Genomic DNA, 68,175 nt, shown 5'->3' with positions numbered 1-68,175 from the left:
AAGATCAAACACCAGGACAGGCTTGTGATGTGGGTACAGCATCATGATGCTTAAATATTTCCACCCCATAATCTTCTAGCGCAACTCCTCAGATGTACGGTAATTTCAAAATTATTATTTACAATAACAAAGTTGGGTGTGAAGGCAAATTTTACAGATTTTTGGGTTTTCGTTTTTTTAAAAGCTGGAGGCAGCCCAGGTTACCTCGGTTGACCGTTACCTTGGAAACAGCGATGGGCTTCTTGAAGTCCCGCCCTCCAGATATCCTGAAGCCCCAGGGAGACGGGCCAATCAAATTCACGTTCAGCGACATCCCTTAGCAACAGGCTGGGACCTGCAACACAAAGAAAGCGGTCGGTCCTCGTATCCTAGGCAACAGTAGTATCCTCGGCAACAGCAGCATCCCTGCGGTTGTATGTAAACAGACAGTACATGAAACCACCTGGAGGCTCCTTAGCCCACAGGGGGAGTTAGAAACTGTTCCTCCAGCGTCCTTCACCGTAGACTCACCAGCTAAAAATAAATAAATAAAACTATCTTGAACAAGTAATATTATTACTGTTGATATTATAAACAGCTTTGCCAGGGCGACGAAACAAAAGACGTTTTCGGATATTGGCAGGAAATGTCACGAGGCTTAGCAAACCAGATGAAATGCCAGAATCTGTGAAAACACCCTTGGCATGAAAAACCGATCGCGGCGGTGCAAGGTAACGAAAGTGAAAGAGACAAACAATAATAGAAGTAACACAGAACTGCTAATACGGTGTCATTTTGTCACAGATCTCAGGTATTAAACAGCTGGACCTGTAAAGGTAGCCGGAAGGTTTCTCAAGCCGACCCTTGTTATTTTCGATAGAGCTGCAGAACACCGATGGTACAGTGACTGTGAACGGACCCAGACTATCAGCAGCGCAGTGAAGTCCGGGAAACTAGACACTGCATTCATGAAACATTTACTGATGCCAATCTGCCCAGGCATGCAGCTTTAATATCACAAGAATCCTCGGAAGCGAGGTCAAAAGAACGCTTCAAAAGATTCTGCAGAGTGTCACACCTTTCACGCTAGGCTTGTTAACTTCGTCACTGCAGGTCTTATACCTGGTAAACCCTTCCACACTCCCTGTGCTGTCCAGGTTAGTGCCCTGCCCTGGGTGAGACGAGAGACGCTCTGTGTTAACCCTTCGTGGGCTCCACAGCCGCACTGCTTTACAGTGCAGTGAACAATACAGGGCGGTGCACCTGCTCCAGTCTAACCGCATTCAGACCAGAATAGAAAGCGAACTCTTAACCTCACTCTGGGAAAAACGGCAGCCCATTTTCAGAGTGGAACTATCAAAATGACCCAGAAAGGTGAAAATGTTGCCACTGAACTGAAGTCTCTTTTAGTAGCATCTAAAACATTTGCACGTAACCCATCCCTAGCTCAGTATGCTGGCGATTCCCCTGCGCTACACCGCTGACCATACAGATCATTACACAGCAGCTGGGTATTTGTTACCATTTCAGGTTTCCAAGCAGGTATTGAACGGCAATGCACAGGAGCAGAGATACATGGCTTTGCCTTGGTTTTGGCCAGTCTGTCTGGACACTTCAAGCCAGAACTTTGCCCAAGATTTAAATTCAAGAGCACTAGCATCTGAGTCTCTAGGTTAACTCAGGCATCTAGAAGGGAGGAACAATGTGCTGAACACCAAACCCTTGGCTCCTGATCATTCCAATAACATAATGAATTGAAGTGGTTGTGAACCCCAGGACAGTGCAGGGCTAGTGTGAGTTTCAAGCTATAGTCTGGCCAGTCCCGAAACTCTTTCTGTGCGATTACACCCTATACTTTGTCCGCGAGTGAATCTGGAAGCTGAACAGAGAGCTAGCATGAGGCCAGCAGAAACCTCAGCTCGCATTTCCCAGCAGCAGAGACTGGCACATCAAAGAGAAAGCGTCGCAATCATGCACAAGAAACCATATCCGTTCACTTAACCATGAACCCGCTGCGTGCGTCTCTTCTGCTCATCCAGAGACCATGAAATGACAGGATGCTGCGTCAGGCTCACGAGCGATTCAGATAACCAGAGTCTTACATTTCCCTTTGAAACCGCTGGCCTCGGTTTATTTTGTGCTGGAGATTATTCTGGTTCAGCTAATCCCTGTGCTGTAGGTCACCATGTCAAATGGTCGAGCTGTAAATCAGACCACAGGAAGTGATCAAGGACCAGTTTAATTACACAGCCAGTCTCATCCCAGCCACACCCCGAACTGAACAGAACCAGTTACCCCAGCTCGCAATCTGTGGAATATGGAAGTAGAGGTCCGGAGCGGAGCGACCGGTCTGTATCGCTGGATTAGACTTCAGAGTACTTTTCAGGTTTTATGTGTGAAGTCTCACTGCAGTGGAGCCGGTTCGTATTCTTGTATATAGCACTGTAACGTTACCCGGGGGAAACAGCAATTTGTTTTGGGTGTTTTTTTTAAATGACCTCAGGGTTTTTAATGTTTCAGCAGGTAAACTATTTAGAAACTTGCTTCATGTCCAGCCCAGGGAGTTCCCAGACATTCCTGGCTGCTGCCCTCCAGGGCAGCCCTGGGTGGCCCAACTTACTGACAGTGTTGTGGCAGGCATTCCTCATTTTATGTCCCAGAATGATCTGCTCAGTTCTTGCAACCACAATGGCAGTCCCCTTTGCATCTTGCCCTGTCTACGCGCCGATCAGATCTCAGTATACTGATGATGGAAACCTTGCACTGGGCTGAACGCTGAGTGACTCACAGCTGCCTTTGTGCAATACTGTGCAATGCTGTGCAATGCTGGTATGCAACAGACCTCTCATTATTGCAGGCTCAAGTTATGTGGTTCCCTGTTGATCGAGGGGTGTTAGATGTGGTCCAAGGAGTTATTATTTTTTTAAATAACTGCAGTCTGTTTAAAGTCATCTAGAGCATTATTTACCATTCTAATTTTTTTTTCATAAATAGCCGCAGAATTCTGTTTTGCTGGCAAACAGCAGGGCAACAGGACCCCCTTAATTTCAATCAGGCCTTTGCACAGGCCACTGTTATCAACATTGCAACGACTACAACTGCTGCACGGCACTGCACTGCACCTCATCACCATCTGTGGAAAAGTGGCAATTGAGCAAGGTCAACAAACTCACAGTAGACCGTGCTGCACCCACGCCTGGGTTTAAGAACTGCCCTCAATGAAGTAAAAGACCAGCAGCCAGGCGACAGAACAATCAGCTCCCTGTTGTAGAAACCGTTCCTTCCTTGTAGCTGCATGAATAACACCTGTAAGTAAACCTGCACACTGGAAGGAACCAAGAGTGATTTTACTACCCGAACCAGGGGCGCTCTGAAAGCCAGGGCTTCATGCAGCGTCCCCACAGCAAAGGCATAGTGAAGTGTAACACAGCAGGGTGCAAGCACGGTAAAGCACAGGTAAGGATGTGTGATGAAGCAGACCATGGAGCACTATGGCACATAATATAACCATGCAAAAATCGTGCAGAAAAAAAAAGAGGGGGTGCTGAAAGCCATTAAACAAAACTGTAACCCCTGTATATGATGGAAGCTACCGCACCCCCAGATCCAGCGCCCTTGCACATTGACAGCTGCATTAAACGCTATATATTTAAAAAATGTGGTTTAACAGTGAATCAGTGATGAAAATAAAAACCGTGTGCGGAAACCAGACTCTACACAAATAGACCAGCACGCTTTCATCACCCAGCGCGAACTGAAAACGATGCAAAAGCTGCAGAATTAAAAGGCAGAGCGTTGCTTTTGCGCGGCACGGTATTAAAATTACAATGAAATACAAAACAATGCAAGGCGCTATAGATTCAGAAACCAGGGTTAACGCCCGCTGATGTTTACTGAAGCAGGGGGACATGCAGAAGCGAGGCGTCTGAACGGGTAAAAGTATTCGCGTTACAATCACCCCACAGGAATGGCAAGCAGTAGATCAATAATCCTACTGGTTAAACTGCGTTAACATTTTCAGCGGGCACGGTTTCAGATGTATTGCAGAGGGAGGTTCAGGAAATTATATATATAAATAATCGTATCGTTATAAAACAGACTAAAAAGTAAATGTGTCCCGTTTTGACAAAAACTCCGAGGTCTGACAGAGGGCTAGAAACTGTACCAAAAATATTATTTCATTAAAATATGATTTACACGCATTTGATGCTATTAATATGGTAGCCTTCATAAAAATCAATAAACAAATAAAACTGTTAACTGTCTTTCTGCAGCAAGCGGACAAAACAAAACCCACGTCATGAACGCTTTGCTTTTCATGTGCAGCCTTCCCAATTTCTTTGAGGCAGTTTGAAAATATGGAAAACAGAGGCGAACACAAATCCGACCCAAAACAGGAGACTTACCTAAAAAAAAAAAGGATGTATCGTGCTCTCCTTTCCACACTTACAACAAAAAAAAATTCCTCTTAAAATGAGAGACAGAGCAGGGTTATACAGCTCGACACACCTGAGCGGTGCCCCGGACCAGTGCCTGTGTTCTCTGGAGAGCTGCGGGATAGCGCAGGCAGGTTGGCACCGCTGTTACGCTTCTTAAAAAAAAAAACCAACTTGTCACACCCAGTCGCTGCTGTTTTATACTTGTTGCATGTGACCGTGCTGTTGCAGTCTGAAATATGTTATTCAGCAGTTCTCATACTTTCCCTTCCTGTGGTAACCAACTTTTAAAAAAGAGAGAGAGAGAGAGAGAGAGAGAGAGAGAGAGAGAGAGAAAGAGAGAAAGAAAGAAAGAAAGAAAGAGAGAGAGAGAGAGAGGATGACGCGTCCATGCATCGGGGTTAATGTAGTGGTCGAAAAATAAAAGAGATTAAATCCCTAACGTGTGCCACGTGTTAATCAAAATACAAAATTTCTTGTTGGGGGGGGGGGGGGGGGGGGGGGGGGTGGGGGGGGGGGGGGGGGGGGGGGGGGGTAATTGAGATGCGAGGGGCTCCCATTTAAATTTAATCTCCCATTCCCAAATTAGCTGTGTGTGTGTGTGTGTGTGTGTGTGTGTGTGTGTGTGTGTGTGTGTGTGTGTGTGTGTGTTGCCATCTGCTGGTGAGACGCCTGTACTGCACTTACAACCTCGAAACACATTTCAATTTCAATACATTTTAACGGGAATTTATTGCTTTTAAAAATAAAACGAACTGTGTGATGACTTTATCGCTGATACCGCTGTCATCTACAGCAAAGGATTTTATGCGGTGCAAGGAAACGGCAGTGACTTTTAATCTATACCGTTGTATTGAAGAACTACATTTCCCATCAAAACAAGCAAAGACCGCTCTGACGATATCAGGCTGCTGACAGGACCTCACCAGTTCTGTAATGCAGAAGTGTTTGCTGTGGACAGTTATTGCAAGGTGCGGTCTAGCGAGCTATTGCAATGATCTGCTATGTAGCGCGTTACTGTGCTTTCAGATTCAGAGAGAGTCATGCAGGGAGCTGGACAATACAAGCTGGTGTAAACTTCACAGCCTTCAGTGGCCTTGAATGAGTACAACACCGAGCTTGCCTCTTCCAAACTGCAGAGGGCTGGATCTCATCAATATCAGAGTCTAGTGCTGTGTATTATAAAGGCATTTCAGAGGGCTGGATCTCATCAATATCAGGGTCTAGTGCTGTATATTATAAAGACATTTCAGAGGGCTGTGTCTCATCAATATCAGGGTCTAGTGCTGTATATTATAAAGACATTTCAGAGGGCTGGGTCTCATCAATATCAGGGTCTAGTGCTGTATATTATAAAGACATTTCAGAGGGCTGGGTCTCATCAATATCAGGGTCTAGCGCTGTATATTATAAAGACATTTCAGAGGGCTGGATCTCATCAATATCAGGGTCTAGTGCTGTATATTATAAAGACATTTCAGAGGGCTGGATCTCATCAATATCAGGGTCTAGTGCTGTATATTATAAAGACATTTCAGAGGGCTGGATCTCATCAATATCAGGGTCTAGCGCTGTATATTATAAAGACATTTCAGAGGGCTGTGTCTCATCAATATCAGGGTCTAGCGCTGTATATTATAAAGACATTTCAGAGGGCTGGATCTCATCAATATCAGGGTCTAGCGCTGTATATTATAAAGACATTTCAGAGGGCTGGATCTCATCAATATCAGGGTCTAGCGCTGTATATTATAAAGACATTTCAGAGGGCTGTGTCTCATCAATATCAGGGTCTAGTGCTGTATATTATAAAGACATTTCAGAGGGCTGGATCTCATCAATATCAGGGTCTAGTGCTGTATATTATAAAGACATTTCAGAGGGCTGGATCTCATCAATATCAGGGTCTAGTGCTGTATATTATAAAGACATTTCAGAGGGCTGGATCTCATCAATATCAGGGTCTAGTGCTGTATATTATAAAGACATTTCAGAGGGCTGTGTCTCATCAATATCAGGGTCTAGCGCTGTATATTATAAAGACATTTCAGAGGGCTGTGTCTCATCAATATCAGGGTCTAGTGCTGTATATTATAAAGACATTTCAGAGGGCTGGATCTCATCAATATCAAGGTCTAGTGCTGTATATTATAAAGACATTTCAGAGGGCTGGATCTCATCAATATCAGGGTCTAGTGCTGTATATTATAAAGACATTTCAGAGGGCTGGATCTCATCAATATCAGGGTCTAGTGCTGTATATTATAAAGACATTTCAGAGGGCTGTGTCTCATCAATATCAGGGTCTAGTGCTGTGTATTATAAAGAAATTTCAGAGGGCTGTGTCTCATCAATATCAGGGTCTAGTGCTGTATATTATAAAGACATTTCAGAGGGCTGGATCTCATCAATATCAGGGTCTAGTGCTGTATATTATAAAGACATTTCAGAGGGCTGTGTCTCATCAATATCAGGGTCTAGTGCTGTATATTATAAAGACATTTCAGAGGGCTGTGTCTCATCAATATCAGGGTCTAGTGCTGTATATTATAAAGACATTTCAGAGGGCTTGATCTCATCAATATCAGGGTCTAGTGCTGTATATTATAAAGACATTTCAGAGGGCTGTATCTCATCAATATCAGGGTCTAGTGCTGTATATTATAAAGACATTTCAGAGGGCTGGATCTCATCAATATCAGGGTCTAGTGCTGTATATTATAAAGACATTTCAGAGGGCTGGATCTCATCAATATCAGGGTCTAGTGCTGTATATTATAAAGACATTTCAGAGGGCTGGATCTCATCAATATCAGGGTCTAGTGCTGTATATTATAAAGACATTTCAGAGGGCTGGATCTCATCAATATCAGGGTCTAGTGCTGTATATTATAAAGAATTTCAGAGGGCTGGATCTCATCAATATCAGGGTCTAGTGCTGTATATTATAAATACATTTCAGAGGGCTGGATCTCATCAATATCAGGGTCTAGTGCTGTATATTATAAAGACATTTCAGAGGGCTGGGTCTCATCAATATCAGGGTCTAGTGCTGTATATTATAAAGACATTTCAGAGGGCTGGATCTCATCAATATCAGGGTCTAGTGCTGTATATTATAAAGACATTTCAGAGGGCTGGATCTCATCAATATCAGGGTCTAGTGCTGTATATTATAAAGACATTTCAGAGGGCTGGATCTCATCAATATCAGGGTCTAGTGCTGTATATTATAAAGACATTTCAGAGGGCTGGATCTCATCAATATCAGGGTCTAGCGCTGTATATTATAAAGACATTTCAGAGGGCTGTGTCTCATCAATATCAGGGTCTAGTGCTGTATATTATAAAGACATTTCAGAGGGCTGTGTCTCATCAATATCAGGGTCTAGTGCTGTATATTATAAATACATTTCAGAGGGCTGGATCTCATCAATATCAGGGTCTAGTGCTGTATATTATAAAGACATTTCAGAGGGCTGTGTCTCATCAATATCAGGGTCTAGTGCTGTATATTATAAAGACATTTCAGAGGGCTGGATCTCATCAATATCAGGGTCTAGTGCTGTATATTATAAAGACATTTCAGAGGGCTGGATCTCATCAATATCAGGGTCTAGTGCTGTATATTATAAAGACATTTCAGAGGGCTGTGTCTCATCAATATCAGGGTCTAGTGCTGTATATTATAAAGACATTTCAGAGGGCTGGATCTCATCAATATCAGGGTCTAGTGCTGTATATTATAAAGACATTTCAGAGGGCTGTGTCTCATCAATATCAGGGTCTAGTGCTGTATATTATAAAGACATTTCAGAGGGCTGGATCTCATCAATATCAGGGTCTAGTGCTGTATATTATAAAGACATTTCAGAGGGCTGGATCTCATCAATATCAGGGTCTAGTGCTGTATATTATAAAGACATTTCAGAGGGCTGGATCTCATCAATATCAGGGTCTAGTGCTGTATATTATAAAGACATTTCAGAGGGCTGGATCTCATCAATATCAGGGTCTAGTGCTGTATATTATAAAGACATTTCAGAGGGCTGGGTCTCATCAATATCAGGGTCTAGTGCTGTATATTATAAAGAAATTTCAGAGGGCTGTGTCTCATCAATATCAGGGTCTAGCGCTGTATATTATAAAGACATTTCAGAGGGCTGGATCTCATCAATATCAGGGTCTAGTGCTGTATATTATAAAGACATTTCAGAGGGCTGGAATGGTGCTTCCTGTGATGGAAGTGACCCCTTGGAAAACGAGTGAAGGTCGTTCACACTGTGGAAATGCATTCCCGTGCACAGGTAATGTAAACAAAATCTAAACAGCCGCACTCCAGTACTGTACAGCTACGACCACACGTGTTGTAACACACACTATTTTAGGATTTAAAAAACAAACAAACAACTTTCTGAACATATTTTTGCTCTTTTATTTAACATCGTGTAATCAAAACAAATCTACAAAATGATATCGTCATATGTCTACCGGAAGCCACGATAGTAGGACAATGTTTCATGTTAGATTTTGAAATGTCATATTTAAAAAAAAAAATAAAAAAATACATTCATAAATTCTTCAGGGAAGTGCAGATTAATCAACTGGTGTAGGAGAGCCCTGTTTTATAAAAAGTATTGTACTTCTATATACAATGCTGGGGAGCTGGATCACGTCCAGAAGCATGGCTTGTATTTGTTGAGACTGCCGGTCTGGTGGCTGGCTATTCCAGCGAGTCTCTTGGGGGGGGGTTGCATGTAATCAGCTGGGGTATGGAATAGCCCTCTTTATCCATGTGCTTGTCCAGGTTTGGTGGCCGGTTGGCTAGTGGAAGGTGCCAGGGCTCTGGGGTGGCGTCGTGCCCACGTGTCCTCAGACGGGCGCCACGTAGTTTCCTGGAAACGTGCCGAATGCTCGAGTTCTTTCAGAAGCCCCTAGCAAAGAAAAGGAACAAGTTATTACCTGTTTATTCCAGTTATTAGCTATTTATTCCAGTTATTAGCTATTTATTTTAGTTATTATCTATTTATTCCAGTTATTAGCTATTTATTCTAGCTATTAGCTATTTATTCTAGCTATTTCTTTGTTTCCAGAAGTAACATTGCAGTTTTTACATGTTACTCCTGTATTAGTCTCTTTTCACATTTTGTTTTGTTTACCAGTGAAGATTGTTACAATACAGTCAACAAGCGCACACACACTGACTCACTGACTCAAACACACATAGACAAATTGACACAGAGACACTGACACTCACACACACACACTGACACACACGGTGCTGCTCTTACCTACAAACCAGCCGTCATCGCACATCTCCATCACCTGCACGACATCTCCCTCCTGCAGCGCCAGCTCATCACTGTTCTGAGGAGCGTAGTTATAAACAGCTCTGTACCTGCAACACAGCGGGACAGGAGAGACCTTCAACAGGGCGACCGCGACAATCACCCGACAAAACACAGAGAGCTCCCGTACGAACAGGGCATCCGTGAGCATCGCCCGACAAAACAAAACACTCACAGCACCCGCCGGGAATGTGTCGTGTCGATTTGATTGGCCAGTGTCAGTGGAGGGGGTGTGGTCTTGGAATTCCTGGGCTGGAGAGAGTGTGAGGAAACCGTTCCCTAGAAAGACAGGACAAACGCACACACAAACACATACACACTTGTAATTACTTTTCTATCTTGCTACATAACTTGCACAGAAGGTGTTGTAAAACATTTTGGTAATACTAAATTAAACTTTGTCGATTGTTGAAGAATGTTGCTGTTTTTGATTTTTACAGAAATCCCCACGTTTTATAAAAGCTGCAGGTTACTGATTTTCACCAAGTGTAACCCATGTCAGGCACGCGACAGTACCGACTTACACCAAGAAATCCCAGGACTTCACAATTGTCTGAACATCAGTTTCAGTCTGTTTAACACACTGATCCTCAGCGCTTCACCAGTGCCACACGGCTTGCATTCATAAAACACAGTAAAGAGCCTTGATGCACTCACCTGGGGCGACTGCAGAGGTCTGCTATTGGACAGGGGTGCTGGTGACCCTCCCTGCTTCTTGGGTAGGGAGGGGCCTGGAGGAGCTGTGGGAGGGGGGTCAGCTCGATGATGGGAGGCGGTCTGCCCAAAAGGGGCTGGAGCAGCCCACTGGGGGAAGGGGTCAGGCTTGTGATTGGACAGAAATGCTGGAGACTCCGCCTGCCCGTTTTCAGGGGGGAGGCTTGTCCACTGGGAGTAGGAGGGGACAGGCTTGTGATTGGACGGAGCGGGCGCCTGCCACTGCAACTGGGCGGGGCCTGGACAGGACTGCCCTGTCCGCTGGGAGAGGCTGTGCTGTGTGGGGGCTGGGTTGAAGGAAGGAGCTCGAGGGGAGGCAGGGGCCAGCTTCAGTCTGGGGGAGAGAGGAGAGGAGGGGGAGAGGGGGGAAGGAGCCCCGGGGGGGGTCTGGGAGAGACATGCTGCGGATGAAGGGAGCAGCCGGGAGGGGGAGAGAAGAGGCTCCGTGTTGCTGCAGGAGGAAGAGAGGCTGGGGTGCGCTAGGGGGTCTGGAGACCGGGGAGGCTGGGAGGGGCTGAGGGGGGCTTGCCGGCCGGGCTTGGGGGATGCTGGGTACTCGTCACATGACTTGGTGCGGGGCATTTTGACCACCTGGACATAGCTGGCCGGGAAGATGCCCTGCCGAGCCGTGCCCGAGATCTTCCCCTCCAGCCAGTTGTCATCCACTCTCCGGCACAGGCAGATCCGCTCGCCCTGGGGCAGACAGGAGAGGAGGGTTAATCCTCATCGCTGCCGCTATGGGTGGATGAAACAGAGCTGTCTCTCTCACAAAAGGGTTATAATAACAGGTGTTTCACCTGCACTGTTACCTGCAATTCCATTAAATGTTACAGCGAGCCTCTATCTTCATTTTAAAAAATGATATCTGCTGTTAAATCACACTTTCCAGGTCAGGAAAGCAGATCAGCCAGCAGAGGAAGAGGAAGCAGAGGGCTGGTTAGTGACAGAAAAGGAGCTGTGGAAGTTAACCAAGGAAGCAAAAAACAGATTTATCCCCCCCCCAAGTGGCGACAGATGTTTTAAAATCAAAACTCTGTGCCTCTCCAGGGTGTCTCTGTGCCCTCACCTTGTGAAAGGACAGCTCCACTGGCAGGTCCCCCTGATAGGTGAACAGGGCCAGGGCCTCCCCGTGCTCCAGCACCTGCACGGTGGGGGTCTTGATTGGGGTGGGCTTCTCGCTCGGGGGGATCATCTGGCAGGGAAAAGTATTTTTTTAAAAGCAATGTCATTACTGGCCACTAGAGGGTACTCTTAACATTACTACTGTACCACCCTCGCATGCGTGCTTTCTTCAATGGACAGAGAAAGTGCCGGGGTGAAATGAGACTTAAGAACAGTGCTGAAAACACCATTGCAAATCATACGTTTAACACAATGCGTGCCTCTTGCACATAGGAAACAGTGATGGCTATACAGATCACTTAAGAATGATTTTATCAGCTCCTTAATGCATCCAGTGCCACCCCAACACACTGATCAGTATTATTATTGATCAAAGCGATTGATTATGTGGGCTTACACACTGACGTATTTGTGCACGTGACCCACCTGCACATAGCTGGTTGGGAAGATGCCCGCTCTCCCATGATGCTCTCCTTCGTACCAGTTGGCGTCCACCTGCCTGTGGATGTACACAACATCTCCCTTCTGCAGGGTCAGCTCTCTGAGGGGCAAAGGGCAAAGGTTTTTTTTTAACTAATGGACAGCACTGCAATCAATTAAATCAATTAAATTGGTCTGGCATGGAATGGCCTGGAATGGCCTGGCATGGCCTGGCATGGCCTGGTTAAGACAGCTTTAGGGAATAACTCAGAAACACTCACATCAACTGGAAACATCATTAAGAAAATGAGTTCATAAAACACACACAGAAAAAACGCAAAGCACAAATGTTAAAGGATCAGTTCACTCACTTTGGAGCCTGGGCTTGGAAATCAAACTTGGCGCGGGCAGCTTTCATCTGCACAGAGAATCAAAGCGAGTGGATTCTATTATAAACCATGTATTAACAACAGAGGAGTCATCATGCTGCAGGACTGGAAGAAATCCCATATTAACAACACCGCAGTAAGCATGCTGCTCTACTGACACTGCACTGTCACGCTGCTCTTCAGCCAAGTCTGGAAAGACTTTTGTTTTTGAGGTTCACTGCCAAGTCTAGTGGGAAAAGGTTTTTATAGGAAAAAAAAAACTGGACTGCGTTTATTTTTAAAATGCTAGTGTGGTCTAAGAGAGACAATTATGAACTAAAACTACACATGATCCCCTCCTGAAAGCACTGGGAAACCTAACTCAAGGACCTTATGGTTTGAAAATAATTCTAAGGAATAGCAGAATCGTGATTCCCGGCAGTACTGTCAACACACTCTCCTGCAGCTGTAAATCACACCCGTTTCTACAGAGATCTATAGATTTGTAGAATCTAACCCTACAGAGCTGCCCGGAGCGGGCAGTCTGCTCTGTGGAGGCGCGCCTGAGACTCTGCAGGGTCTCACCTTCTTCTCCTCTCGTCTGGGAGGGAAATCCATGGCTGCTGCAGAAACGTCAGGCGAGGCTGTGGAGTGAACACAATGAAACACACTGAGCTGACTTTACCAGCAGTAACCTGGCAAAGCACTGAAACACACGAGGTTTCACTGTGGGACTTGCGAAACTCACTCCTGCCGTGTGTGGGGCTAGCTCCTCCCCTTCTCCCGCTCTGGGGGCTCAAGTGAGGGTGACTGACAGGTGGCAGGCCCCACCCCTTTGCAGTTGGATGCTTCGGTGAGGTCAGAGAGCTGGAAGAGAAACAACAGGTTTGCGTCGAAGGCTGGGTGCAGATTTTCGACCTTGTGGCAACAGCTACGCGTGGCATCAGACAAGTCTGGTAAAACAAGGTAACAAAAACTGCATAGAAAATGCATGGAATAAGCATGGGCAATTGCTCATTTTATACCAAGTTCCAGTTCTAGATCCAGTTTGCTGTACTAGTCCTCAATCTGCTCTCTGCACCCCCTGTGAGAATATCAGCACAGGCGGACAGAACAAGGCTTAGAGCCACAGACTGTGCCGATGCTTCTATCAACACAGCAACAGCAGCACTCTCAGGAGCTGGAGCTTACCAGCACAAAGACACTGGGGCTGATCTGAGAAACGGGCTTGAAACCAAGCAGAAAACCAAAAGATCTGCATCACAAGCATTAGGAGGGCCGGCCGGAACGCCAAGAGGAAGACCATCGTGCTTTTAAGAATGGAGTCTAACAGCGTTCACACAATCCCCCTCACGGCCACAGAGCGCTTTGCACGGGCCGAGGAGGTGCTGAAGCCCTTTCTCTGGAGAGATAACGAAAGGTCTTGTTTACTTCAGTTTCCCGCTGAGACATTAACGAGGGTGAATGAAGAGCAACGTGCGCCAAGAGTCTTGAGCTAACATTAACACTGGAGTGGAGGAATGCAAGAAAGCAGCCAAGAGCTCAAAGATTAACTTTTGCAGGAATTCTTAAAAGGTGCACCACACGGGCTGTGCATCTCTCTCTCTCTCTCTCCCTCTGCAGCGTGTGCTTTACTGACTAAAGTGCACCTTCACAAGCCTGCCCGAGCTGCTTCAGCACAGTCCACGAGGATGCAGGAGATCATCTATGAGGCTCATACCAACACACGCTGCTAACAGGCTCCTGATTCCACAGCAGACCCCATGCACAGTCACCCGAGGCAGTTCTGAGCAATTCTGCAGGCTTGCTAAATACCTTGTAAAACACAAACTCCCTGGCAAGCAGGCAGCTGCCATTCTGCTTTCGCATTCTGATACTTAACAGGCTGTTCAGGTGGGGCTGTAAAGACTTCTCCATTTGCTGTGATTACAGCATGCAGACACAAAGTCAGAGACTTACAATTGAGACCACTGGGTGGCACTGTGTGCTATGCAAAAACAACTGTTTAGAATTAAAGTAAAATTCCTGGCCGAGGTTATGAATAACACATAATGAAAAAACGAAGTCGGAACGATCCGGAACCCAGCGCGGTTTGCAAATGATTTTTTTTTTTTTTAATATACAAAGTTTCTATGGCAAAAGTTTGAGAAATACTTCCAGTCTGTAAGGGTTGTCATTAGAATTTATCGTTCACAAAGTCTTCAGGCGATCACGAACACACAGTGCAAGCAAATCCATCTAGTGCATTTATTTCTTCAGGGAGCAGTACAGTCAGTGGTCTGATTGGATGTGGTACACCGTGGCTTAGCGTACTGATAAACCAATCAGATTATTGTATTGCGTTTAAACTGCGCTGCAGACAGGTGTGAGACCTGGGGAGCTGTGACCAGAACTTAGAACTGGACTCAGAGTTGAACTAAAAACACACCGTGTCCTTCTCTCTAATGTTTGAAAACAGTTTGTTTAAAACATGAACTGCAAACCACCCTCCGTTTACTCAGATATTCTGCAGGATTCAAATCTGAACGTTTTCTGCATGAATTACCATCATCTGCTGTGTCCAACGCCCTGCCCATAAGAAACACACGCAGTGTGCAAATCATACTTTGCACCTGCGCCATTAACCTCACAAATGAAAGACTTCTTGTGAAAACGTTTATCGCTGAACGGACTGAAGTTTTATTTCAGCGTTTCTAAATTCATCACCGTTGATGTGTAAATCAGATCAGATTTGAAAACGTTACTTTCCACGTTTTTGTTAATTTGTCAATTCAAAACAACAACATAACAAAGTTGGGAAGCGGTTTCTGACTCACCTGGTGTCCCGTGAGTCGGCACAGGAGTGCGTTCTCAGCGGCGTACTCTGAAAAGAGATTACAATGAAACCTGCCCTCATAAATAACAGCTCACTAGCCAAACCCACTGGGAGAGCATGAGAGAGGAACAGCGAGATCCTGGCTCCCAGTCAGGAGTGTGGGGAGGGGCAGGCAGAAAGAAAAAGAGAGTACCCTGGGTCTTAGACTCCCCCCTTTCCAAGCAGCCTTACGCATTACACGAGTTTCCTGCTTGGAATAAAGCCAGGGACTGGACCTTCTTAAAACGGGTTAGGGAAGCTTGCAAAAGCATGCGAAACCAGAATCAGCTCGGCGGTGATTTTTATTAAGAATGCAACAGTAAAAAGCTTCCAATGCCCTATCAATCTGCACCTTCCTCCGTTGCGTACGCGTTGCCACGCTGCTGCAGGCTTCGGTGTTTGGGCTCTTTAATTATTCACTCTCTCGTCACCCAGAGTCGAGTTTCCAGACTCGTCTTCGACTGGCAGATTGAACCTAAGCATTCTATCAATTAAGGGCTTTTGACGGGACAAGGTTCAAGTGTACCGCTGTTGTACAGGGAGTGGAAGGGGTTAATATTTTTTTTTTGTAAGTACCATATCTTATTAAGAAAGAGGAGATATCGTTTTTGTTGGTAGACCTCGTGTCCTGACCCTGATTCACACCCCTATACGCTACGAGTTGTCGTGTGCATGTGGGTCAGTCCGGGTATAACGTCTTAATACAACGTCGACTAATCTGACGAGCAGGAGCGACGAGGACAGTGGTGGTGTTGTGAAGGGCGCTAGTTTTTTTTAGGGTTAAACCCCCCCCCAAAAAAACTCGAGTAATTTTCTGACTCATAGAAGTCTCGTTCTATTCCACTTGTCTCATTTGATTTCACGGAATTATTATTATTATTATTATTATTATTATTATTAGCAGTTTAATGGCATTTTAAGCTTTTTACACTTGAAGCAGATGATTAGAAATTATTATAATTTAATTTTTTTTAGCCACTGAAAAATGCTAAAGTAAAACTCCAGGACTCTGGTGTGCAATGGCCTCTCCTTGTGAAAGAAGCGCATCCCGTTTGGTCTGCTCCGTCTCTAAATCTTTTTCTGTATGCAGTCTACAGAAGCACTTCAGATTCCCGCCAGTTTTACGCAGGTGTCTTTCCTGGGTGGGGAGATTTGATTTGGGTGCAGCAGGCAGGCGCTGGGTGCGTTGAGAGACACAAACAGGTCAGTACCTCAGCCGGGCTCTGGGGGTGATGTTTCTGAGACAGGCGCCTCTGCATGCCCTCAATATCGGAGTCCAGCTCTGCCTGAAACTGACTCAGCTCTTTGGCAAGAACCTCCTGAGAGAGGCCGGCCAGGGAGATGAGGAGAGAGGTTACACTGATATACAGTACACAGTACACAACAATACAACATAACTAACAACACAACAATACAACACACACTACACAACATTACAATACAACGCAACACAGCAAACATTGCACAATAGTTGATTTATTACAATGAGAAACCAGTGTACTGCAGTGAACTCTGCAGCATCACAGACACACAAACGCACACACGCACACACGCACACAGTCAGGAGGGCAGGAAGCCCGGCGTGTTTCTCACCTCAATGGGTGGAGAGCGCCGCCCTGGTGGAGACTCTGTCAGGGGCCTCTGGATCTGAGAGGCATGATGGGAAACATGGCAGTGGGTCAGCTACCCGTTGTAAAAGTTTACCACGCCACAATAGAGCTGCACGCTACCCCTGCAGTTTGCCATTCCCTCCATGTCTGATTCATCGAGACGGGGTCAAATCGCTAAATCCACAGCTAAGACCTCCCCTGCAGCAAGTCGGTTTCTTCAGTCTGTGTGTTTGAGTAACTCATTTTTATTTGTATTTGAAAAAACAGCTGATCCTGCCTGATCCCAGGACAAGCGCAGCCTTTAAATACAGGCAGGATAAACCAGTAGAGTCGCTTTGTGGCAGGTCTGTGAATCAGTGCAAGTCGAGGCTAGTCAAAACCTTTACAGTATGTAGCAGCTAGTCTATGATTCACAACAACAAAGCCACACTAATGGGCCATGCATGCACTGAATTAAAACTACATTTTATACAAATACTTCAAAATGTGTGTCTAATTTGAGTCTCAGTACAGCTCCCTGTGTTTCTTCTAGCTGTGCAGCACCTGTTTGTGGGGTAAATTCAAACTCCTGGCCAAGGAAAAACCAGGGCAAACCGTCCATGGGTGGAGAGAACATCTTAGAGTTCAACCCTTCCCTTTAAAATCTCACAGAAGACCACTTTTCAAAGCTGACCTCAGTAAGTGTGCAACGGTAGCAGTTTACCCCCTACTCACACTACTTACCCCTACATACCCTGGTTTACATGTTTATTAATATGCTTTACAATCCCTCTCTGTGCTTTACAATCCCTCGCTGTGCTTTACAATCCCTCTCTCTGCTTTACAATCCCTCTCTGTGCTTTACCTTACCCCTCTCTGTGCTTTACCATGCCTCACTGTGCTTTACCATGCCTTTCTGTGCTCTACCATGTCTCACTGTGCTCTATGCCACTGTGCTGTAACTGTGGTAAAGGTGTCTCAGGGGAGCTGCCTGACGGTCCTACCTGGTTCTGCTGCTCCAGAGCGGTCGTCTTGCCGGGTTCGTAGTCGAATATGCTCCTCGGTTCTGGGTTCTGCCTGCCCGCCCTCCCTGGGTCACGCCCTATGTCTCCAGGCCCCAGCTCACTCCTGCAACAGCCAGCGAGACTAGCTGATTTATTACTGCGGAGACCAGCCCCTGCCTGAACAGATCCAGACGTGTCAGTGTGTTGCTCTTTTGTATTCCTTCTTTGAGAAAGCCCTGGCTGTCCCACTTCACTGGGATCTGAAGGGGGACATGCTTAACACTCCTTTCTCCTGTTTTGTTTTCAGCGCAGGGCTGTCGCCAAATCTCTTGGTATCAAAACGTTACTGTTTGATTTTATTAACTGGAGTAACCACCCCACGATTCTCCTTTCAATCAGCTTCCTTTAAAATGAGTCTAAAGGCACACCCTGAATCTCTTATGTTCTGCACTATGTCTGTTCTGCGTTTTTAAATTCATTGAGAAAGACAAAAACAATCCATGTTCTTATTTGGACGTTATCGCTTCACGCTGCGATGCGTTCTCATGCTGAGATGCAGCAGGTCTTTTTTAGAGAGCTTGTGTTTTTTTTTGTTGGCTGCTCCCTGTTTTGTGAATACTAAAGCTACTCATAAAAAAAACACCCATTCTTGAAATAACTTTGGAAAGAGCGCAGCGGGAGAACTCACAAAGCCTTTTAATCTGCACTTTTAATGGCAGGATGTTTGCTGAAGGAGAAAAGCACCTGCTAACGACGCAGAACTAAAATCTAAAAGGGGATTAATCCACACCCATTGTGAGCCACTGTGGTTTAGCGTCAAAAGGAGCGATACATAGAAACACTGTGGTCAGGAAATGCTGTGATCTAATCGTCTGGTGATGATGACATAATATATAAAGTATTACTGCTTATCTTTGAGTCTTATTGGCCTGGTCACCGCTGCTGGCTGGTATGTGTTCTCATTTACTTGGTTAACAAGGGAACAGGTTATTTTTGCCCCAATTTTGCCTATTTACTCTCCCTCAAGGTCAGCGGGCGTCCTCCGATCCCCAGAGCTCGAGAGAGGAGGTGGCTGAGCTGCCGACCTCTAGAGGACAACGGCCAGCCCAGCAGGTGTCCCCTTAAGCTCAGAGCACTACAGCGACCCCCTACAGGCCAGGCGCCTCGCGACCTCAAGCTGGTCTCTGGCGATCGTGGGAGCACCAGACCCAATGTGACGCTCCTTTCTGAATCCCCAGCCAAGACCAGGAACTTGGCACAGTTAGTATGCTCCCCTGCACTCCCCTCCCTGACTGTATGACTCACACATTACCAGAGGACCAGAATGACAGGCTTGAAAAGCCACCAGCGCATGTCAGAGCGAAGGATACTTACCAGTCAGGCAGAGCACCGTATGGGGAGAGTCCAGAGAGATTTCCATCAGGACAGACTCCGTCCACGACGTCCAGCTCTGCAGGGCGGCGGCTAGGGTCTTCACCTGGGACAGGGGGACACCAAGCTGCCAGTGATGGGAACGTCATTCAAAACTCCACTTGCAGTGTGTTAGACAACAACCAAATTCAGCGTGCAGCAAAACCCTGACTGTGCCCCTTCTCTAGCTCGCACGCCATCACAGTGCCACGACTCTTAATTGGTTTAAAGGCACTCAGCAGTTTAATGAATGGCGAGAGACTGAGAGACGAAGCTCCCAGTTCTTTTTGTGTAAACCTCTCCAGGGGGTTCCAGCAGTACAAACACAGATGGTTCTGCTGGGCTGCAGACAGAGAAGATGATTAGAAGAAGACATTCAGGCAGCCATGATCCATCGAGCTGCAGAATTTCCTCATGATTCTAGCTGTCGGGCTATTGAAGGGTTTTTTTCATCCCCATTCCTAAATGCGCTACACAGCGGCGTCTTCTAACCTGAAATTCGATTTACTGTTTAAGAGGTCACCGCAGCTTACCGTCTGACGCATTGGGTCCACCACAGTCAAAGTCAAATTCTGAAAAGAACAATAAACGATACAGTGGTTAAGGCATGGGCCAATCAGACCAAGGACAGTGCTATCGTCACGCCCGCTGGAGGGATGGGCGTTCTGCCTGCCTGAAATATACAGAAGGAGAGTGTTACATCATTAACTGCAGTACATGACATCACAAACAAATAGAATTCAGCAGAAATAAGTGAGTGTAGTTTCTATGCACCTCCACTGTTTGTTTTCAAGCACACTTTCCCTTGACAAAGGTGTGTCAAACACACTGAAACGTTGGGAAAGTCATAATCAAAACATAATGTTTACTACGGCACACCGGGGTGGAATCTCCTAAGCCCCTAAGCAGAGGCACTTGGGCTTCTTTCTGGGTGTCTTTGTGACACTGCGTCTTGACCTGTAATCTGCAGCTTCTTCCTCGCTGCTCGTGTGACCCTGCAGTGTGCTTTGTTTTTTCAGGACTGACTCTGAGGAAAGGAATGTTTTGTAAAGAACGGCTGGGAAAGGGTTTGTTACCTGGAGTCTTCGTGTGGATCTGTTTGAACATGCTCCTGTACCAGTCCCTGGGCTTGTGTACACTCTAGCACACAGAGAGAGAGAGAGAGAGAGAGAACCGTGAGAGACAGGGAGAACGAAGGGAGACAGACAAGGAAAGAAGGACAGAAAGAAAGGAGAGAAAGAAAGAAAAGAAGACAGACCATGAAATAAGGAAAGAAAAAAGGAAAGGAGAGAGAGACAAGGAAAGAAGGAAGGAATAAAGAAAGAGAAAGAAGACAGAATGAAAGACACGGAAAGAAGGAAGAAAAGGAGAGAAAGAAGTAATGAAAGAAGGAAAGAAGAAAAGGTAAAGACATTTGGAATACCCAGCCCTGCTAGACGCAGAACGCTGGCTGCACAAAGTGATCTCTTTTCTCTCGTGGTATTTGGTTTCCAGTCTTCCAGCGCCCCTACGCAGGTGCTCAAGGTGAGATCACTAATCCAACATGCTTCAAGGACAAGCAAAAGAAGAAACCAGAAGCCTTGAATGATGGGGAGGTGTGAGAACCATTCCCTTGCGTGCTCGTCATTACTAAACCAGGCTGCGAGCAGGAGGCAAAGTAAATAAGAACTGCCTGACGTCACTTCTGCACGAAGTCCAATACGTTCAGGTTTGTTTCATGCACCCTTTAAACTTGACCTTTCCACTGGATTGCTCATTACAAAACACCAATGAGAGTCAGAATTTCCAGTGCCTTTCATCCTGTGTACAGAAGGGGTCCTGTGCATAGACCACGGTGCAGACACAAAGCTCAAATAGCAACGGCACTTTTTAAAATTAGTAGCCAATGAATGGCGTCTTTGTTTCTTTGTGATTTATAATTATTCGAATTCCAATAGGTTTTTATTGGGATTGAGATAGGAGATGTGATCATACCACGTTGCTGGCGCTGGAGATGTTAGCGGCTCCACTTACTGATCTGGAGGCTATGGGCATTCCTGTCTCATCTACGGGGCCGATCCCAGCGAACTTGACCAGCTTCCCCCCGTGGTGTGGCTGCCCTGTCTCCGAGGAAGGGGGCGCTCTGCTCGGGGAGTGTTCCACAGGACCTGCAGGAGATGGGTTTGTCCTGGGGGTCTCCGTTAGGGGCCCCGCAGCAGGGGCCCCGTCTGTCTGCAGGGGCCACACCCTGGCCGGGCCGGATCTGTTCACCTGCCAGCCTGTCGAGAGACGAGAGAGGTCTCAACTGTGCAGCTTTGAAAGAAACTTGTTATTTTAAAATGTGGTTCTAGTTCACTCGGTTAAAGAGATCTCTATTCTCAAGCGTTCAGACCACGATAGATGATAAAATCACAAGTGCCCCCCCCGGCTCTTACCCCCGTGTAGATTGTGGGCGGGTGATCGAAACGTGGGTTCGTAGGAATCGAAGTTCAGGGTGTGGGAGCCGTCGCCTTTGACCACCGTGATCTAAGAGAAAAAAACCCAGCTCTGCTTAGATCAGCCAGTGTGCTCGTTGGTTTGTTTGTTTTTTATTCTTGAAGCTACCATTACCCATAAAAAGAACATTGCGTTCCCACATTGCATTCTGGAAAGGAAATGGAGCAGCCCTTGCCTTGTGTGCAGGCTGTGTCTTGAAGCCCGATGAGTAGGGACTGGGAGGAGGGGTGAGCAGCCCGGGGGAGGTGAGCCCTCTTTGGCCTGCTTCCCTCTGCAGGTGGGCTGGAATGAATTCTTCCAGGGAAGGGAAGCCCGGGATGTTTGTTTCCAGGTGGGAGGTTTGAGTGAAGCGCAGTAGGGCAGGGGGGGAGGTGTGTTGGTGTCGATCGCCCGGTCCATTGCCAGAGAATGTGATCTGTGAGCCGTTCTGATAACCCCACTCCTCCGCTCGACGCTGCTGGGATGCACCAGAGCCCTGACAGCCAGGAGACATGAAGACAGTGAAGATTTAAAACAGTGCAAACACACAGAGTTAGCAGAAAGGCACCAGCCGTCATGTACAGCTGTGGTACCTGCAACAGGGCCCAAGGTCTATGCAAAACAACTGTAATGCATGCGATGGAGAAGTGGCTAAAACTAGACACAAACTTCATGCAGATTGTTCAAAAGATTTAATCTGTCATCGTTTCTACCAGCATGGCTTCCGAAACTACTTGCTTGTGTTGTAAAGTTAATCCCTCCCCACTAGCCCCCAAAACCAAAACCAAATAGAGTTTCTATAACAACAGGGGTGGGAGCGGGTCTAAGGGGAGGAACTGCCCTCCCAATTATGACCTACCTGTGTGTGTTTTTTTTTAAATCAGTTATTGCTTAAATTCATAGCTTCCCTCTGGCTGACACATGTTTGGTTTCTTGTCAAAATTTAATTTCGGTGCACGTTCCTGTATACCAGCATTATAAAACAGGCAAGTGAGCGTGGTGCGATTCTGCACGCAGTGATCGAAAGCCGTATAAAACACTCACATCGTTATTCCAGTCCTGTGACTTGGATTTAATTGTATCCTAAAATACGTGTTTTAAATTTCTCTCACAGGCTGTGAGAAGGACAGACGAGATTCCCATGAACTCAGTGTACACAGTGGGAGAATCCCTCATTCACATACACACACGCACACACACACACACACAGAGCTGCTGGGAGGGGTCGCCATGGGAACCACAGAGGCAGGTGGGGGGACGGAGGGAGGGGGGGAATTTACCATTCGTGCTTTTTCCACAGCATCACCCTCCAGTTATTTTTTTAATGGACAGCCAGCAGAATTAATCAGCCAATGACCAGCCTCCATTGCAAAGCCGTGACGAATTTAAAGGTCTTTTGAAGATGATTAAGCGTGAAGGGCTGGAACAGTAACTTGAGTTCAAACAGTTTTAAAAAAAAAATGTTTTAAAGACCTAATTAACCCTAAGCAGGCTCCTTCCTAGTGGAGAACTTATCTCATTGACTTTGCTATTCTAGAAGCTTGGATCCTCCTCAGAGTTCTGTAGCTCTGAATGCAGTGCTCACTTACAACCAGGAGATGGCAGTCTTGTATTACAAATACCAAGATCGATTGTCCGGTTTAATGAGAGTGGAGGGGATTACACAGTAAAGCTCACTATAATTAGAGTCACTAGTTTACATAGTTGTACAACACTGTTTAACCCTTTGCTGTCCTCATACCTATTCAAGGCCTGTTTTCTCGATGTCAAATACATTGGACGCTGGGCAGCAAAGGGTTAATATGTTGCATGGGTAAACTCCAGTATAAAAGTCTACCACTGTGATTTTGTAGTTTCCAATGCTTTCTCTATAGGCTTTAATTTAAACTATTTTTACAATGGTTTGTCATGTTTAATATGCATGGCTATCCCTCTGCAGGATTTACAATGCTGCCCTATGCTTTACACTGGAGAGCTATCACAGTGCTAGTGTTAAACTTGAACTGAAGCTTTACCTGTGGCTGCATGTCACCTGGCTGTCTCTTCGCAAAACTCATCCACTTCAGATGTTCAGCAGAGCATCATGGGTATAATCCTGTTGCCCTGCAATGACATCACACAACGCAGTTCCTAATTAGCAAATGTCACACAGGGTCCAGGGCACCGCACAGCCTCCGAGCCCATTCGGGTCCGACTCGCAGGGGAAGCGGCTCACAACTGAACTTGTTAATAAAGTCCAGAGCTCTTGTCTCGAGGGTGTTGCTGGAGGCTGCGTCGAGTGTGCTTGGAAAAACTGACAAACTCTGTAGAAGACTTTTTCTCAGAAACTTTTCTGTCGCAAGCTGTCTGACCACTAGAGCAGCTGCCTGACCTTCCGGCCAGCGGACTGCCCTTCTCCCCAGCGAGTTCCTGGCTGCAGTGCCGGGGATGCGAGTCACCAGCGGGGTGAGTCATCTAGCTCTGAGACGGCAGATTCACACAGGCCTTGTGAAACTGTTATATAACCTGGCAAAGGAAGGGCAGAACGCTGCATGATAAACCAGGGAACAGAGCCTGGGGATCGGGGGGGCAGTTAGGAAAGCGCTTGAAGTATTAGCTGATATGGTATTAAAAACATCAAGCATGCCCTACTTTCGTTCACTGCAGTTCTGTCATCTTCAAAGCCTGTTTCTTTAAACTCTGAGATTGGCCTTCACAGGACTACGAGCTACAGCTCTGGCCAGAAGTTTAGCATCATCAAAATAATCAGGGACCTGAGACAGATTACAGAACCACAGTTTGGGATCGTTACACTGTAACTGGGGGCTCCATTCCGGGGGCTGTTGTTGACGCTAAGCTGGCAAGTTTGTATCACTTTGCAAAAAGAAAGAATTTGTGCACAAAGAAGAATCTATTCCGATGAGGGAGCGTGCCAGATATTCCAACAGAGCAGACAGGGTGGTCTGGCACAGCACCAGACCAAATGGAATTGCAGGACACGGTCAGAACCCTTCCCGAAGGATCTTCAGTAGCCAGCACCACGGTGCCAGTGGTTCTGTACTATGACGTGAGGCCGAAGACAGGAAGGCAAGACTTCTGTTTGGGTCGCTCTGGTCCTATTGTCCGGAGACGACAGGATCGGGTTTTGCTATTGACAGACAAGTTTACCCCTTAAGAACTGCGCTCCTGTACAAATGGCTTCTTCTTCTTGAAACACATTTGAGAGAGATTCGGGTCTCACGAGGAGGAATCGGACCATTTGGTTGAGCAGATCCAACCTGTTAGTACATTGTAAACCCGGTTTCGTGCGCCTCATTGCAAACAATCATTTTTGTTTGATATGTCCCTTGTACCTTTAAGGGCTCAAAGTAAATCTGCAAGTTATTTTCCAGTTGTCCCATGCTGTCCCTATGCTTTATACTACAGCTGTAGTGTTCTTAAAGAAATAAACCCACTTCAATGAATATGAGTGACTTGGGGGTTGATACCTAGCGGGGCAGGGGCTGTCTTTTATAAATGCATGAACTATTCTTCCATTAGTTCTGTTTATTCACTTTGTGCCTGCAGGAGCAGCACAGCTAAGACTTGTCTATTAACACAAATACGGCCGCAGCTAATAAGCTAAACATTTTCAAATAAAGCAAGAACGCTGCTCTTTCCCAGGGAGTTCTTGAGCAGCTGCCGAGCCAAATAAGGTAAAAACCTTGAGCCGTTCAGTTCATTAAGCAGCACTCCTTTGAAGAGGCAAAAACTGTCACCATGCCTTAAGTCAGGCTTGTTTCCAAGAGTGCAACGCAGAGCAGCTAAATTAGCATCATGAAGCGTTTCCCAGTGTGAGCGCACAGAGAGCGGACCTCGCCCGCTTTCTTTACCGCGTTCAGCCAATCAAAACGCAGCTCATCCTCGTCTCTTGCACGCCAGCTAAACATAAAAAAAGTGTCCTCGTTGTTCTTGAGAAATCCTGAACAGTGATTGGTTGATGTAACATAGATGGATCCTTAATGTAACACCAATGCAGAACGGCTGGGAGGGCTTGCTTTATCGTTTTTCCCTCCGCTGGCAGTGTCTGCAACACAGTGGTAACTTCCCAGGTTAACAGCACTTTGAATGCCATGCCAGTGAAGTCAGGCATTGCACCAAACAAAAACAGGATCCTAACCCTCTGATCCTCTACCCAATGGAATCAAAAGATGGACCTGTTTCTGAAACTAGGCAGGCAAGATCGGGTGCCAGCCAAGCAGGTACGCTGGCAGGCTGCGAGATTGACTCAGCTTTGGTGCTCTTTTAGGATGGAATAATAAACCATTTCAAGACGACTGAAATTCTCTGGCATGTGTTTGCTCCACTGCGGATAAGCATGCTGTGCTCTGAGAAGGCAGGCCTTGTTTACACTGCAGTTTGTTTACATTTGCTAGCAGGCGTTTATAAAAGGCGTTCTTTAATGCAAACCTCAATCAAACATTCTTACCATGGTTTGCTGAAATACATGAAATTGGACGTGGCGCTTCTGCAGTTTAGAGAAATACACTTTGGAAATAGTTTCTAGTCAGCAGAAAGGCAATTCCTACCGTGTCGCTTTCAGAAGATCGCCATGTCCTGCCTGGGTGTCTGTAGTGTGCAGTCGATTTGGCGATGACCAGCTTTCAGCTTGAGTGGACTGTTTTGAGTTTGTTTGAAGACTGAGAGAGAGAGAGAGAGAGAGAGAGAGAGAGAGAGAGAGAGAGAGAGAGTTCCCTGTCACAGAGGTAGGCGGAGTCTGTGTCTGTGTGTGTCTGTGTGTGTGTGTGTGTGTGTGTGTGTGCGTGTGTGTGTGGGTCAGTTCCTGACAGGTTCTCTGAATGACGTAGGGTCCTGAGCATCTAAAACAAGTCCCCTCCCTCCCCTCTAGGTAAAGTGACAGCCTTGTCCTTGTTCTCTCTCCAGCCATGTTGCTGTGACACCAGAGATAGCGGTGAAGCACACCAGGTAACCGAATATCCCGGCGCACAGCAGACTAGTCTGAACTAACACATCTCATAACGCAATGCAGGCAGGTAGGAGCTGTAGAAATGCAATGCATTCTGGGCGATGGTTCACGATAATAAGATTCCACTGGTATGACAATGCGAGCATTCAGTCCCTTTCTATTACTGCTGCCAGGCACACAGCCACTGCAATGCCACTGAAGAGAACGTGGCAAGACCCCGGCTAATGCATTTACACAGAGCCGGTAATGCTTTCCATTAAGTGACTCTAATCACTGTGTATTTACACTTGGTGAATGAGTGTGTGTTTGCACGTCTCTACAGCGCGATTATGCACAGTTACAGTGCACTTAACCTGGAAATTGTTTTGCACGAGATGCTGCATGTAAGAACACAGGGGTTGGGGTTGTATCGTGCAAAAACATTCACACGTTAAGCACATTGTAGCGATGCATAATCACATTGCAATGATCTGTAAGCACACATGCATTTACTGAGTAACTGCTCTCTAAACACACAGTGATTAGAGGCACTTCATGGAAAGTGTCACCCAGGATTTTTCCCACACTGCAGGTCAGAGCAGCAGGTAATAAAAATGCTTTCCAGAACTATGCAACGTGCCATTGCTTTTTATTGTATACTGTGGACATACTAAAAACAGCAAGAAGCACTGTTTGTGTTGAATACATAAAACAAGTAACTATGCAAACACTGAACACTTGAAGGACCTACTCTTATTTAAACAGCTGGCAATAATGCGCCCTGCCTGTTTGTAGACAGGTGTTTATACTCAGATATTTATAGAGATGTGATTATATCTAAATAGATGTGTATTTAACCCTAATCCTAACCACAACACCAACCCATACCGCAACCAATACCCAACCCAACACCAACCCCAACCCCAACCTCAAACCCAAACCCAACCACAACACCAGCCCCAACCACAACCCCAACCCCAACCACAACTCCAACCCCAATCCCAACCCAACCCCAACCCCAACCCCAAACCCCAACCCCAACCCCAACCCCAACCCAAACTCCAACCCCAACCCCAACCCAACCCCAACCTCAACCCCAAACTCCAAACCCAACCCAACCCCAACCACAACCCCCAACCCCTTTGCATATATCTTGCAAAAATATTTCCATGTTAAGTACATTTTTACTATGCATAATAACAATGTAATTCTGTGTAAGCCCACATGTATTTACTAAGTAAGTGCTCTGTAAATACACAGTGATTAGAGGCACTTCATGGAAAGCAATACTCCTGAACAGCAGAGAAAGGGCACTAGCCAGATACATTTCCAGTGGAATTAAGAAGAAACAGATTTCATCAGAGGATTGGTTTTTTTTTTAAACCCCAGCAAAACCAGATCCCGGGGAAGTATTACAGCTTCGCTCAAACCAGCTTAACCAGTAAACCTGAGATTTGCCAGTGAAGGGAAATGCACATTTGAAAGACAAACCTCCTCCCGTGTGCTGTAGAAAAGGCTGGTTTATTTTTGCAATCAGCGCAATGTTAAGTGTGTCTTCTCAATCAGGCTTGGGTTTCAGTTGGAGACTCACAGGGATGGACTATCTGCTTCCTCTCATTCTCCTTGGTCAGTCAATGCTCTGCAGGGCTCCGCACAGCACAGTGCACTGACTCGCCTCACTCCCTGACTCTGGGAAGAACTTCAGAGAGACGCTGACAGGAATCGCCATGGCAACCCAAGGGCTGGTGCTAAACACTGCCCGTTCTGGCTGCCCCTGCCATGAAGGAAGCTCTTTGTGTGGTAAGGTGATATTTCACAGGGTAGGGTTAGCCATATCGGGAGCACAATGCAAATACCACCCTGCCCTCTTACACAAATACTTTTGGTTTTGTTTTTATGGCTGCTCTCTGATACTGCACTGTGTTTCTTTTGCATACTGTGGGCAGTGAAGAAAAAAAAAATATATATATTTATATAACAGTCTGAACAACTTCACGGCTTATTTTTTGTTAGTGTGCAGCTATCCAGATCTGCCACTTTTCACACTGCAGCCCAGCGCATTCTTTCTCAAACCACTGAGCTACTCAAACCCACTGCTTTCCACACTGCAGCCCAGCACTACAACCACTGAGCTACTCAAACCCACTGCCTTCCACACTGCAGCCCAGCACTACAACCACTGAGCTACTGTTGAAACGTGAATGAACTGTCTGCCAGCGCAACCATGGAACAGCGCATTGAGAGTGGGGCTCAGAACAGGGTTAATGGCAATGCAAACACAGCTTAAGAGTCTACTATCAATACTTCAGCACAGTATCCATGTGACCTTCTGCTAAGATACAGCATGCCTGACCCGCTTCCTTCTGATATCTCTAGCACATGCTTAACATACATGCTCGCTACTTTTAACCTTGCATAAATGTGTAGATGAGGTTTCAGACGTTGTTGGCTTGCCAGTTTGTTTACATAACCTAAGATAAACACAGAAGCTTCCCCCTCTCAGGAACATGTCTGTGAACTGGGCAGCCTGCCTTCTGGTTCTTCGCTAGCTGTGCAGCAATTACAGTAAGCCTACAAAAATGTGCCAAATAAAGTCAAGAAGTCAAAAGTTTTTTTTTTTTTTTTAATGCATACCACTTGACTTTATGCAAACAAATTGCGTTGTTTTTTCGGAAGGATTGCGTCATTTATAAGCGATTGCAGTGGAAAAAAACCCCACTTTTTTATATCAGTCAAAGCAGTGAAACACGGACAGATTCCCTGGTTCAGCCATGCTGCTTACCACGCGCGTGCGCAGCCTGACTCATAGGGAGTGGATCCTCTAAGGACAGGCTGGCTTACTCTCTTAAAGGTGAATTCTGTCAATGAAAGGATCGCTCCCAGCCTGCCGTGAGAGGCATGCAGCGCTCAAAGAGTTAATGAATCGCTCTTTCAATTGAGGAGGCAGCCGCAGGCGAGGCTGTTGGAACATCATCACAAGTACAGAGGACTGAGGGAGGCTAGTAACTGCTTGTAAACTTCATTCCCCTTGCTGTGTGGCGAACGCTTTGTTTTCAGGGAGCAGTTTTCAGCTGGTTTCTAAGCAGACTGGAACGCGGATCATTGCACAATTTTAAGATCACCAAGTGGGGTGGGGGTGGGGGGGTTACTAACCTTACCAGTTTAAAATGCGATTGCTCTTATAAAAGAGCACCACAGTGCACGAATGTCAAAGTGCAACAAAGCATAGGGAAACATGGTAAAGCATAGGGAAGCATTGCAAAACGCAGAGAGGTGTGGTAAAGCATAGGGAAGCATTGTAAAGCACAGAGAGGTCTGGTAAAGCATAGGGAAGCATTGTAAAGCACAGAGAGGTCTGGTAAAGCATAGGGAAGCATTGTAAAGCACAGAGAGGTCTGGTAAAGCATAGGGAAGCACTGTAAAGCACAGAGAGGTCTGGTAAAGCATATTAAAAAACAGGGCAAACCATGGTAGAGAATATGCCTCGTAAAACCATGCGGAAAGTATGGGGAAAACTGAGAAAGCATTGTGCAGGTTTAGCTTGGACATGCTCTTACCTCCATACCTTGAGATTGCATGATTGATCAGTTTCATAGGCTCACAAGCTGTACAGACACCACAGCGCCTGCAGCTATCTGAATCCCACGGAAGATTAATATATACCAGTAGTGTGGGTTTGAGATCACCGGCTGTAACTAACAGGCAGCTTCAGCCAAATCTACTATCCATATGGGCAGTGTAAGGACTTGCTGGAAAGGTATGAATCATGTATGTTGTCTAAATCCTTTGCGTAGACCATAGGGCAAGGTTCAGAAAACAACAACGCTCTTTATGTTTAGCAAAAGCTCCCTGAACTCATGTGAAAGCACCTTAAGACAAAGCGGTCTAACATTTTCACACATGTTGAGCGCCTAGCGTTTCTATATCACCGATCACTCAGCGGTAAGTGAAATTCTCCCCCCAGAGGTTTTCATGCTGGTAGATATATAAAGGATATAAGTCACAACTCTTGAGGCGTTGGAATGCATTTGCAAAATCCTCCATACTTCTTGTATCTGGACATGCACGGCTATTCAGAAGCTGAGCTTGTCAAGTCATGCAGCAGGAGCGCCCCCCTACAGTTGTGATAACTCCTGCAACCTGTGTATCTGTGTGTCCCACACTGACCAGTAGGGGGCGAGGTCCGGCCTGTGAGTCTCTGACTGACCAGGTGGGGGCGCGGTCCAGCCTGCGAGTCTCTGACTGACCAGGAGGGGGCGTGGCCCAGCCTGTGCTTCCCACAGAGAAAGCTATGTTGGAAAACAAATTTATTTTTTCAGTGTTGATGAAGCTAAGAAACTCAGTCACAGCCTGAGCACCACAAAAAACAAGGAGGCAACGCGCTGCCCCAGAAACAACTAGAAGAGAAAGATCTGTACAGTACTTACGGGTGTGTAACGTCTTGATTCAGCTGCTGCTAACTCTGCTTTGTAAAATCCAGAGGCTCAGCTGTGCACTGAAGAGAGGGAGGGAGAGTCAGGCTGTGTGAGTCTGAGAGTGTTACACCCACCAGCCAGTCACTGGGCAGCTTGTAGAGCGATCAGTCTAATAGTTTCCATCCTGCAGCTGGAAATAATAGACATTGCCACACAAACACAGAGCCGTGTTCAATTAGTGCTGCCCACCTCTGCCAGGGCACTGTGTCAGAGGGGAAGGAGAGCAGGAAGGGGGATCTGCTCTGGAAATGATTCCCATGGTGATTCCCCCATGCTGGTAATACTGGCAAGTCTGCTTTTACTATGCATCTTACTCATCTTCCCTGTGCTTTACGATGCACAGTTTGTTCTCTTTCTCTCATTTATATTATATATATATATATATATATATATATATATATATATATATATATATATATATATATATATATATATATATATATATACATTTATTACCTATCATTAATGCTTATGAAAGTAAGAATTAATGTAAAAGCATAGTAAAAGCATAGCAACAGTGAACAGTGAAAGCATGCTAACGCACAGGTAAGCATTGTAAAGCAGAGGGAGGGATGGTAAACATTATTAATTAACACGACAAACCACAGTAAATGCTTAGTAAGACCACTGGAAAAGTATCCTAAACAAACAAAGCCGTATTAAATTTCTATAAGGGAATGCATTCGGCCACAATGATGTCAGAATAATGTAATGCACTTATAACTGTTATTGAGTTTGGATTTCTGAAGTTAACAAAGGGAAAGTGTGCACAAAGGAATAACATTGTCCTACTGATTAAGACACATGCTTTGTTTCCAGTAATTTAAGGGCTTCGCGATGACTCACTCTAACAGCTTCCTAACTCTGAGCCAAAAAAACAAACTCCTCGCTGGGTGAAGCAGAGGGGAAACTAACGGTTTTGTTTTGGAAATTTCCAAAGCTAACTTTTTCAGAAAACCTGCAAATAGAATTCAAGTGCATTGCCACTGCAGTGCCCCTGTCTGTCTGCATTGCCATTGCAGTGCCCCTGTCTGTCTGCATTGCCACTGCAGTGCCCCTGTCTCTCTGCATTGCCATTGCAGTGCCCCTGTCTCTCTGCATTGCCATTGCAGTGCCCCTGTCTGTCTGCATTGCCACTGCAGTGCCCCTGTCTCTCTGCATTGCCATTGCAGTGCCCCTGTCTGTCTGCATTGCCATTGCAGTGCCCCTGCATCTTGCCCCTGTCTCTCTGCATTGCCATTGCAGTGCCCCTGTCTGTCTGCATTGCCATTGCAGTGCCCGTCTGTCTGTATTGCCATTGCAGTGCCCCTGCCTGTCTGCATTGTCATTGCAGTGCCCCTGTCTGTCTGCATTGCCATTGCAGTGCCCCTGTCTCTCTGCATTGCCATTGCAGTGCCCCTGTCTCTCTGCATTGCCACTGAAGATCATTTGGGAAGGGCGGGTGGAAAGCATGAAGAGAAGTGTTGTGGACAGACCGAGAGGAGAAAGAGGAGACAGAGAGAAGAGGGTGGAAGATAAATCAGACGCAGATCGCTGACTATAGACTATCCCCCGATGAAAGAAGCAGGCGATTGCATCAATGGATTGACGAGGATGAACAGTGTAAACACTGTATATATAACTGGGAAGCACACGCTTTCATCCCCTCTCTTTAAATTAGACTCAGCCGCTCCCAAATATGAAATCAGAGATTGTTCAGTAAACATTTGGTTTTGTGCTCCTGTGCCCCTCGACGTGTAAGATGACAGCGTTGGCGAGCTGAGAGTGGTGTAGATATTGTTAAGGAGCAGGGTAAAGACATAACATCTGGCAGAGGAACCCAACATCTTAGTAATTATTTTCATCTTCAGAAGTAGACTGCTTGGTAATTTCAAGACGACAAGGGAGGGTAGTTGCATAAGGAGCGATGCTGCAACGCCTGAGCTGCAAGGGGATTTAATCTTATCTTCAGATAACCATCATGCTTATCGAAACAGATGCGTGTCACAAAATTCATTTGTGCCCAATGAATTTGTCCTAGCTCAGCTGTCCCTACACACGCACACGCACGCACTATTAAAGCATAACACTTGACTATAATTCTACCGTTCTCAGCATCATAAAACCTTTTTTTTTTTAAAGCCACTTGTGTTACTGAACCTCAGAGGAATCAGCAGTCAGATGCGTGTACTTACGGAATCTTGGTTTATTTAATGAACACGTTTAAAGGTTCTCCTGTGGTAGTGGAGCAGCGTGGAGTTCTGAGAGGTGAAGGAATTCCCGCATTCACGTCCCAGTCAGGCGAGAGAGAGAGAGAGAGAGAGCGCACACTGTCCTCATGTCCAAGATCAATATTGAACTACTTCACTGTGCGAGCAACAGGCAAAGTTCAGCTCTTTTTACAACCGCAGAATAAAATAGCTGCCACGTTATCATTGCGTGCGCTGCTATTTTCTTTGTTTGAATTACAGGGAGGGATCAAACCTGTTTTGATATTACAGATTTCTGTTATGTTCTTATACTCAACCTGTGAACACACTGTAGGAACATTTAGGACCGAGAGGAGGGCATTCATCACCATCAGCTTTCCCAGTAGCTGATTGATCCTAAAACTGTGTCAAGTCGGGTCTGACAGGAACTCAGGCATCAACAGCATGGCTAGGTAACCCATTCCATCCCCTCACCACGCTCTGTGTAAACTGTCTCCTTCCCACTGTCCCGGCTTCTGTCTGCGTTAATAGTATTGCGCTAGAGTGAACTTAGTTTGTCAAGTCCTTTTAAGATTTGAAAAAACATCCAAAGTCCCCTCTTTGTTTTTAGGCTCAGTGGATTCAATGCCCTCCAACTACCTTCCTCCAAATCCACCATACTGGGCTACCCTTGACTCAATCAACAGCAAAAACACTAGAGGTCTTGTGAAATATTTACACTGCCAGCTACCCCTGAGGGTGGGTCTGTGGCATTGTATTCATTCAGTAGACTAGTGAATATAAACTCCTACAAAACTATCAACAGTTCAAGGGATAGAAATGAAAAAAAAAAGAAAAACAGCAGCATTAATGATGCCCTGCAGCTGTGCTAACTTCCTCTTAGATTTATGGGCTGATCCGTCTACTGTACTGTTGTCTGCAGTGGAACCTAGTGGGAGAGACGGGTTCTGCAGCAGAAAATAAAACGTCTTTTTTGGAATGTTTTAAGATGCCCCCCCCTGTAAATCTGTTTTCTCCCGTAGTTATACTGTGTATTTACCATGGTTTAACCCTGGCACTGAATTCAGTTTAATGCTCTTGTTTCTTTTCCGATCAGAGCACTATATGAATTTTGCACATGCAGAATATATATATATATATATATATATATATATATATATACCTATATATTAACAGCATGAAGAGCCAGCTGCTGTTTCTTGAGTCAGAAAGCGCTCACTGAAATATTCATCAAAACCAGGAGTTACTTTACAGTCGTGGGAGCTAATGCATGCGCAGATCTGCTCACTAGAACATAGAGGGGTTGGAATAAAACACCTGCCATAACAGTGTCAACGGGGTGTATGGTCACCACGGAATCATCTAAAAGGGGGCTTTGAAGTCTGCTCCCAGAATAGTCCACACTTCCCTTAATTAGGTGTAACAAAACGTGGTAAAGCACAGGCAGGCAGTAAAGCCCAGAGAGGTGTGGTAAAGCATATTAAAATTTTTTAAAAAAAAAAAAACATGGCAAACTGGGAAACTATAACTATGCAGGAAAAAAAAATACCTGCTCTCATCCCATCAGTGTCATCCGAGCGATGGAAACTGACACGCAAAAGGGAGATAGCAGCTGTATCATTATCTGCACTAACGAGTTTGAAGAACTGTGCTTGCTGGTGCAGTGTGTGCGGTTAGTTACCCCTGAGCAGCAGAATGTCCAGCAGCGGCTTCAGGAGTTTCCGTGGTGTGGCTGGTGGTTCAAGTGCACGTTACATGTGCGTGCGTGCGTGTGTGTGTGTGTGTGTGTGTGTGTGTGTGTGTGTGTGTGTGTGTGTGTGTGTGTGTGTGTGTGTGCGTGTGTGTGTGTGTGTGTGTGTGTGTGTGTGTGTGTGTGTGTGTGTGTGTGTGTGTGTGTGTGTGCGTGCGTGCGTGCGTGCGTGCGTGTGTGTGTGCATAGGGGTGGCTGAGCTGCCCGGGTCACATGACCAGTACAGGATTGCACCTGCTGTATGTGGAAACGTAGAAGGACGAGCTTGCTGCTCAACAAGGAATCCTGGAGGGACTGCAGGCAGGATTTCAACTCTGAAAAGGTTGGTAAGAACGAAAAGTTTCACATTCCTCTACAAGCTCTCTCTGTTTGTAAAAGCATGCTAAATCTGTTTCCCTATGGTTACACTACACAGTTAACATTGTTTGCCATGTTATTTTGTAATATGCTTCACCATACCAGAGCTGGGTTCCTCTTTGCTGTGTATTTATGGTGTAAGGGGATTACAGTGAAACTTGTTTCCCACAAAGTGTTTTTGACAACATTTTACAGGGAGCAGATAAGCCTGTGATGAAAATCTCAGCTTTGCAATGCCAAGCAGTTTCACAAACGGGAGGGGAGGGAGATGTTTGTGTCACCTTAAACTGATTCTTCTTTTTTCTTTGCAGAATGGAAACAGAGGGATTCTAATTCATGACTGCTTAAACCTAACATTGAGCCATCCCAGATCAGTGCTAACCAGGGCCTGTGAAACCAGCCCAGAGCGTGCACTTGTACAGGACACTGTGGCTTTCCAATTCAAAGTGTGTTGAGACCCAGTTTGAGTTTTCGTTGTGCAGTTCCCTTGCTATGCAACTGTTCCTTTAGTTTCACTTTGCTTTTGTCCTTTACCACAGTAATGCTCAGCAGGGGTTAATTGTGCACGCTGGTGCAGTGATTGGTTTGCTCTTTGTTCTTGTTAATCTGCTGTTTGTTTACAGTAAGCAGGTATTGTGTTTCAAGGCTGTGCCGTGGTGAACAGCTTCTGAGGTTCATCTCATACTGTTCAGTTTGTGAGATGGCTGGTTATCTAAGCGCAGGTACTGTACCTCAGTGTTTTTAAAGTCTGCATGCATTTTGTTTTTCAGAGCCCTGATCCCAGGCAGACCCTCCCAGCCTCTGATTAATCAATTTGACTGGGGGCTGAGATTTTGAAAACAGATCAATCATGATCCTGGCCACTGGCTTGTTCAGGTAAGTCCAAATACATTTTCTTACCCCCATCATGTTTTATGAAATTGATTCTCTAATATTGAAATTGTTATCATTTTTCTAAGTTGCCGCACGATCTTGCTTACAGGCCTGTGCTATTAAAAAATGTTCTTTTTTTTTTTGCTTCCTGATTTTGAGAAATCATGTGCTATTATGACCTTTCAACTCCGGTCGACGCCATGCGGTCACATGATTTCTTGGGATCAGGAAGCAAAAAGCAAGATGACTGTCACAAGTTACCTAAAAAGTCTACAACAGAGGGGGGTAGAGGGCAGTGACAATGTTGCTGAATTCTTTTGAAGGATGGCGCACAGAAGTGGGTTATCTCAGACTTTGAGCATTGCATCATTAATCGAGGGAGGTGGAGATGAGAGAGAGGGGGAGGGAGAGGAGCAGGGCGCTACTCGGGCATGAGGTTAATCTTTATACGAAACAAGGGTCTTAATGTGTAACATTTATGAGCTGGCTGGTGTGTGTGTCAAAGCTGAGAGGTAACTGATTTACAGACACAGCGAGAATTCCCGATATATAATGGAACTGTAAGGTCGTAAGACCTGGTAACTTCTGATTATCAGATTTACAGTTCATAGGTTCACAAGATGGCAAGTCACAAATAGATGATTACAGTTACTCTAGTCCAGTCTGCCTCATCGATTGAACTGTTTGACAAGTCGAATGAACAGTCGCTGAGCATGGAGAGGCTGGCTGGGCTGAGCGAATCTATCAGAGGTGTTGTGTTCATGTTTACATGTCCTCAATGATGGTAAAAGCTCTATAGCTGTTTGGTGTAAACAAGCCTGGCTCTTCTGAGCGATGGTTGAGACGCTCGTTTGGGGAGTGCAGGGTTGTCCTGTTAAGTAATGGTAGATCGTTTTGCTTGGGAGGAGATGGCATTACCACCGTCAAGGGACTTCTCGGCAGACAGTGATCTCACTCAAATTCAATGAAGGTTCGGGCACCCCAGTTCATCGGATATCAATCCAACTGAAAATGTTTTTCTTGGCAGATCAAGCCAGGAAACAGTAAGGCACTTATTGGATCAATACTCAGAGCTAAGAGACACTCAAATGCATGGCGTCTAATCAGAAATTAATTGGAGAACGATGAAAAGTACACTTTTAGTAAAGTCCACATGCTGTTTACTTTTAACTTTCAAATATTTGAAATACGAATCTGACCTCACCCCTGCGACCTTATCTCTGCTATCTAAGTTTTGACCAGTTATGTATCCACTACCTTATATTCACACTGATTTCAATTCGAGCATTTGGGTGTGGTGCTCTCTTTGTGTGTCTATCCCTGCAGTCTTTAAAGAAACCCCTAAGGTGATCATACCTGTTCTGAATCCTCCTGGGCTGTCTGTGTGTAGTAGGCTGCTTTCAGCTTTGCTTTCCTGCACTGCGGCACCATGCAGCATGTCAGTGCAATTCCACAGGGTGTGTGTGTGTGTGCATGAGAGAGCGAGAGAGAGAGAGAGAGGGAGGGAGGGAGAGAGAGAGAGAGAGGGAGGGAGAGGCTCTGCTCTGCTGCTATTGCACAGCACAAAGCTGTGTGGCTCTCTGCTCTTTCACAGGCCTCAGCAGTTTAGCTTGTGCTGCTGTTAATCTGTAACCTCAGTCCTGACATCAGTCACTGCCTGCTGGGAAAATGAGGCTCCGTCTTGATCACGGTGCCGCGTCGGAGGGGTCTGTTTCGCTTTGCTTCTCCAGTCGATCCAATGCAGCTCTTCACAACGGCATGGTAGGTGATGCCCATATCGCTCCTCTCCTCTTCGGCTTTGCTTCATCTTGGGAATCTCTCTCGGGTAGGAAAAAAAAAAAAGCATCTGGAACTCCTGGTCTGTGTTGGCGCCAGATTTACTAGCATTATGAAAATGCGCTATGCAAAGTATACAGGGCTGCAAGCAGTATGCTGTGAAGTAGAGAGTCCTTTCCAGATTTGAGGTCTTTGTATAAAGGATAGATTGTCAGAAACAGGGTTAAAAACTTTGCCTTTTTAAGAAATGCCAGTGCAGAAAAAGCAAACTCTGAACCAATAACTGCCCTCACAGTTCTACTGTCTAAACAAATCTGTGTGTGTGTGTGTGAGAGAGAGAGCGTACAGCCCGCTCATCGCTCTGCACTCTGACAGCGTCCTCTCTCTCTCACTGCTCATCTGGGTAAGAGGATTGTATACAGGAGGCCAGGCTGAACCACAGTGGCACAAAAAAGCGAGACAGACTCCTATCCAGAATGTAGAATCTCAGTGTGCCGAAGCATCAGGACCACTGTCTGCGCTGGGCGACATTTGTTCCCATTGCTGGTAACGGTAATGCGTATGGTTCTACTGGGGGTCTCGTTAATACACTGGTAATATATTTGTGTTCGTTATACAGCCAAATATAAACGCACAAGCAAAAGCTATTAAGATACCCAGGGCTGTATTTCTTCAGTTTAATTAATGCCTTTTTTTTTGAACACCTGTCAATTTCGCAAAAACCAAACAACTAAAGTTACACAGTTCGAGTTCTCTTGAGCGCCCTGACGCTGTTCCAGTTATTTCCCATTAAGCTGCAGCTATTATTATGGGATGCGGTGAGACTGCGGACATCTCAAGATAAGTGCCAGGCTGCCTGCAACTTCAGCCAGTATCGATTGACTGGGGGAATGCGTTCTGCTTTGCTCAGGAGATTAGACAGCTCCAGTGGCTTATTTGGTGACTGTGTGCGGCCCTTGAGTCACAGCTGCTGGGACAGAGAAACCAACGCAGAGAGCTGGGGTGGAGACACAGTACAGAGGGCCAGTCTCTTCCCTATATCGACCAACAGGGCTGGAGCGATACGCATCAGTCCCGATTCGGTATGCATCGCGACGTGCAGGCTGCAATGCAATATGCATCACTATACAGGAGAGGGCTGCTAGCGTGATGCACAATAACTGACTTTATCAGTAGCTCACCAGTAACCGGGCAACAGCAGAATTTGAACACAGATGGCAGAGTCGCTGTAGAGAGGGTCTGCCGCGGGTGCAGCAGTATTCAATGATGAGAGACAGGGTGAAGAAACGGGAATTACAGCAAAGAAGCGTTCAGGACTGGCAGCCTCATCACCCTGGTCCCAGTGCATAGTCAAAATTAAACAGCACTCATCTTTTTAATCAATAATAATAATAATAATAATAATAATAATAATATAATAATAATAATAATAATAATAATAATTGATTAAATGATTTCGTTTTAAACTAACATCATTCGCAGCTGAAACTAACCGCTCGCGTCACCTTCACTTACCTGTCACACCTCCCGTGACGGACATTCCACAGCAGCCAATCAGTTACAGACTGGGGGCTCGTTTCAACCAATCGCTGCGCTCGGATTCTAAAGGGGCGGGGAATGTTTTGGGTTTTTTTTTGTGAATGAACTGTACTGCAGCATCTAGGCGAGATAGATGGAGGGAGCTTCTGAAATTATTTGATTAATTTAAGCTAAAAAAATTATAATAATAATAAGATGTATGAATTACTGAAAAATCAGTTATTATGCAAAATCATTCCTTTGAAAGACCAGAACGCGATAGTTATTAATAACCAGTTCGTTTATTAGCTGTGTACTCGGACTGCTGCTGTGAATTGCGCTATTAAATATTTGTCAGGAACAGTTATCACTTAAAATACAATTATTTTAAATAACAGAATGGCGTTTGTCACCCTGGCAAAGAGACTCGCTTTCAACACGCAGCAGAGGATCGCGTTGCAAATGCATTTTTGGATTTTTGACCGCTGATCTATATAGCAATATCGGTTATAGATTGGATTTGAAAAAAAGAGAGGCATAACGCATCGCTTATTATTATTATTATTATTATTATTATTATTATTATTATTATTATTATTATTATTATTATAGGCACGGTCTTGTGTTTAATTGTTGCAAATGATATAAACAGCTATTTTAATTGGAAGGGGTTTATTCTTTGACGGAGATCCCACTGTTCTGCACAGAATGGTTAATATTTGAACACAGCGGTTTATTCCTGGTTGCTAACTGTCCATGTAAAGAAGGGAAATAAAATCAGTTTCCTTGGAAACCCGAGACATTGGAATATATCGAAAGCAACAGCGATCAACCACCATTTTCTTCACCGGGACCGAGGTAAGAAAATGACGTTTGGGTTATTTTTTTTTTTTTATTTTTATATTTTCCAGTCTGCCATTTTATGCCAGTCTGCTTATATTATGCAGTTATTGTAGTTTACCCTGTTCTGCCAGATTAGATAATTTAAAAGCAGACCTCTCTGTGCTTTGCAATGCTTACCTGCCCTTTGCTGTGCTTTCCCCGTGATTCATTGACCCCTCTGTGCAATGCTTTTACGATGGGAAACGTTCACACACAAGGGCACGTAAAGGACAATATTGTATTGCTGACCCATTTAAAGTGAATATATATTTTTATTATGTTGTATATGGTGTGCATATTTATAGCTTTACAATAGGTGAATTTGAACCATGTGAAATCCACAGAAACATATATTTTGCATAACTTTATTTTTTTTTAAATATATTTCTAAAATATATTGTATTTTCTTTCCATGTGGAATACCAGCTCCACTGGGGTGCAAGAAAGGTTCAGCCAGTAAATGTAAGAATTGAAATCAGCAGTGAAGTGGGATTGGTAAATGCCAGTTGTGGTCAGTTATTCACTTATCGAGGGTTAAATTCCATGGCACAACCCTTAAATCAGTAGTGCTGGGACAAGCGTGGCTCTTTCGGGTTGGAATGTTCTTCTTTCAAAATTAAATATTGAAATATCATTTCATATTGAATTAGCTGGAAAGCAAAAGTATGATTCCTACTCCAGTACATGAAAAATTACCCATCAAATTCCCAGTTCAAGACGGGACAGTAGAATGGGTGTTTTATTGTTTTTCTCTCCAGATATCACTAATGCATTGCTTTCCTATGCCCGATATATCTTTTTTTGCTATACAGTTCTGTTAAATGGACAAACACGCTCATCATTGCGGGTTGGAGAGGTAGTGCCAGCTCCTGTCCCAAATTAAACCGGTCTGCTGCTGATGGAAACGACCCAGTCTGATTTCAAACTGCTTTTGAGTCGGTCCCAGTGGCAGCATCCGTGAGCCGCGGGCCGTGTTACACAACCCACGTCAAATATATATCACACGATTATTAAAAGCATGTGATTGTTAAGACAGCAGCCGCGAGCGGAGGAACCTTCCTCTTTCAAACAGCGTCCATTGTAATAATGGTCTGAAATGCAATAAGAAGGCCTCCTGTGAAGGTAAATTCCAGCCACTGGCACGCTGTTGCTAGGCAGCATTGAAAGTGCGTGGTTTTGTTTTTTTAGTTCCCCTTTGCGGTTGGCAGCACTGCTTGGCATTGAGCACAGATTGTTCAAGCCTGCTGAATAATGCATGCCTCTTCCCTACCGGGAGACACAGTGCTGAACTGCAGTGAGTGGGAGGAGGTAAGAGGGAGGGCTCTTTCACTTTATCCCTGAGAGATAGCAGTAACTGCAGCAGTAGAAAACAAAATATTGAAGATTGGATTTTACTTTTTTTTTCTCTTGCCAAACTGAAAAGCCCAGACAGAGGCTGGGATCAAGGTGTGGTGAAAACTGGTTCTAAATCATGCCGGTTATTGTGAGCACCATGTACAGTGAGACAGACGGGCAGAAGGAGGGATAGACCACTGCCCCAGAACATCTTGCATTTCACTGTTGATATTCAGAAGCCTTGCTTAATTTTACTTGCATTTCGGGTTTTTTGTTTGACTTTAATATCCCAAGACGCTTGTTAGCGAAGCCAATAACGGCAGCGATCAGTGTCACAAAAATCAAGCTCTGTTTTCTTTCTAGTTCTTCAGAGGGCGTTTCTGCTGCTGTTGACGGTTTCCATCTCCTGTTTTTCAACCTTCAGGTCCCAGTTGATGGATTCTAACATGGACTATGAAAGGCCAAACGTTGAAACTATCAAGTGCGTGGTGGTCGGCGACAACGCCGTCGGGAAGACCCGCCTCATCTGTGCCCGGGCGTGCAATGCCACGCTGACTCAGTACCAAATGCTCGCCACGCACGTGCCCACAGTCTGGGCCATCGACCAATACCGCGTCTGCCAGGAGGTCAGTGAACCCGCCCACAACCCTCCCATTGGTTGCCTGCTTGTAGGCTTAAAAGTGTTTGTCAGGCTAGAAAATGACAAACGTTTGGACTAGAAGGTGTTTTCAGTGTCTTCAAATGTTGGAGTGGTTTGAGACTCACTACATATACCAAGAATGCATGCCAAATTGACTGATTAGCCCCTTACACCTCTGCAAGCTTAACGTCCCATTCCTGGATAATTAGCACACACTCACCTATCCTAATGGGACCATTAAGAGACCTTTCAAACTTTATCAGTCAGGGGCCAAAAAATGGTGTGTGAAGCGAATCTTCTGCCATTCCATCATTGAAAAAGACTTCTAGTTGAAACGTCCGTCATTGAAGTTTCTTTGAGGCTTTCTAAATTCAGCACTGTTGAGTTTTTCATAGTTACAGATCAGGGATTAGAAAAAGGTTATAAGCCATTAAAAAGATGTATATCTTTGAAGTCCTTACGTCTGAAAACAAATAATCAGATCCAAGTTGACAATCTTGGCTTTGGATCATCTGCATTGTGTTAGGGAGGGATTGTTCGCTACAGCGACCCCTGCTGGTGAAACGCTCATGGAATCCAGACTGGGCCTTGACTCCAACGTGATCAAATTGGGGTGACTTTCAATGACATTCAAATTGGGGATGCTGAATCATTGGTTAAAGGTGGTTTTTTTTTTTTTTTTTTTTTTTTTTGCGTTGGCCAGGTCCTGGAGCGGTCCCGTGACGTGGTTGATGAGGTCAGCGTGTCCCTGCGTCTCTGGGACACGTTCGGGGATCACCACAAGGACCGGCGCTTCGCCTACGGAAGGTACTGCTGGCTCAAATTCTCAAATTCAGTTTCGGGAAGTAAGGGATTTGTTGTCTTTTCTTGGAGTTTCGAAGCCTACTCGATCTATTACAAATGATACAGGATTAAGTGCTGGGAATTCGGAGCGTATTGAAATGGCTAAACTAAGAAATAAGTCACGTTGTTCATTTGCACTGGGAGTATTTTGGTATGAATGTTGCATTTAAGTCCAGTTTGGCTTGCACCTTTGACATTTTAATAGAAAACTCCTGTTGCTCATATTTTGCTGTGTATAAGATTTTCAACGCATGGATGGTGGAGAAAAGCCTGTCCCAGTCTAGCTTTTCATGAGACAGTCTAGATGAACGCTGTTCTGAAACTTCTGGCACCCAGAGTTAAAATAATAGTTTTTTAAACGTCTATAAAAATGAAGGGGTTGCAAGAGCTCTTGATCCTCCCATTCATCTCGCTCCGTCTCTCCCCAGGTCGGACGTTGTGGTGCTGTGTTTCTCAATCGCGAACCCCAACTCCCTGCACCACGTCAAGACCATGTGGTACCAAGAGATCAAGCACTTCTGCCCCCGAGCGCCTGTCATCCTGGTGGGCTGCCAACTGGATCTCCGCTACGCAGACCTGGAGGCCGTCAACCGGGCACGACGCCCCCTAGCCAGGTGGGCTGGTATTGCACTCAGTCGTGGGGTTTCCTGGGAGCCTCTGAAGTCGTTGTTTCATGAGAGTGGACAGATCTAATCTGATAAAAACCTCTTCCAAGTGCATTGCCCCTCAGCCAATAGAAGGTGCACCTGCAAAGGGTCACCTGAGCTAGTCGTACATGGCATTAAGCTATGACTATCACATCTTTACCACATGCCAACCCTCCACTGCACATTCCCACTCACAAAACAATGACAGCACATGCACTGCATGGAATTTGAAATGCTGTCCAGTCTTAAAACAGATTCTCGAAACTTTTGTCTACTCTTTACTGCAAAAAAGTGATGCTGGGTTGTAATATAGATTGTGTTGTGTAAATGTATTCTTATAATCAATCGGGTGTTTCGCCCCACCCCAGACCCATCAAGTCCAACGAGATCCTAGCCCCGGAGAAGGGACGAGAGGTGGCGAAGGAGCTGGGGGTGCCCTACTACGAGACCAGTGTGGTGGCGCAGTTCGGGGTGAAGGACGTTTTCGATAACGCCATCCGCGCCGCCCTCATCTCCCGCCGCCACCTGCAGTTCTGGAAGTCCCACCTGCGCAACGTACAGAGGCCCCTGCTGCAAGCCCCCTTCCTGCCGCCCAAGCCCCCTCCGCCCATGATCACGGTGCCCAAGCCTCCGTCCACCAGCGAGGAGCACCCGGCCAGGCTGCTGGAAGACCCTCTCTGCGCCGACGTCATCCTCATCCTGCAGGACCAGCAGCGCATCTTCGCTCACAAGATCTACCTCTCCACCTCCTCCTCCAAGTTCTATGACCTGTTCCTCATGGACCTGAGCCCAGGGGCCGCAGGCTCTCCCAATGGGGGGAGTCTCCAAACCCAATTTCAGAACCAGACCCTGACCGGCAGGGATCTTCTCATGAGGGCTGCCAGCTTTGATGTGTGCGAGAGCAGTGACGATGGAGACCGCTCCAACCTGAGGATTTCCACCAGCGACGGGACGCTGATAGGGGACAGCCGCGAGAGCGGCAGGAGGGGCCGGCTGCTCTCCTCCTGGAGCCGGGCCTTCGTGAGCATCCAGGAGGAACTGGTGGACGACCCGGTGACCTACAGCCCGCGTCTGATGACTGTGGTAAAGATGGACCCCTCGGTGCAGCTGGCCCCGTTCCGCGCAGTCCTGCGCTATCTGTACACGGGTCAGCTGGACGAGCACGAGAAGAGGCTGATGCACATCGCGCACATCGCCGAGCTGCTGGAGGTGTTCGACCTGCGCATGATGGTGGCCAACATCCTCAACAATGAGGGCTTCATGAACCAGGAGATCACCAAGGCCTTCCACGTGCGCCGTACCAACCGGGTCAAGGAGTGCCTGGCCAAGGGAACCTTTTCCGGTGAGGCAACGAAGCCACCCGGGAAGATATACTGCCCATCAGCACACTGGCACTGCTGCAATTCTGATGTCAAAATATGTGAATGCTACCCGCTGTGGTACAGTTTTCCCATTGTAGCTGCCCTTGGGCTACCGATCACAATTTATACAGAAGGCTTTATAGTGATGCTTACTTTGCTTAAAACAAACAAACAAAACAATCCCTAGTGTGTTTAAACTGCGATTTAGAAAGGCATTACTCTGATGGATAGATAGATGGCACGTTGCATGACATGTCTGGAGGTGGCTGTCTGGCTCCCTATAATGGCGTTATGTTTTACACGCATATCTAGAGCATTGCCTGATGCTGATTGCTGTGTATTTAAATCCTTGGTGTGGGATAGTTTGCAACTTTAGGACTGAGACAATTTAACAACTATATGAACATCATTTAGGTTTGTATTTAAAATCCTGTAATCAAAGAAACTACAAAACGACATCGCAAAAGTCTACCGGAAGCCATAATTGTAGTACAGTATTTCATGTTAGATTTCGAAATGCCACGATTTTTTAATTTTAAAGTATGTGGGAAACTACAAAGCGGTGTGCAATTGAATATTTTAACATTATTCAACAGGTTTTCATTGGACTTCACGAAGCAAGTTCGTTCTACAGGGGGGTGCAATGCTTTTGTCCACAGCGGTATAGTCTTACTCACACACACACACACTGCTGCGAAGATTTATCAAAAGGCTTCTTAAAACGGATTTTCTGATTGGTTAAAGATGCTCCTTAAAAAAGTGCAACATTTAGACGTTGAAATTAAACTCAAAGCAGCAGCCCTGGCTCTCGTTGTGAACAGCAGCACTGATGTGCTGCTCCCCTCTCCTCAGATGTGGTCTTCAAGTTGGACGACGGGACGATCCTCGCTCACAAGCCCCTCTTAATCTCCAGCTGTGATTGGATGGCTGCCATGTTCGGGGGTCCCTTTATGGAGAGCTCCACGAAGGAGGTGAGTCCCGACCCCCAAACTTTCGTTTAGCGTTTCCAGAATTTATAAAAGACTGTATGAAAAAGGAAGTGAACCAATGCATCAATAGTTATGTATTAACAGATAAATAATAACACACAGGCTTGCATTTCGATACACTGCTTAAGCCTTTTTCTATCTAAAAGATTTCAGTACAGTGTGCTATTGTGGCTGGTCCCTGACTCCATACGATAATACACCCTGTCCGAAGAAATAACACATTGTAGAAAAGATGGACGTGGAGCCCCAGGGCTATGCCACTGCTCTCAGGGTATCAATTCCTGATGCCCCCTAAAATATCTATGAGGCGACCGTCTCACTAAGGTGGGCAAGATGTCCACTGTGGTCATTTCAACGTTTTCCCCATTGTCGTTAAAGTCGTGCTGTACTCAACGTGTGTCCCCTGAGTCTGTGATAGAGGGACGGCACGGTGCTCGTGTTTGTGTTGCAGGTGCTGTTCCCCAACACCACTCGGAGCTGCATGCGGGCCGTGCTGGAGTATCTGTACACGGGGCAGTTCTGCTCGCGGCCTGACCTCGATGCCATGGAGCTCATAGTGCTGGCAAACCGCCTCTGCCTGCCGCACCTCGTCGCGCTCACAGGTACGGCGCCTTGTGATGGCGTGTGTGTGTGCTGGGCTTGTGTTGCAGAGCTCTGTGCTGTGCTGGTCTGGTGATGGTGGGTGGTGTGTGCTTGTGTTGGAGCCTCACGATGGTTTTTTTGTTGTGTTGCAGAGCTGTACACAGTGACAATACTGATGGAGTCAGCGCTGATGGGAGCTGACATCGATGGAGATGTGCTGGTGTACCTGGAGATGGCGCAGGTAGGGGGTGCTGCGTCTCGGATGGGGGGGGCGGGGATGGGGGGCTATCAGCACAGTGGGGGGAATATTAAGGGACACACATGCAGATTAGGTAGGAGTGCATCATATTTCATCCCACCATCAGGATGAGAAACTACATTGAACTGAATTCAATCACAGGGCTCCTGCTGCAGCTAGCTTTCTCAAGATGCATCAAAATGATTTGAACTGATATATGCATTGAAGCACAGCAAAATGTGCCCTGCGTATTTGCAGGGCGCACCCTAAAAATGTCCAGGCATGCTGTTTGGGGTGCATGGAACGTGCCTCGATGTGTTGCTTTGATTTATTTGCGTAAATGGCTGTCACGTGACTCGTGTGATGATCTGTTTTTTCAACAGTTGTGGTGTTTCATCCCGCCCCCTCTTTCTCTGTCTCCTCAGTTTCACTGTGCTCACCAGCTCACAGACTGGTGCCTCCATCACATCTGCACCAACTACAACAACGTCTGCCGCAAGTTTCCAAGAGAGATGAAGGCCAAGTCCTCCGGTACGTACCGCGCTTTGCACTGGAGTGGCGTGGGCTCCGATCGTGGGAAATGGCTTTCGAAGCACAAATAGAAAGGCATTGTCTGAGCTTGTGCAAAGCTGTCTGGTTGCACGATTCCGGATTTCTCACTGCCAGTTCACAGCTCTTCTCTTGCCTTTTTCTGGTTGTATTGTAAATAATGTAAGCTTGATTTGTGGTCATGCTTCCTGCTTGTTTTTGTTTTTGTTCCAGTTTTTGTTTTTCATTTTTCCACTGATGTTCAAACCAGGCTTTATTTGAACATCAAGAGAATTACATGGGATTTTTAATCTGTTTTAATTATTCTTAATAATTCCTATTTCAAGTTGGTACAACTTTTAAGCTTGTAATCTCCATCTAATAGTTGACTTATAATTGCTGAAAGACATTAGCAAAGAGATCTGTTGGTTTTAATAGATGGAAATCCTTATATAGTGGAAGAAAACTTGTACCCTAAAACCCTAAAATTCAAAATTCAGATGTATAGATATGCTATGGAAATGGCACACAGGTTACATCAAATTCTGGAACAAGCATTGAGGGCGAATATTTCATATTGCTTGGTCCAAGTATAAGGCTGGTAGCTAGCACAGGACTTGTGTGACGATCACACTGTATAAGGAGAGACCCGTCACCACTCCGACGCCCAGCCTGGTCATTTTCACAGCGTATCTGCGCCTCTGTGTCTTTCAGAGAACCAGGAGCACTTTGAGAAGCACCGCTGGCCGCCAGTCTGGTACCTGAAGGAAGATGACCATTACCAGCGAGCCCGCAGGGAGCGCGAGAAAGAGGACTACCTCTGTCAGAAACGACAGGCCAAGCGCAAGTGGCTCTTCTGGAGCTCTCCTGCCTCCCCTTCCCCCGCCTCCTCCTCCCACCACAGCTCCTCTGCCGTCGTTTGATTGGCACTCGGAAGCTCCGCCTTCTCCCGGTAGACAGTCCAAGGGGGTGGGGATGGGAGGGGAAGGGGGGTTTGTGGCTGTGGTGGTAATGATGCTTGCCGGGCCTGGGCTTTGAGATCTGTGACCTTGGCCGGTGTTTGTCACTCTTCAGAAAGAGAGTCCCTGCAGCTGGTCTGTGAACTGGGGTGACAGGAGCCCTGGTTACTGGAAAGGATTCCTTCTTCAGTTGGATTGTGGAAGTCCACACGATCCTGATAATGTACAGTGCTTTCCAAGTTGTGGAGATACTTCACAATGAAAACCCAAGCCTCCCCCCCCCCCCCCCCCCTCAGAGCATTGACCCCTTGGGGACCCCTGGGGGTTCAGGGAACCCATTTTGTAAAAAGATAGACCGGATATGGATTACATTCACCACTGGAGCATCATCCCACTGGGGCCGCCCCAGTGCTGGAGCTGTTGTTAGGTCAGCACTGCCTTGCTACTGAACATCATTTGGGAAGGAAAGCCTCCTTATCCTCTATTGATCACCGCGTGTATAATTGTTAAGCTTCCTGTCTGTGCTAGGTAGTGGATAATATATTGTGAGTATCTTTCTATAGTGTCGAGGGCTTTATTCTAACACACAGAAGTTTGATCATAAGAAAGTCTTACCAGTTGGTTTATATTATTGACCAATTTAACCATATGTAAAATGCTCATGGAAGGGCCAGTGGAAAAGTGTGAATATATCTAGACTGTACAGGGTACTGAGGTTAGTGTCCAGGTTTACAAAGCTGTGAATGTGAACAACTGTGCCACCTGAACCTAGCACAGCTGTTAGAGTTAAGGACAAGGCAGTGGGGGATTCTGAAATGAATGCGATTGAATTAAAATGCCAGACTTGTGCAGCACCTGCTATCTTTTGCAAACATTTTGAATGCAGAGTACCACGCTCAATTTGAAAGCCTTAATTAAACTGCAGCACTAAAGAAAGATAAGCTGTCTGGGGCAGTGAGCTCAGATATGATCTTAGCTGGGAGCCTGTCGCCTGCATTGTAAATTCACGGCAGTCGTGCAGCTTTCGAATCCCGGTGACATGCAGTTTGATGTCGTGAGCAGGCACGGTCGTCTGCCAAGGCAGGCTTGTAGTCGGGTCTCGTGTGGTCTGCATGTGAGTTTAGTTGTTTGGCTGGTTGTTCCCCACAGTGTGTAGCGCATCGAACACTGAAATCTTGTATTTAATGGTGGCTTCCTGCCATGTTTTTACACTTCTTGAATTGCAGTTACAGGGCACTGCGTAGCATTCAGAAAACATTACTGAACTTGGCACACAATCTAATGAGAAACAGCCGCAGAGAATTACACTCACGTTTGAGGACGTTGTTAATTTGCACGCTTTCGCATTATTCCAGAAATCATTTTCCTTTTTTTTCAACCACTGGTTCTATTTCTGATAAAAAAAAAAAAAAAAAAAAAAAAAAAAAAAACTCGTCAAAGCTGATTTTCTGAAGTGAGATTGGGGAAGCATATTAGCGTTGCACTTTATGCTGAACCCCATAGGTGCAGCACTGATATGCTTCCCCAGGCACCCTTAAGGATTTTCAGCAGCAGTTCCTTGGCTAATTTTTGGACTGGTTAATATGCATGGCAAATAAGCAGAAACTGCTCCAGATTACAGATTTAACACATGTAATAGAATATTACGCAGGTCAGAAATTCAATATTAGAAACATTTAGATTGTATAGAGTAGCCATTATTATATATATATATATATATATATTTAATTGTGATTATCAACAGAACCTTTCTGAAGTCTGTTAAGAGTGAATGTGTGCTCTACCAATATCAGTTAGGAATGTTTGCTCAGATTCAATATAGTAACTTTCATTTACTTTCAATATAGTAACCTATCAGGAGACGGACGACACTCATGCCTCTGATGCTCACTCGGACAGCGCGGTTTCCGAAAGAGCTTGTTGAATGAACCCAGTGCTGTCACTGCTGTGCTCAGAGCACAGCTCCAGCCATGGTTTTCACTAGGTCTCGCTCTGGTGATCATATCACCCCTGTTCTGGGGTCCTTACATTGGCTTCCTGTTAAGTGATTTTAAAAGCTTGCTGATTACTTTTTAAGGCCTTGAAGGGCGCGTCTCCCCCTCACACAACTGAACTTTTTGTCTGCACCCCTAGACGCAATTTGCGGTCCTCTGATGTCGGACTCTTATGTGTCCCCCACGACCAGATTCTGAACTGGGGGCGATCGGGCCTTCTGTTGTGGAACGCCCTTCCCATAGAAATGAGGGACTCTGAATCCTGGGGTGTTTTGAAATCTCGCCTTAAAACGTATTGGATTTAATGTTTGAGATTTTCTGATTGTCTGTTTTTATTTGTGATTTTATGTACAGCGCATTGTGATGAAAGATGCTTTATAAAAGTATTATTATTATTTATTATTATTATTATTATTATTATTATTATTATTATTATTATTATTATAGCTAACCAGAGTCATGCTGTACTGTACAGTGGTACTGTAAACTAACGTGCTAGTCAGATGTGTCAATCTGTCACTTACAATATTATTTTCAAAGTGTTCGAAATGGATTTTGAGTAAATATACTCACTTTTGCAAATTTCAAAAGTATAAATCTTTTTTCTTTTTTTTTTTTTGCACTGCAACTTAAATTTATTTCTTGTTTTACTTCAAGATGCACTTTTAATAAGAGCGAGGTGTGCTCTTCTGCGTTTAGTTCCAGACCTTTACTCCACAGCCTCAGTTCCCATGCTTTGAAAACGCCCTCCTCGTAGTGCAGCGCGAACTTTCTGCTTTCTTGCTTGTGTAGCTCGTGTGCTGTGTTTATACGTTTTCTTGCGTGGATCTTTGCTTCAGTGAAAGCTTGTGAGACTCCTAACTTCTAAACGTTGTCGGACTGATCGGAAAATGTATAAAGCGCTTCGCAATGGGAAAACAAACGGACAAGGTCACAGATTACCGTAACTAACTGGACACCCAAAACAGCACAAAAAACTCATGCGCTGACTTTAATAGCGCTAGATTTAGAAACACTTAACAGAAAGAAAAAAAAAATGACAAACATTTTCATGAAGAAAGTTCCTTTGTATTATAAAAAGTTTTGGGTAAAATTTATTAGAGTTTATTCCTCTCTCCCGTTCTCTGTCCAAATCCTGCTACCCCGCGATAACCCATCCAGGTGCGGTTTGGATAAACATCACCAAGGTTCCCATTCACAGCACCGCACTGCCTGGGTGACCGATTCCATTATCAGACCCAGAGAAGAGGCAGCGCGTAACATTCTTATTAAAATTCATTCAAATTAAACAAGTCACACAATGAAGAGATCACGCAGACAGCTGCAGCTAATGTATTCAGTTGGCTTTCAGAGCTTTGAGCATGACGTGTTACCTGTTTGGCAGCTCTCTCTCTCTCTCTCTCTCTCTCTCTCTCTCTTCTCAGATGCTTTCGAGGTAGGATTTTTCGCTAAACAGGGCAACTTCTGGTGCAAACCACATACCTCGTATCCAGGTATATATAACTGCAAAAAAATAAGACACTCCAAAGCTTAGGAGCTGGTTCTGTGTGTCTATGGCGAGTGTGTGTGTGTGTGTGTGTGTGTGTGTGCGTGTGTGTGTGCGTGCGTGTGTGTGTGTGTGTGTGTGTGTGTGTGTGTGTGTGTGTGTGTGTGTGTGTGTGTGTGTGTGTGTGTGTGTGTGTGTGTGTGTGTGTGCGTGTGCGTGTGCGTGTGCGTGTGCGTGTGTGTGTGCGTGTGCGTGTGTGTGTGCGTGTGTGTGTGCGTGTGCGTGTGTGCGTGTGCGTGTGCGTGTGCGTGTGCGTGTTAAAGATTCGTGTTACACCGCTCTAGTGAACACATACGCAGAGAGACGGGACACGGTTTAGCGGAACAGTCACAATACTATATGAGTTGATGATTAAATGCTTTAAAAACCCACTGTAACTAAAACACCACCAGAGGGCGCTCCAATGCACGTCTATGTAGCATCTCAATACGTGTTCCTTGTAAGATGGTTTTGCACGCTGCACAGGTTTCACTAAAAAAACAAAAACAAAAAAAAAAACTTAGCAGCCACTTTTCACAAAGCCAAACCGCTCTCAAGCAAGTAGCCAGCTGCAGCAAATTTGCAAATCATTTTTACATCTAACAACTCAGAGCGCACACAGCAATACTATCCAATGAAATGCTACTTAAAGATCGACTTTGTACCGTCTTCATGCTCGTAAGAGGTCTTGTCTCTCCTGTTTAATAGTCTCTTGCGTGTTTTCCTCCAGCGCGGTCTGCTCTTGTTTCCGCACAGATTGTTATTAACCCGGTTTGCTCGCTAGCCCAGCAAACACAGCGCCCTGACCGCTGAAGCCTGGAGCACTTGCGTTTAAAAGGGACCTGAGCAGCGATCACTAGAACGAACTAATTCCGCTTCTACATGTTTTAAATGATGTCTCAGTCATCGCTAATGCGGAATTGGGGGTTAATTCTGTAATATCTACAAAGTCGTGGAGACCACTGGCCTCAAACACCGGACCTGCATCACAAAGTCATTCTAACGCTGAACACAGTGGCTGTTGCACTTCAGACTAACCACAAGATGGCGCTGTTGCACTGCGTTTTCCATCACGTTATCCGATCATTTCATTTAACAGCAAAAGAGTGACAGACAGGCAGACAGACTATATCCGTTATAACCAATGGCAAAAGCGTATAACGAGAGTCTTACTATCTCTGTAACTGTTAACAGCATGATTAATAACATGTTTATAGAATACCTAAACTGAAGTGTTACCAATAACAGGTCACCCACACAAGCGACTGTGTGTTAATATATATACATACATATATACTGTAGCGATCCCGGATCCCGAGCACACATAGCGAGGCAATCCACACACACAGGCGGAGAACCCACCCGGGACCTCCCGCACTCCAGCACCGGTACCGCTGTACAGAAGAGCCGGCTCCTTTGCAAGGAGCGAATATCGCTTTGTATGGGATTATGTCACCTACCAGCCCTGCTGCTGCCTTCCCCCGTGCACGCCACAATATTGTGAGGTTAATCTAAAAGAAGAAGAAAAAAATAAAGATTTGAGATTATTTTTGTAATCCCCAGTGTGTTTTAAATTTGTCTATAAACCAGACACATTTTGCACAACCATTATCTGCACAGGCATCCCGTCTATCCGCTCCTTAACACACGTGTATTTTCGGGAAACGCATGAAACCGTTTCGCTACTTCGATTCCGGACACAGAACAAACAGGATGGATTCAATTACGCTTTGGCTTTCCATGTGAGAAGCACGTCCGATAAACTGTGTAGAGACCCTTTTAAACTGAGAGAAAGACCGGCCAATAACATCGCTTCAGCAAAATAATAACAAAACTGTATATACATATACATACACTGTACAGAAAAATGAAAACCGCGGTTGAAAGCTGGTTTGATTTGGGAGCCGGTCTCTGAACTCCACCGCTAAGTAATCTCTGTGTGAAACATGATGCATCGCTTTTGCGCTTCCAGTTGTAACGCTGGCTTGATGTATAGTCGAATTATCTGCAGTGCCGTCGCACATGATCCTCTGCTATTGCAGAGCTGTGCTGGCAGACAGAAAAATAGATTACGCTGGAGGTCAAAATCAATAGGAACTTTATTTACTGGGCTTGAGACACAATGCAATCTATCTATTTATTTATTATTTGCAGTTTCCAACAAAACACGTTAGATATTGCTGAGGTAGTGCACTCACTGTGTGTGTGTGTGTGTGTGTGTGTGTGTGTGTGTGTGTGTGTGTGTGTGTGTTGTATATATATATATATATATAGGCAGTTGGAAGAGATGGCTCTGATCAAAGTATTGTTGTTATTATCGCTGTGCTCTCTCAAAGACACAAAGCCCTTACTTAACAGCATTTACAATGCTGTAATAATATATAGTCATTTTTTTCATTGGTCACAACGAAGGCTGGTCTAGCGATAAGGCTGCTCGTGTAATTGGGGCAACGCTTCTGTGTGAGTCTTTGCTAAATACTCACAGAGCTACTCGTTTGTTCTTTGAATCCCTTTTGAACGCGTAGAGTAGCTCTGGTGTGTGTTAGGAACCTCTCTGTGTGAATTCCTGTGAGGACACGTTTGTACAGGAGAGAGAGTCCCCCCAGGGAATGGCTTGCGGTTATTATTATTATTATTATTATTGCAATGCTTGTTAGCGAGTGTTGCATCGCTTTGCTTTGCAGGGACCTTTGATATCTTAATAAAAGCTTTCCCCCCTTGTTGATTAGTAGTCATGTCGAGGGCTTTTCACGTTACAAACCACGTCATCCTAGCTCAAGTGGACCACTTACACCCCAGACCTACACAAACATCCTGCCGGAACAGAGGAACCTTTCCGAGGGAGAGGAAGTCCTTCAGCCCGTCTGCCCTGGTCCGGTTCCGAGTAGCCGAGTCGGATTTATTACACAGTTTTATGACACTATCATGGAGTTTGAGATGAGCTTGTTTGGGAATTGTATTGAGCTTTTGAGGTTAAGACTGGAGCTGGTTCTCGGGTGGAACCCCAAAAATCCCGTGCAGCTCGACTCAAGAGAGCCTGTGTGGCTTCAACAGCGATCTCAAACACGTCTTCTCTCCCGGTACAGCTGGCACACCAGCGCGAAACAGCTAAACTGGTCCCGCCTGCAACTTCAGAGAACGCATGAAGTATCCCCGCTGTTCTTCGAGGTCTTACTTCCCTATGCATTTCATCCCCTGGGGGCAGAGTGATGCAGGGGGGAACAGTTTAGAGGTTACACTCCGATGTGCCAGCTGTACCTAGACATGTTAGAAATCTGAAAGGTATTTTAAACTGCTGAAGGTTACAGGGCGACTGAAACAGAAAATAACATGGCAGAGTGTTTCTGAAGAAGAAGAAGAAGATGATAGCAAAGTTAGAATATTGCTGGAATAGCTGGAGCTTCCTAGCTGCTTTTAACATGACCAGTTTGTCAGAATACAAATGCAACGTCTCACTGGGCTGGCCTTGCCTTGCATTGCTGTCGTTGCAATGAACAGGGCTTTGTCGTGAGGGTGGCAGTCCTGGAAATCAATCTATATCCTGCATCGGAATTATAAGCCTCGGGAAGTTTGGATCCCGGACCTGTTGAAACACCTCCTCAGATATTCCTATCAGATAAGGAATAAGCCGCAGCGTTTGTTTAAAGCGGTGATGAGACTGCCGGCAAGGGGACTAGAGATTAAACATTTAATGGGATTAAATCTACATCTACCTGCATCCCTGTCAAGCTCTTCTACACTGCACAGATAAAGACTGCTAATAGCTCTCTCTCTCTCTCTCTGAGTGATTTGTATGGTTTAATGAAACGTCTGGGGGCGGAGAGAGAAAGATTTAAATGTGACCCCTTTTCCCTTCCTACGAGCGGCTGCTGGTGAAACAGCGCTGCAAAGCTAGCACAGCCCACGGGAGCAAGGGCTCTCTCTGCAGCCCACTCTCTCTGGGCAGAGCGCTCCTTGCCTTTGTTTGTACCGAGCTGCCTCTCCTTACGGGGGAAGAGATTTCGAGCCGGATCGGTCCTGTCATTCTGAGGGAAGCCTCCAGGTTTTCTCCCACGGAGTGTCTCCGCAGCCAGTTTCGCCGAGGCGGAGGGAGATGCAACAGAGAGCCACCGTGAGACCGAGACGTTTCCCTCTGGAAACTTTTAAGGAGGGCTCCACCAAGATTTGAGTATTTATTTACTTGCACAAGTTTGACAGAGTCAGAGCTCAGCGATTTAATGAAGCAACGTGAAAGCATAGTAGTTTATCATAGTCAGAGCACAACCGATCTAGAAGCAAAGCATCCTTTATGGAAAAACATACATTTTTAATAGAAATTGGCCCCTTTAATTAATGCACTAAAGCATATAGTTTCTATCATAGTTAAGGAGCACCAAGACCGATTTACTAGGCAAAGCAATCCTTTATGGAAAACGTAGCTATATTTTTCATAACCGATTGGCCCCTTGTGGAAAACATACATTGTTATATATATATATATATCTCTATATATATATATATAATATATATCTTAGAGTATATCCAAAAGTGTTGTTCCCTCCTGTCTCATTTTGTTTTCCTCTTTCTTCATTTTAAATGGTCTCACACAATCACTGTGTGAGATGCAGCCTCTCAGGTAGGTGACTTTCTGAATGAAAGGGGTATTCCACCTCGCAGAGCAATACAGAAAAATACATATTAACAGCGCCAATAAACCAGGACCTAACCTGACATAAAAAAAAAAAAAAAAAAAAAAAAAACGGAAAACAAGGATTTAAACGAAGCACGTTTGCTTTTCGGACCGACTCTCTACCACGGAGTTAAACATCTCTGACCATCTGACCCAACTATCGAATCTTTACTAACTGACTGTTGTTGTGATGGAGCTTAGAAACGACTCTGACTGTACCGTTTTTCATTTCCTTCAACACGGGCAGAACTTCCCATCTGAAGATTGTAGACTTCCTTACATTAATTATATTATTATTATTATATTATTATTATTATTATTATTATTATTATTATTATTATTATTATTATTATTATTAATTTATAGAGTCTGTCCTTATTTCCTAAATCCTGAAGAAAAAAAAAAATAATCCAGCAAGCGGGGGCCTGAAGTCCAAACAACAAACAAACAATACAATTTTTTTTTAATAAATCAATAAATAAATCAATAAATAATAATCCCACACTGTCTGTGTTTCATCCAGTCATTCTTTCATTAAACGAAGACAGACTCGGAGACAAACTGCCTTTTCACCCCAAAACAACGTTACACAAGCGATCTACCAAACTGACTCGCCTGATTACTTAATTAACATTAATTAGAAACATTGTGACACATGCCACCAATCAGGTCATTAACTAGTTACAAAGCCTTTATCACACAGTAATTTCCCCTTTTTAAATGTAATTTATATGCAATTGAACCCAAATGAACATATTGATTTCCAGCAGTGTGCGCGTGTATTAAACACGTCGAGATGTGTCATTTATATCCTTTATATACCGACCTGCATGAAAACCTCTGGGTACAAGAATCTCAATTTCCGCTCAGTAATCAGAAGAAACAATAGGTACTTGTGTGAGAAAAATATTAGTGCTTTAATTAGGCATCTTAAACCACTTCTAAAAAAGTCTCCTGTATTTTACCAGTTGTAGGCTGTGTGTTGCCCTTTCTCCTGCTGTTTTAAATGAATTCCATGTGTGGTCTATGAAAGTCTTCGATTAAAGTAGACATTCACATTAATTTGCCTATTTTGACAGTTCTTCCAAGATCTCACAGCGGTTTGATTTCGTACAGGCCACTAATCAAAACTACAGAAGCAAGGGGGTGTTGGAATACATGTGCTGCAGTGACAGTGAAGCAGGATGGGAAAAAATACTTCAGGAAGGAACAATATATACATGGCAGAGTGTTGCAGGGGGACGGGTTAAAGGGTGCACTCGGGTGTACCAGCTGTACAGAGGTTTTTTGTCCAAGGTAAATGTCTTAATTCCGTAGTTCTGTCGCCACCCCTAAAATTGGATTCCTTTCTTAAAAAAAAAAAAAAAAAAAAAAGATTGAAATAACTCCGAAGTTAAAGGTCTTGTGAGCAGGTCCCAGTGTTTCACGAAGCCTGCAAGACAAGCTGGCTTTATAAAGTAACCAAGTGTTTTAAAGGAAAGCCCTCCACACAAAGACACAACACCAGCAGGCTGTTCTAAGCGTGAAGGATCGTGCTCACAGGAGTGGGAAGAGCTCAGGCTGTAAAACAGTTGGCGAGTTCTACTGTGGGAGAGTAAAATAGGGTTTCAATTACCGTGAAAAAATGTTTTATCAGCAGTATGGGGATTATCAATGATACGAGGAGATACCCAGGCAATCACACTCGCTCCCGGGCAGGACGTAGGCAGGCAGGAGTATTGAAAGCTGGATAGATGTCTGACGAATCTCGGAGGCTTCGAGAGCCGCAAAGCAATCGCTTTGGTCACGCTTTCACCCCGGCATCTCTGAGGGGATTCCCTGCGCCCCCTGAAGGCAGGGCTCAGATTCTCTGCTCTGCTGTTTTAATTTACTGCACTCAGTTTTCCCATGAGTGTGTGTGTGTTTTCCATATACTTCACAAAAACCTGACAAAAATTGAAAAATGTGACATTTAGACATAAAATACCATATTATGGCTTCTGGGAGATTTTTGCAATATCATTTTTGTAGTTGTTTTGATTACATGATGTTAAATAAAAGATCTAAATTATGTTCATATAGTTTGTGTGTGTGCGTTTTTTTTTAAATGATGCAAAACTTTTGGCCAGAGCTGCAGGTTCTATAAATGAAACGTTCATGTCAGGAAACCAGAAGGAGTAAGATCTCTTAATCAAACACCACCAATGCCACATACCCTGCAGGGGGTGAAGGGGGAGTGTGGCATTGCCGATCTTCACTTGGGATTCCACAGGGGGTGAAGGGGGAGTGTGGCATTGCTAATCTTCACTGGGGATTCCACAGGGGGTGAAGGGGGAGTCTGTCAGTTTCTACTGGCTAGACACGTAGGGAGCTGAAGATGACTCAGGCAGAGCTGGCCTTTATCCTCCAGAAACATGGAACTCCTGTTTAGTGGTTGTCAAGTGAGATCCTGACATCAAGTATAACTCCTGAACAAGTGAAACACCACAGATCAGTGCTGTCCTGGAATTAACCAGTGAGCTACTCAAACCCACTGCCTTCCACACAGCAGCCCAGCACTCTAACCACTGAGCTACTCAAACCCATTGCCTTTCACACTGCAGCCCTGCACTCTAACCACTGAGCTACTCAAACCCACTGCCTTCCACACTGCAGCCCAGGACTCTAACCACTGAGCTACTCAAACCCATTGCCTTCCACACTGCAGCCCAGCACTCTAACCACTGAGCTACTCAAACCCACTGCCTTCCACACTGCAGCCCAGAGCTCTAACCACTGAGCTACTCAAACCCACTGCCTTCCACACTGCAGCCCAGCGCCCTAACCACTGAGCTACTCAAACCCACTGCCTTCCACACAGCAGCCCAGCACTCTAACCACTGAGCTACTCAAACCCACTGCCTTTCAAACTGCAGCCCAGAGCTCTAACCACTGAGCTACTCAAACCCACTGACCTTCCACACTGCAGCCCAGCTACTCAAACCACTGCCTTCTAACCACTGAGCTACTCAAACACACTGCCTTCCACACTGCAGCCCAGCGCCTCTAACCACTGAGCTACTCAAACTCACTGCCTTCCACACTGCAGCCCTGCACTCTAACCACTGAGCTACTCAACCCCTCTATGCTGCACACCGCTACCATGGAAACACCATTTGAAGGTTTAAACACAATCTTGACAAAAACAAAGCATGCTATTAATTGCAGTGCAAAACAGACAAAGATGTGAAAAATTGAAAATATTTCCAGAAACGGGAGCAGAAAAGCACAGTCTGATATACAAAACAAAAAAGGTAAGAACCTGATAAAAATGTAATTCATTCAGTCTTTTCACACTTAATTCAGAATGATTTGATTTTTTTTTTTTTTTTTTTTGTCTTTGAAATCGTCTTGACCTTTTATTATTTTGTGTAACCGTGTTCACGGCTAGATCGCCTCTCCAAGTCACGCTGACAGAGATGTTTGATGAGTGTCCTGTCCGAGGATTGCTAGACTCAGCCTGTAGAATTATTTATACTGGCAAGACAATAAAGGGGGGGTAGCGAATACATTTTAAAATGGGAATTGAAAATGCTTCTGGGCGATTGTTTGCCTTCTGGGTAATGTCCAGTTCAAGATTGGATCAGGTGCTCTTGTAAAGAAGTTGCAGGTGTTCTCCAATCGCTTCTACAGATTTGCTCCGATGTGTTCAACAAGATCATTGTGGCATGCTGAGAAAACTGGGCTCTTTGGACAGGCTTTGGCCCAAACCTGAGACAAACTGAGCACTCGACTATTTCTCTAAGTGCACTGGGAATTAAAGCAGTGATGTTTCACCAGCTCCCTAACACACCCATCGTTACCTCCTAGCTGTAATAGTTAAGAGACATGGAGAGTGATGCGCTGCTGTTATGGTTTCCAGTAGACTTTTAGATTCATCATTTAGTTTCTTTGATGACATGATGTTTAATAAAACATCGAAATTATGTTCATGTAGTTTTCTTTTTCAAAATCGTGTCTCAGTCCTAAGATTCTAGGTAACGCAACAAATGCAGTCCAGTTGATGAAGCTTGGTACTGGCGTGCATCCCTCTTTCATCGCATCGCATGCCGCACTCTGGAGATTACAGTGAAATTGCAAGAATCGAGAGAAATCCTGATTATCACAGAACACTGTCAATTATAATATTCATTAAAAATGTAGCCGTGTGCTCCCTGGCAGAGTCCCAGCTCATAAAACCGAGCTGAGATGCTCATCCAAGGAGGGCCACGCAGGAGACTGCTGCGAGATAAAAGTAGACACACAGATGAAATTTCATCACACTGTGGCTTAGGAACAGAGGGCAGTGAAGACGGTGCGGTCTGTTTTATTAAGGCATGTGTGCGTGCATGTGTGTGTGTGTCTGAATATTGGGCTGGGTGCAAGCAAGTCTCAAACCACTTAATTACAACTCAAATCCAACCTGAGCAATCTGCACAAGATTAACCCAAGCCTTCATATTCATAGAGGACAGTTCTCCATCACTTTTCTTTCTTCTAAATATATTTTTAAGGATTTCTACACTGTGACAGAAAAAAAAAAAGTTTAGCAATTTTAAAAGAGTGTTACAGTGAGCTATAGAAGGGATACAGATTGAGGGAGAGTTGGGGGCTGTGTTACAGTATAGAGGGGTAGAGATTGAGGGAGAGTTGGGGGCTGTGTTACAGTATAGAGGGGTACAGATTGAGGGAGAGTTGGGGGCTGTGTTACAGTATAGAGGGGTACAGATTGAGGGAGAGTTGGGGGCTGTGTTACAGTATAGAGGGGTACAGATTGAGGGAGAGTTGGGGGCTGTGTTACAGTATAGAGGGGTACAGATTGAGGGAGAGTTGGGGGCTGTGTTACAGTATAGAGGGGTACAGATTGAGGGAGAGTTGGGGGCTGTGTTACAGTATAGAGGGGTACAGATTGAGGGAGAGTTGGGGGCTGTGTTACAGTATAGAGGGGTACAGATTGAGGGAGAGTTGGGGGCTGTGTTGCAGTATAGAGGGGTACAGATTGAGGGAGAGTTGGGGGCTGTGTTACAGTATAGAGGGGTACAGATTGAGGGAGAGTTGGGGGCTGTGTTACAGTATAGAGGGGTACAGATTGAGGGAGAGTTGGGGGCTGTGTTACAGTATAGAGGGGTACAGATTGAGGGAGAGTTGGGGGCTGTGTTACAGTATAGAGGGGTACAGATTGAGGGAGAGTTGGGGGCTGTGTTACAGTATAGAGGGGTACAGATTGAGGGAGAGTTGGGGGCTGTGTTACAGTATAGAGGGGTACAGATTGAGGGAGAGTTGGGGGCTGTGTTACAGTATAGAGGGGTACAGATTGAGGGAGAGTTGGGGGCTGTGTTACAGTATAGAGGGGTACAGATTGAGGGAGAGTTGGGGGCTGTGTTACAGTATAGAGGGGTACAGATTGAGGGAGAGTTGGGGGCTGTGTTACAGTATAGAGGGGTACAGATTGAGGGAGAGTTGGGGGCTGTGTTACAGTATAGAGGGGTACAGATTGAGGGAGAGTTGGGGGCTGTGTTACAGTATAGAGGGGTACAGATTGAGGGAGAGTTGGGGGCTGTGTTACAGTATAGAGGGGTACAGATTGAGGGAGAGTTGGGGGCTGTGTTACAGTATAGAGGGGTACAGATTGAGGGAGAGTTGGGGGCTGTGTTACAGTATAGAGGGGTACAGATTGAGGGAGAGTTGGGGGCTGTGTTATAGTATAGAGGGGTACAGATTGAGGGAGAGTTGGGGGCTGTGTTACAGTATAGAGGGGTACAGATTGAGGCAGCAAAACAAAAACAGTAGACTATACTTGAAGGCTCCCACTGGCCAATTGCATTAAACCAGTGTACTGCACCATCTTTCATACGAAAAACAATCGCAATTTATTTCCAACACGCTGCTCCTAAACTCATCCCTGATTAAATGTTGCTAAAATGTGCCTTGATTAGCCCTGGGATTACCCCCGGGTCTCTGCGAGAGTTCCCCACTCAGATTGCCTCTCTGTTTCTGGGCTGCAGAACATGAAAATGCCTTTCTAGGGCTCGGCAGAGACGCTTCACCTGCCTGGGGGCTCTGATCTCAGCGTCCTGCTCCAGGCTTCTCATCTCTGGGGGTAAAACAAGCCTGATAAAACTCTAACTCCTCAGCCCAGCCTCAGGCTCAGCTGCTCCGCGTGCAACACGACGAAGCTCTCTGAGATTGAGGCTGAAGCTTCCTCTCTCCACGAGGTTGCACCATCGCTCTGCCTTTCCCATTATAACGCAGCGGCGATGGCGGTGTACAGCAAGCTGCACAGGAGTCCAGGGGTCTGGAGTTCCAGCCACAGAAACTCGAAACTGCCGTTCTCTTTGTGACAGTACTTGCAGTTTGCATTGTCTGTGGTTGGGTTAATCTGTGAGGGTGCACAAAAAAAAAACCAAGGTCAGGTTTATTCTAAGATGCTAAATTACCAATGCAAAAATCGCATAGCGTTTACTCCAGTCTTTAATGAAATCCTATCTAGATCTAACTCTATATGTATCACAGCAAGAGGCTCTTCTGTTGGCTTCTTATATTGACTTTAAAAAATGTTGTAACATTTGCTATCATATTATTGTCAACAGAGCTAAGAATTATCACTGTAGGGTTAGATTTCTACATGCATGAATGTTAGTTACATATTTGAGATTATGTTTGTATTATAAGATATTATAAGATCTATCTATCTATCTATCTATCTATCTATCTATCTATCTATATATATTATATATATATATATATACCTATATATGATATAATATATATATATATATATATATATATATATATATATATATATATATATAATATAATATATATATACTATATTATATTATATATGACACTTGCTAATTGTACAAACCAAATCATGATTGCAAGTCAAATACTTCAAGGTCTCCTAAGCACTCAGCACCCTCCTACAAAAATAACAAATGAAGAAAATGTACTATTGAAAGACTTACAGTCGTACCTGGAGCCGAGCCGTTTTCACGGCCTATGGAGAGTTCTGTGAACGTGACGCTGTTTGTGTTTTCTGAGAAATCATCTATCGGGCTGAAAAGGGATTTAAAAAAAAAGGAACACACAAAGACTGCATGACTGTACCTGTCATGCAAACTAAACCCAGCACCAAAAAATATACACTGAAGAGTTCAGGCTTCGTAAAACTGCCCAGATACTGTACATTACTGAGATCCAACCTTTTGACCCCAAACCCTAACCGGAATGCTAATATAGGCAGATATCGCACATGCTTTCAGGCAGTGTTTAACACGTTCAACTGCTCTGAACCCAGAAGCACTACAGTTTTCACTCCCTGCTGAAATTACCCAATTACTGAAACAAATTAGATCACTCTGCTTTGGATTCGGCAGCCGCGTGGAATTCATTTAGCATATTAAACAAAGTTGTATGCAATTACAAAGGCAGCCTGGCAGCCGAGCTGGCTACAGTACTTTCAGCTGTGCCTGCACCAGGCACCTGCTGTGACTGACAGGGGTATTTATACCCACAGCCTAGAATGATTCGCTTAGCCGTGCATCAAAAGTAATTACAGCATTCAAATTATCATAATTGCGCCTATTATTTTAAGCTGTATCAGAGCGTTTTGAGTTCTGCTTTCGACCGAAGGTGAGAATTTTTCTGGCACGTACAGCTGCCGCTTATATTTAAAAGGGTTCTAGTAAAGAAAAAAAAAGAACCCCAATCAATCTTGAAAGTCCGGCACTCGCATTCGCGAAGGAGGCCTCACGCGTGCAGTTTTGAAAGAAGCAAAAACCTTCCCTAGTTAGCACATCCTCAAGAGGACATAATCGGACAGGCGTTGCCAGGATGGTTCATTTGTCCACATCCTGTTTGTTAAAGCAGCTTCGGCTCTCATTGAAATTGGTTTGTTACGTTTCCCTCCCTAGCTCCGCCTTTCCCCGGCTTGGAGCCGCTTTGAGCTTGCCTGGAGAATCCTGCCTGGTGGGACGGAACTGATTTTGCAGTTCCATTCCACACCTGTGCTAATGTGACCTTGAACTCTGCCAGCCCCACCCACCTCTCTGTTGATCGACATGCAGAGTAGGCGGGGGCTTGCAGAGTCACGTGATCTGAATGGAATTCGGAAGGCGGGTCTGTGTGGCCTCATGGTTAATAAATAAGTTGCAATGATGAGAAGTCAAAGCGGGCATTTCAAACTGGGTTAAAGAAACGAGCAAAACTGGGATTAAAAATGACTTCTAGTGGGATAATGAGTTATACTTGCCTGGACTGCAGAGCTTACACTTCAGCGGAGTGGAGAAACGTGAACCGTGAGGTTAGGGCTTCACGTCCAGCTCACAGCTCTCCATTAAATATAATAGGCTGCGATGCCAAGCCATTACATGTGCAGCTGGCAGGGAGTCGTTACAGTTCAAAGATTTCATGAAGGAAAAGGATCATCGCTCTCCAGGGGAATTTCTCTGGGGGGTGGGTTTGTATACGGTACGTTTGGAAATGCGCTCTACCTGTCAAATTGTGCCTTCCAGGAGTTCCTGCACAGAACTGATACAGGCAGAGAAGGCCAGCCCAGAAACGCAGCTTCCAGCTAATATACAGATTTTCACGAGGATTTGCGGAGACAAAGTAATGACAATTTCTTTCTTCTTAAAACAGATCTGAGGGTGACTCAAGAGTCACGAGGAGGGAAACTGACGAATTGGGAAAAAGACGCTTTTACCTTCTGCACTGTCCAACCCCTGCACCACTGCGATTAGCATTTCGAGGGAGGATTGTCATGGAGCTCAAATCATTTACACCCTGAAGATCAGAGAGAGAGAGAGAGAGAGAGAGAGAGAGAGAGAGAGAGAGAGAGAGAGAGAGAAAGAAGGCTCACAGGACCACGCTGCCAGCCCGAAGTGCCATTGCAACAACAAAATCTGATTACCGACACCTTGACAAGACCCTCTCCTTAACCACTGACATGAGTGCATCCTGCAATACAGACTCCATGCTGCTTGCAGTGAATACAGCTGTGACAGCAAGCATCCTTCCCATGGACGGCTTAAGGAAAGCATTGCCTAAGGATGTCCATTACTTACTGTACACATCGCTCAATTGCAATGCCGTCTTACTGGGCTGTGTATTTTTACACAGAAAGAAAATCCCCCTCCCCCGTAAAATATAAATCACAAAAAAAATAAATCAGAACATAGGCTTACTAACAAACCCTATGCAACAGATAAAAAAAAAAAAAAAAAAAAACAGCGGTCTAATTCACGAATTATTTGTTTTGTGTTGCCTCGTTGTCCTTATCTCTGAGCGGTGACAGGCAGGCAGGGGAACTGAACAGCTTTCAGGGTTTAATTGCCCAGCCAGCATTTGTTTTGCTCCGCTCTGAGGCTGATAAATTGTCAGGTACCGCAGCGTCACTGGAGACAAGGTGCCTTCCCCTCCACCCACTGCCTCACGCAGCTGGCACCGCTGAAACCGGGGTTCCCTGTCGACATGGGCAGGGCTCAACGCCGTGCTCTAGACCAGGGGTCTCCAAACCCAGTCCTGGAGGGTCCCTCCTGGTTTTTGTTCCAACTCTACCCTAAATCACTTAATAGTACCAATGAAGTGCTTATTAGAAGCTAAGCCGTGCCCCACAGGGACCATACACCTTAACTTAGAAGCCAATTTTGTAAATCGAATACAGTTTTATTGCCAAAGCAGTAGGATCCTTTTGCAATGCTTGTGTGATTTACCTGTAGATTTGCATAGTGTCAAAAAAAAAAAAGAAAAAGCATTGTGTTCCATGCAAATTAGCCATGTGGTTTTCAGAACCCTACTGTGCTCAAATACCTTTACTCTCTGGAGGGCAGAGGGGGCTACACAGTGGATGTTGATAGTCCTGTAGTTACTCCAAGGATGAGGACGGCCGAATAACCCGGGTTATTACCGGCTGAATTCGGAAGATCACTTTGGCGCAGGCGTGTCATTTTCGACAGTGGGATTCACCCTGCCCCTGGGTGCAGGGAGCACTCTGATGAGTTTCCATTGCCGTGACGGCTGGCACATCAAGATGAACCCATGAGCGTTTGTAAAAGCATTTTTCATGGCTGCGGAGATTTTAGGTCGCAAACCACCATACAAAGAGAGTTGCTATAGTAACCTATTTGCAGCCAAGAGATGGCACAGAACAACCAAGGGGCATTTGGACTTTGTGAAACAAAATGTGTTAATTCTATAGGGGGATGGATGCAAAACTTTTGGTTTTGTAGATGTAGGATGTACCAGTGCAATTGCATACTAATGCAAATGATAATGCAGAATATGGATTTCCCAGGACTTAGAAAGTACAGTTGAAGGAACTTCGCCTAGAACTAAGTGAACATTTCAGTAAGACGGCATTGCAATTGAGCGATGTGTACAGTAAGTAATGGACATCCTTAGGCAATGCTTTCCTTAAGCCGTCCATGGGAAGGATGCTTGCTGTCACAGCTGTATTCACTGCAAGCAGCATGGAGTCTGTATTGCAGGATGCACTCATGTCAGTGGTTAAGGAGAGGGTCTTGTCAAGGTGTCGCTAATCAGATTTTGTTGTTGCAATGGCACTTCGGACTGGCAGCGTGGTGGTCCTCTCACTCCTCTCTCTCTCTTCTCTCTCTCTCTCTCTCTCTCTCTCTCTCTCTCTCTCTCTCTCTCTCTCTCTCTCTCTCTCTCTCTCTCTCTCTCTCTCTCTCTGCCTGTGTGGGTGTGAGGCGTTGTTAAAAATAGAAGGAAGAGAAGTCTAAAAAGATGCATTTTACTCAGCTCTGCAGCTCCTGCTCAAAGAATATAAGTACAGCTCTTTCTCTGCTCCACCAGCAGTATAACAGCCTCCCTTTCACTTTCTTACTCTGCTCCACCAGCGCAGCGCAGAGGGAGGCTGTTCAGAGAGTATAAGAGCCTCCCTTTCTCTTACTCTGCTTCACCAGCACAGAGCAGAGGGAGGCTGTTCAGAGAGTATAACAGCCTCTCTTTCTTTCTTTCTCTGCTCCACCAGCACAGTGCAGAGGGAGGCTGTTCAGAGAGTATAACAGCCTCCCTTTCACTTTCTTACTCTGCTCCACCAGCACAGTGCAGAGGGAGGCTGTTCAGAGAGTATAACAGCCTCCCTTTCACTTTCTTACCCTGCTCCACCAGCACTGCGCAGAGGGAGGCTGCTCAGAGAGTATAACAGCCTCACTTTCACTTTCTTACCCTGCTCCACCAGCACAGCGCAGAGGGAGGCTGTTCAGAGAGTATAAGAGCCTCCCTTTCACTTTCTTACTCTGCTTCACCAGCACAGTGCAGAGGGAGGCTGTTCAGAGAGTATAACAGCCTCACTTTCACTTTCTTACTCTGCTCCACCAGCACAGCGCAGAGGGAGGCTGCTCAGAGAGTATAACAGCCTCACTTTCACTTTCTTACCCTGCTCCACCAGCACTGAGCAGA

At 45.4% G+C, this 68,175-nt stretch overlaps 3 protein-coding genes across 12 annotated transcripts in view; 1 reads left to right on the top strand and 2 right to left on the bottom strand.

Moving 5' to 3' along the window:
* LOC121303223 (PDZ and LIM domain protein 2-like) overlaps nucleotides 1-4,714 on the bottom strand; it is a 29,019-nt gene extending 24,305 nt beyond the window's left edge. Inside the window, exons 1-2 of the mRNA XM_041233792.1 lie at nucleotides 4,386-4,714; nucleotides 221-334 (exon numbers count right to left, since the gene is read on the bottom strand). Coding sequence (XP_041089726.1) covers nucleotides 221-313 — 93 coding nt within the window. The 5' untranslated portion in view covers nucleotides 314-334; nucleotides 4,386-4,714. The remainder of the gene's footprint in view (nucleotides 1-220; nucleotides 335-4,385) is intronic.
* Nucleotides 4,715-9,144: 4,430 nt separating this feature from the next.
* On the bottom strand, nucleotides 9,145-33,382 carry LOC121303191 (vinexin-like). Of its 5 annotated transcripts, XM_041233722.1 has the most exons (22): nucleotides 28,114-28,286; nucleotides 26,246-26,356; nucleotides 23,714-23,801; nucleotides 21,895-22,194; nucleotides 21,659-21,749; nucleotides 21,258-21,502; nucleotides 20,321-20,384; nucleotides 19,778-19,816; nucleotides 19,209-19,332; nucleotides 17,835-17,958; nucleotides 16,835-16,888; nucleotides 16,453-16,560; nucleotides 15,204-15,250; nucleotides 13,136-13,254; nucleotides 12,973-13,031; nucleotides 12,391-12,437; nucleotides 12,026-12,140; nucleotides 11,544-11,669; nucleotides 10,421-11,170; nucleotides 9,939-10,042; nucleotides 9,707-9,813; nucleotides 9,145-9,349 (listed from the first exon to the last, which is right to left on the bottom strand). In XM_041233722.1, the coding sequence occupies exons 3-22, from the start codon at nucleotides 23,753-23,755 to the stop codon at nucleotides 9,288-9,290; spliced, it is 2,727 nt and encodes a 908-aa protein (XP_041089656.1). In that variant the 5' UTR covers nucleotides 23,756-23,801; nucleotides 26,246-26,356; nucleotides 28,114-28,286; the 3' UTR covers nucleotides 9,145-9,287. The 5 variants fall into 5 exon arrangements, with proteins under 5 accessions (XP_041089656.1, XP_041089655.1, XP_041089657.1 ...); XM_041233721.1 differs by lacking the exons at nucleotides 26,246-26,356; nucleotides 28,114-28,286 and adding an exon at nucleotides 33,272-33,382; XM_041233723.1 differs by lacking the exon at nucleotides 28,114-28,286 and having other exon boundaries at nucleotides 19,209-19,311; nucleotides 26,246-26,344.
* On the top strand, nucleotides 20,587-48,864 carry LOC121303192 (rho-related BTB domain-containing protein 2-like). Of its 6 annotated transcripts, XM_041233726.1 has the most exons (12): nucleotides 35,301-35,358; nucleotides 35,705-35,839; nucleotides 36,164-36,269; nucleotides 42,202-42,403; nucleotides 43,121-43,224; nucleotides 43,689-43,874; nucleotides 44,276-45,249; nucleotides 46,121-46,239; nucleotides 46,709-46,859; nucleotides 46,992-47,080; nucleotides 47,503-47,608; nucleotides 48,320-48,864. In XM_041233726.1, exons 3-12 carry the CDS (start codon nucleotides 36,244-36,246, stop codon nucleotides 48,526-48,528), a joined length of 2,166 nt encoding a protein of 721 aa, XP_041089660.1. In that variant the 5' UTR covers nucleotides 35,301-35,358; nucleotides 35,705-35,839; nucleotides 36,164-36,243; the 3' UTR covers nucleotides 48,529-48,864. The 6 variants fall into 6 exon arrangements, with proteins under 6 accessions (XP_041089662.1, XP_041089660.1, XP_041089661.1 ...); XM_041233728.1 differs by lacking the exons at nucleotides 35,301-35,358; nucleotides 35,705-35,839 and adding an exon at nucleotides 20,587-20,952; XM_041233727.1 differs by lacking the exon at nucleotides 35,301-35,358 and having other exon boundaries at nucleotides 35,693-35,839.
* Nucleotides 48,865-68,175: the final 19,311 nt, after the last annotated feature.

Source organism: Polyodon spathula, chromosome 31 (genome assembly GCF_017654505.1).
Source record: "Polyodon spathula isolate WHYD16114869_AA chromosome 31, ASM1765450v1, whole genome shotgun sequence".
Lineage (NCBI taxonomy): Eukaryota > Metazoa > Chordata > Actinopteri > Acipenseriformes > Polyodontidae > Polyodon > Polyodon spathula.
The sequence above is the reverse complement of the archived record's forward strand: the minus strand, read 5'-3'. Positions and strand labels throughout refer to the sequence as shown.

What these genes read in the sequence shown, in the direction of transcription:
- LOC121303191 (XM_041233721.1), bottom strand. Translation starts at nt 23,755, where the DNA reads ATGAGTTTTGCGAAGAGACAGCCAGGTGACATGCAGCCACAG. An exon ending in ACCCCCAGAGCCCGGCTGAG is followed by an intron (nt 15,251 to 16,452) that starts GTACTGACCTGT and finishes ATCTCTTTTCAG; the next exon opens with AGTACGCCGCTGAGAACGCA. An exon ending in ACACATTCCCGGCGGGTGCT is followed by an intron (nt 9,814 to 9,938) that starts GTGAGTGTTTTG and finishes GCTGTGTTGCAG; the next exon opens with GTACAGAGCTGTTTATAACT.
- LOC121303192 (XM_041233728.1), top strand. Translation starts at nt 36,244, where the DNA reads ATGATCCTGGCCACTGGCTTGTTCAG. An exon ending in CGGCGCTTCGCCTACGGAAG is followed by an intron (nt 43,225 to 43,688) that starts GTACTGCTGGCT and finishes GTCTCTCCCCAG; the next exon opens with GTCGGACGTTGTGGTGCTGT. An exon ending in TGTACCTGGAGATGGCGCAG is followed by an intron (nt 47,081 to 47,502) that starts GTAGGGGGTGCT and finishes CTGTCTCCTCAG; the next exon opens with TTTCACTGTGCTCACCAGCT.